Raw genomic sequence first — 60,948 nt, 5'->3', positions numbered from 1 at the left:
GATGGATCACTTGAGGCTAGGAATTCGAGTCCAGCCTGAGCAACATAGTGAGACCCTGTCTACGCAAAAAAAAAAAAAAAAAAAAAAAAAAATTAGCCCAGTGTGGTGGCGCAAGCCTCTAGTACCAGCTGCATGGGGGACGGAGGTAGAGAATCGCTTGCGCCTCGGAGGCGGAGGTTACAGTGAGCCGAGATCACACCACTGGCACTCCAGCCTGGGCAACAGAGCGAGACTCTGTCTCAAATACATAGATACATACATACATACATACATACATACATACATACATACTATATAAATGCCGCACGCCATCAGCCTGCTTCAGGGGCATCTCAGCAGACAGGATTCGTTGTACAAGTACATGGTACCACTGGGCTTGTAAAAAAAATTTTTTTTTATACTCACAGATGTCTTTTGTAGATCAAAGAACACAACAGGCAAACACTGACCCTAAGGACATGTCAAAATGCTGGTTCAGGGAGAGGAATACGGCTAACCAGAGGAACAGTGAAAAGCAGTCGCTGGTGCACCCTACAACAAGCTGGTGCAATGGTGCCTTTCCGGGCCCTGCACACCTGTCTGAGCTTCATGTTTTTACCCCAGGTTGGCTCTGCTGACTGAAGATACTCGCCTGACCTCTCCCTACCATTCCAGGTCTGACTTATCCAGGAAGCCAGGCGGCCGCCTCCTCCTCCTCCTCTGCCTCCTGGAATAGGGACCTACCCTCTGCGCCCTCTACTTTTTGCCTTGTCGCCAGGTCGCTCCCACCCTCCCACCGTCCCCTCCCCAGACAATACCATCAGACTCTCCGAACGTCCCAACCCCTGCCTTGCCCCTCGAAGGCTCCCCACGCCGGAGGGGAGCCGTTCCACCTTTCTGGCAGGAAGACTCTGGCAAGGGGAGGGAGGCGGGCGCCGGGGAGTCCTGGAGAGGCGGGAGGGCGTGGCGGCGGCTCTCACGTTGCAGCCCTGCCTGCAGCTAGTGGGATGCCGGCGGGGCCAGCCCGCTCCTGCCTGCACACGGTTTGGGAAGAGCTGCCAGAGAAAACGCCGTCTGGCCCGGAGAAGCGCAAACCCTGCGCCTTCTCTCTCTCTCCTGAAAGGAACGGAAACGTTCCCAGCGCTGCTTAGGCGCTCTCCAAGCGCGGACTCTACTGAGGCTCCCACCGCTCTCCCTGCATCTCGCCCTTCCCTCCTGGGGTCCCGGACTTCTCTCTGACAAAGAGCCCTCCTTCCCCGAGCCGCCTGCTTTTCTTGCAGCTGGAGCGGGCGAGGCATGCCCACCCGGGCCCAGGCGCAATGAAGACGCGAGAGGAAGGCTGAGCGCAGAGCGGCGCGGCCAGGGTCCCTTGGCTCGGGCCCGCGCCCCGTCTCCCCGGGGTGGGGCAGGGTGGGGGTGTGCCGAGGCGTGGACTTGGGGAAGCCTCGCAGCGCCTGAATAAAAGGGCGCCGGCTTGCTGTGCCGCGCTGGGAAGCCGAGCTGCCTCACCCCCGGCCCCGGGAAGGGCATGGCCCCGGCAAACTCCCGGCCGTGACTCGCGCGCCCCGGCTCGGTGGATGCTCCCGGCGCACCGCTCCCGTGTGCGGCGGCTTCCCAAGGACAGGTGAGGACCCAGGGTGGCCAGGGTGCCCCAGAGCTGCCGTGTCTGCCTGCAGGGGGTGAAGGGATTTGAGACACCCAAGGGAAACACTGGGGGTAAACGGCCTGCATGCAGGCAGATTGCACCGTTCCCCAGCACTGTTTGAAGTTGCTAAGAAATCAGGATACCTGAATTCCTGCAATTTTAAGTAGCTAAGGATCAGATAGGGAGGAGAACCGGATCTTGAAGGAGGATGCACTGAATAGGTCTAATTAAGCCCAGACATCCCATGCCTCCTTTCCTCCCTCTCCCCAACGCGCTCCCCATCCCTGGATCTCTCTGGAGACCTTCAACCCCGCCATCCCGCGTTTCTAGGAAGCTGCCAACGGAATTCCTAAGTGAAGCCCACTCTGCTCTTGCAATCGGTGGGGGAAAGGACGCTTGAGGAGCCTCTTTCCAAGTTGCTCAGGCTGTGGCTACTTCAAGTCTCCTCTCCCTCCTCTCTTCCCCCCTCCTTCCCCGCCTCTTTCCTCCTACTCTTACCCAGGCTTTCCCTGGAAACGGGACAGCCCAACGCCTAGAGTGATCCGAGCCATGCAAAAAAACCGGGACAGTCATCACGCAGATAGAAGGGGTTTGATGTCCGAGTCCCGGGCGACGGTGACTCGCAGGGCCACCCCAGCCGCGTTCCGGGAAAGCTCGTAATTCATCCCGCAGCCAGCTCGACGCGACCCAGCGGACTCTGGAAGCCGGCCAGGGGATCAGGGCTGCTGGCCCGGCCACTCCAGGTTGTCTGCCCAGGGCCAAGACGAAAGCAGACGGCCTCACGCCCCCACCCCTGCTTCCCGGCGGGGTTCGCAGACCGTCTCTGGCGGCCTAGCTGGCGCCGGGCCGCTTTCTCCGCGGCGGAGAGACCTGACCTCGCGTCCCCGGGATTAGGGTTGTCTGGGGGCGAGTTTCCTGGGTCTCTCGGGAGGTTGGTGCCGGGGTGGGAGGCCGGACAGGGAGTTGGGGCTGAAGAGTCCTCTGGAACGCCCGGGCCAAGTCCGCCCGCAGGCACAGGACGCTGGGGACTGGCACGGCTGCCCTTGGAACCAGCCCAGCGCCGAGGTCAGGCGCGCAGGCAGGGGCGGGGAAAGCCCGGGCTCTGGCGAGAGAGAAAACTCCGAGGACTTTTGCAGAGCTGCAGGAGCCGGTTTGTTCCAGCGCTCAGAGGCGGAGCCCGGACCTGCTTTTTTGCAAAGCTACCTGTGCGCCATCAGTTCTTTATGGGCAGCTGAAGGGAGACGCGCCCCCAGGCTTAAGAGAATAACCTTTTCTAGGTCACTTAAAGGCAGGAAAAGCTACAGGTTTGGGATGCTCATCTTTTATAGGAAGGATTTTAGAATTTTATTTTTATTTTTTGAGATGGAGTTTCGCTCATGTTGCCCAGGCTGGGGTGCAATGGCTCGATCTCGGTTCACCGCAACCTCTGCCTCTCGGATTCAAGCGAATCTTCGGCCTCAGCCTCCCGAGCAGCTGAGATTATAGGCATGCGCCACCACGCCCGGCTAATTTTGTTTTGTTTGTTTGTTTGTATTTTTAGTAGAGACGAGGTTTCTCCATGTTGGTCAGGCTGGTCTCGAACTCCCGACCTCAGGTGATCCGCCCGCCTCGGCCTCCCAAAGTGTTGGATGACAGACATGAGCCACCGAGTCCGGCCTGGGTTTTAGAATTTTTAATCAGCAGTTCGCGCTCGTTCAGAACCCGGGCGAATGGGCAGGCGCGTGTTTGTTGTGTATCCCTATTTACTTTCCATGTGTGTCACTATTTTTAAGTGAACGCCATTCAAGAGATGACAAAAATGTTAGATGACGTAGGCATTGCCAGGACACGAAGAAAATGATCACCTCCATTCTAAATGAAGTAGCTGATGCAATCTAGCATTTACTCGAGCTTTTCCATTTTTTAGTGACTCCATTTTTTTTCTGTTTGCCTGAATATATTTCACAAGCAGTCCCTTCCTGTTTATTGAATGATCAGAGGTTCCCCCAAACTTCCTCCCCGATTAACAGCAACTCTATATCATCAAAAAAACTCTGGCTTTTCCAAGACAAAAAAATAAGGATAGTAAATAAACCCAGAAATAACAGGATGAATATCCTTCTAGCAAATACCTCTTTAAGCTCTTCAAGAAGCTAGAATTAAAGGTTTGAGAAATATCATTAAAGGAAAGAATACGAATAAACACTTTTCTTGGGAAGTTTTAAATTCAAATATATGCAATATATAATGGCTCAGTCTTGTCGTTGGAGGCAGAAACACAATATTTTATTATTATTTTTTATTATGGAGACGTAAATATAAACCTCTTTCTTCTCTCTCTCTCTCTCGTCTCTCTCTATTTCATACCCACAATTACAGAGTGCAAGATAGATTTCCAAATCATAGTATCCAAGCCAAGAATCAAGACTATATTCTATAGTCATGATTAAAGTGAATGGTGAAAAGTTTAGAAAAAACCATGTTTCATCTTTCTCAATTCCCATGGTTTAAGCGTCACTACAACACATCGTGTGAAGTCCTGGGAAGCTTGAAACCCTGATGCACAATTCAAATTTAAAAATTGCCCACAGTTAGTCGGTGCTACCTGTGAATAAGCGCATCTCTTCGTTGTTCTACCTCAGGTATCCGAAAATCAGGCACCCCGACAAGATGCCCAAGCGCGCGCACTGGGGGGCCCTCTCCGTGGTGCTGATCCTGCTTTGGGGCCATCCGCGAGTGGCGCTGGCCTGCCCGCATCCTTGTGCCTGCTACGTCCCCAGCGAGGTCCACTGCACGTTCAGATCCCTGGCTTCCGTGCCCGCTGGCATTACTAAACACGTGGAAAGAATCAATTTGGGGTTTGTACCACTTTCTTCCCGAACCTTCCCACTATCAGTGCGTGCGTCTTGATCTGATTTTGCATGTGTGTATGTGCATTTACTTAACTTCATATGTGCATTTCCTCTGTGTAGCTCTGTCGAGAATTATGGAGCTGCAGATGGGCAGAATAGAGAGGAAAAGTTTTAGTTATGCTAAACGCAGCTTTTTCGATGATTATCTGAATATATCCCTTAGCTGCCACTGCTGTAAGGTCTATTAACGAGCAGCATGAACAACTTTAGAGTTTGTTGAGAAATTCCCTTGATAGCATTTCTTTAATACATTGTTGAGGTGAATGCATGAGACACACACTTAAACATATGAAGATGATTTAAGTAGACTTCAGCAACGATTTAAGAATAATAAAAATAAGCAGAACATCTGTGCCATTTTATAAGTCATGTAGATGATAGAATTGCGACTTTGAGGCAATAAAAGAGTTCCTGCAGATTTTGCCTGTTAAAATATCAACATCTTTTTAAAAACCTATTTTGATGTGGCTTGCCAGACAGACTTTTAATATATTGGTTTCATTTTGTACACACGAATGTTTTGTGGACCCAAGTGTTAGTTCCTATGAACTACAGGTACTCAACTGCAATTTTAATAGTCAACAATCATTTGGAGTTCGTCAACAAAATATATTAGCTACTTTTTAGCATCTATCCCCAGAACAACTGATTAAATTAGTGTTTGTGAAATATCCACCATGGAGATGTTTTAGTAAAAATAAAATGGCCACATTTGAGCCAATGCAAAATAACTGTAAATGTACCTGGACATCTTATAGAACAAAGTTAAAAGAAAAAACTCTCCTCTATTGACAGTGGTAGAAGAAGAGAATGAAACATTGAGATAATAAGATGGAAATTTCTCTATCGACAGTGGTAGAGTCAGAGAATGAAACGTTGAGGGAGTAAGATGGAAACTTCCCTATTGACAGTGGTAGAGTCAGAGAATGAAACGTTGAGGGAGTAAGATGATAATTTCCCTAACCCATGGCAACAGACCATTAAATAGGTTTCTCTATGAAATGCTGTTAGACTTTATGAGTTGACCGTCTGAACATCCAGCCACAACAATGATAGCTCATTGGGGAAAACAGCTTGGCGTTGCCAGAGGAGGGAATAGTAACACATAAGCCAGCTTCCCTTTTTACAATCTTGTAATTTATCAGGACACATTTCTTGTGTAATGGAAGTAAGAAAAAGGGAAGAGGTGCTAAAGCCCATTAGTTTTATTTATTTATTTATTTACTTAACTTTAAGTTCCAAGATACATGTGCAGAGTGTACAAGTTTGTTACACAGGTATATGTGTGCCCTGGTGGTTTCCTGCACCTATTGACCTATCCTCTATGTTCCCTCCCCTCAACCCCCACCCCCCAGCAGGCCCTGGTGTGCATTGTTCCCCTTCCTGTGCCCATGTGTTCTCAATGTTCAACTCCCATTTATGAGTGAGAACATGCAGCGTTTGGTTTTCTCTTTCCCTTGTTAGTTTGCTGAGGATGATGGCTTCCAGCTTCATCTATATCCCTGGAAAGGACAAGATTTCATTCCTTTTTATGGCTACATAGTATTCCATGGTGTATATGTACCACATTTTCTTTATCCAGTCTATCATTGGTGGGCATTTGGGTTGGTTCCATGTCTGCTAAAGCCCATTCGAATCCTGGGGGATGGTGCATGTGATATTTGCAGAACAGAAAGTGGGGCTTTAACTGTAACTTCTTTTTCTTCCACCCTTGGTGTGCAAAATGGCTCTGTCTAGGAACTGTTTTTTATACATGAACCATTTTAACACATGGTCCAACTTGCTGGGATTAGTCGTCTCATCTCTCAAACCCAGCACCTTGGCAGGTCCCATGCTGGGGGTACCATCAGCCAGGCCTTGGTGGAGCCCTCTAAAAAGCTTGGGGTTGATACAGAATATATATGTATATTTTATATATATGATATTTATTATATATAAAATAAATATAATATTTAATATTATAAATAATAAATGTGATATATTATATATATCCTATATAATATATGCGATATATTATATATATCCTATATATTGTATATAATTATATATTGTATATGATATATAAAAATATATCATATATATTATATATAATTTACTTATTTATATATTATATATAATTTATTTAATATATATTATTTATTATAAATAATATATATTTCTTATTATTATTATATTCATTATTAATAATAATTCATATATAATTTATAAATAAATAATTTATTAGATATATTTATTATATATTATATAGTATATATTATATATTAGAATTATATATTATATATTATGTATAATCTATATTATAATCTATATTATATATAATCTATATTATAATATATTATATTATATATATCTATATTATAATATAGATATATATTATATAATATACAATATATATTATATGATATAATATACAATATATATTATATGATATAATATACAATATATATTATATAATATACAATATATATTATATGATATAATATACAATATATATTATATGATATAATATACAATATATATGATATAATATACAATATATATTATATGATATAATATACAATATATATTATATCATATAATATATAATATATTATATATCATATAATATATTATATATTATATGATATATAATATATAATATGATATATAAGATATATTATATGATATAATATATATTATATCATATAATATATAATATATATTATATGATATATAATATATATCATATAATATACAATATATAATATATATAATATATATAATATATAATATATATTATATATACTATATTATATATAATCTATATTATATTATATATACTATATTATATATAATATATATTACATTATATATACTATATTATATATAATCTATATTATATTATATATACTATATTATATATAATCTATATTATATTATAATATAGATTATATGTTATATATTTTATATTTATATATTATATATAATATATTTTATATATAACATATATTATATTATATATTATATATCATATATCATATATCATATGTTATATATCATATATCATATATTATATATTATATATCATATATCATATATTATATATTGTATATCACATATCATATATTATATATTGTATATTATATGTTATATATAATATAATATATAATGTATATTATAATATATTATATTGTATTATATATTATATATTATATTATATGTAATATATTATAACATATATTATATATTATATATAATATATTATATATTATATTACATATCTATATATTTGCGGTGCTTCCTGCACAGCAGGTTTGTGTGTTTGTGTTTTGTGTTGGGAAGGGGGATATCAGGCTGGAAATGAGGGTGGAGACAGTCCCTGCATGCACCCTCCCCAAAGAGGTGATTTGTTCAATGGCTTGAGACTTACAGCACCAACAAGACTATTACTTCTGAAGTTGTTTGCATCTCATTTACAGTTTCTGGGATGCTTTTCTTCCCGTTCATTTTTAAACTTAAGTACTTTGTAAGTGCAAAACATAACTAACCTCTAAATTACAACACCATTTCTGATGGTTTCATTTGAAACAACTCACAATAAAGATTGACTTTAACATAGGAATAAAACAGACATACCAACATGTTAAAGTTTCGTTTTCCTATTGCTGCCAGTAATATCTAGAGACAGTTTTCTGTAATATTAAAAAGAAAAGAAAAAGTTTAAAACCCTAGAGAATCACTTCACTGCATCAACATCTATTACTTCCGTCTGGTTTAATTTGTAACAGGAACTAATATACTACTTGAAAAAAATCACTAATAATATCATAATAGCATTGTTTCAGAAAAATCAATCTCAAATTAGGTAATGAGTCTGGCATGTTGCATTTTGTTGGGGAAAAAACTGAAGCAAGAGCAATGTCTAACAGATAAAACTCAGAGATTGATTTGTGTTTTAACAGTCTGGAGAAAATATAAGACTCTCAAGGAATGAGGAATTGTTGGCCAAGTGCTAATGAAACCTTCTATTCCCACACAGCTGTTTTTAGGGTTCTTTGTCAGCATTGCTGTTTCCTGCTTGGACAAACTAAAAGCATTTCTGAAAATTGCTTTCCAAATATTTTTTTTCAGGAACCAACAACATAGCATCCACCTAGAGATGAATTTACAGACTCTTAAATATTTTTTTCCCTCAATTAAAAGACTGGTTTTGATGATGGCTTTCTGCAACTTCAACAATGCCCATACTTGCCTATTTTATTTTAAATTCTGCCTTGTGATATTAACCGGAACCTAAGACATAATTTTGCAAATATTGTCTGCCATAAACATTTCACAGAGTTGGTTATACATTCAGTGATTGCCAATCAATAGGCGATGAAGATAGTCTGGAATATAAGCCAAGGGGCTAGTAAGCCATAAAACTGCACTTTATGCAGGGTCATCCCAGTCTCCAGTTAGATTCTGTTCCCTGAGTGTCGTGCTAATTTCCCAGCCTCTCTGCTGGTTTTTAGAAGGATGCAAAAAGGGGACATGTATACCCTCGGGTTCTGAGAGGGGGTACTCAAGTGATTCCCCGGGCTTCTGTATGTTCCAGAATATCCGCGCCATTCTCACGTCTGGCACCCTTGGCATCTGCATCTGCAAGCTCTCTAATGCCCCTTAAAAGCAAGCAGGAGGGTCCAGGCACGGTGGCTCATGCCTGTCATCCCAGCACTTTGGGAGGCCGAGGCGGGTGGATCACGAGGTCAGGAGATCGAGACCATCCTGGCTAACACGGTGAAAGCCCGTCTCTACTAAAAAATTCAAAAACATTAGTTGGGCATGGTGGTGGGTGCCTGTAGTCCAAGCTACTTGGGAGGCTGAGGCAGGAGAACGGCGTGAACCTGGGAGGCGGAGCTTACAGTGAGCCAAGATCGCGCCACTGCACTCCAGCTTGGGCGACAGAGCAAGACTCTGTCTCAAAAAACAAACAAACAAACAACAACAACAACAAAACAAGCAGGGGCAAGATGACAGGGTCAGGTAGGTTTCTGAGCTGATGTGGAGCCCATCCCAGACTTTGGGTGCCTTCCCGAACAGGGGGATTTATTCAGATGTGAAGGGAAATCAACCAATATTATTCTTTGTTCCTGTTTTCCCTTCTTCTCCACCTTGATAGTTGTGATCAAAATTCTCAGGTTAAATTTGACATTCAGCTATCCATGGCTTTAGTATAAGCCATTCTGTTTTTCTCAATATCTATCTATCTATCTATCTATCTATCTATCTATCTATCTATCTCTCTATCTATCTATCTATTATGTATCATCTGCCTATTACTTGTCTACCTACCTATCATCTATCTCTATCATCAATCAACGAATCTATCTCTCTACCTGTCTATATCTATCTATCTATCTATCTATCTATCTATCTATCTATCTATCATCTATCTGTCATGCATCTGCCTATCACCTATCTACCTACCTATCAAGCAGCCAATCTATCTCTCTACCTACCTATCATCTATCTATCAATCTATCGATCTATCTATGTATCATCTGTTTGCCTATCACCTACCTATCATCGATCTCTATCATTATCTATTGATGTATCTATCTATTATCTATTGATGTATCTATCTATTGATGTATCTATCATCTATTAATCTACCTATCTATTCTCTATCATCTATTTATCAATAATCTATCTACCTACCTATCATCTCTATCAATCAATCTCTGTCTATCATGTATTCTGTCTATGTATCTACCTATCATCTATCATCTATCTATCATCTATGGACCCGTCATCTATCTTTATCATCTATCAATCTGTCTAGCTATATATTATCTATGTATCTATGTACCTATCTATCATCTGTCTGGCTGTCTATCTATATCTATCTATCTATCTATCTATCTATCTATCATCTGTCTGCCTATCTATCTATCATCTATCTATGACAGTAGTTATCAACAATGGATGAGTTTGCCCCTGGAGAACATTTGGCAACATCTGGAGACCTTTTTGGTGACCACAACTATGGAAGGAGAACATATCACACCCTTGAAGTAAAATGTGCTGAGGAACATCCAGCTGTTTCTGACCCATTTCAGAGACTGAGCCTCAGAGCCCTATCTCCTCTGTCTGAAGATCTGCCTCCTTCTTCTGGGCTCTGTTCAGGTGATATTATTTACTCCCAGAGCTCCATTCCATTGGTCGGTTGGCCAGTCTCCCCTGAACGTGCATCGTGGGTCTCCATCTTGGTCTTGAGCCCTATTCTCCCCTTAGATTCTTACAAAATTCTCAAACATCCCATGGCAAATACAGCTTTGAGTTCTTTCCCCAACACCTGTCTCTCCCAGCCTTTGCTGTCCAGCAAATGATAGAATCCACCCACTCACTCCCCTCCAAGTAGAAGTCCTTCCCCCAAGTTTGTCCTCATTCTCACTCCCACCACTCAGCAATGCCTGCTGGCTCTTCCTCTAAATACATTTGGAAATGTTCTGTGTGCCTTCATGTTTACTGCCACACCTGGTCATGAATCCAACATCCCTCAATGTCTTTGCAGGATTCACCTCATTTCTGCTTCCCTCTCTTGCCCAGCTCTGACACGTTCTCCAGGTAGTGGCCAACATTGCTGTTTTAACACATACTTCAGTTCATGGATGAATAGATATGTAATTGATATATAGATGATAATAGATAGATGCTTGATAGATGATAGATGGATTGATAGATAGATAGAGAGGATTATAGATTGATGGATGATAGGTAGGTATAGGGTAGGTAGATAGATAGATAGATACAGACAGAGAGACAGATAGACAAATTTGCACATGCTAAGGTAAGGTTACCAAATTTCTGCAATCTTGATGTTTAGGACTGAATCAGTCTGGGTTGTAGGGGCCATCGTGTGCGTTACAGGATGTTGAGCAGCATCTCTATAGAGAACAAATCAGTGGCCGTGCCATAAAGCGGGCAAGCTTGGTGAGTCTAAGGAACAGAAAGATGGCCGATAACTCCGAACTTTACGGCAAACAGCAAAATACCAGAGAGCTAACTAGTTGTCCACCAAGGAATATTCTTCTAAAATGATGAGGCCATGCCCAAACTTCCCTTTGTTTCCTAAGCCCTACTTCAAATCTCAGCTCCCCAGGGAGCCCTGCCCTAGACATCGGCCAACCAAACCCCTTCTACTCTCCTTCCTGTGCTTTAATTATTTCCTTATGAAATTTACAACTATCTGAAATGATCTTTTTCATTATTTTTACCTTTCTAGTCATCCTTCTTGCTAAGAGAGCTGAGCCCTTGCCTATTTGGTTGACCCACCCAGAATAGTAACTTGCAGACACACAAAGCTCAAATTATAGCTGTGACTGTGTTGCAGAATGAATCCATGCATGTAGAATCTGTAGCAGACATCGTTTCATATTGAGCGAAGTTCAAACAGCACCTGCCTTATTTTCCCTTTGATTTCTCCATCTCTAAAAGCATTAGAGCTTGTTTTCAGAGCCCACTACATCCTGAAGGCACATACGAAGCTGATCTGTACAATGTTTTTGCAATTTTTTAAAGTAAAATTCAAATGACATGGCATTCACCCTTGTAGCCTCTACAATTCATTGCCATTTAGTACATTCAAACTATTGTGTATCCATCATCTCTATCTTGTTCCAAACATTTTCACCAACCCAAAAGGAGATCTCATATCCATTAAGCAGTCATTCTCTACTCCCTCTCCTCCTCCAGCCTTTGGGAACCACCGCTTTGTTTTCTGTCTCTATGAATTTGACTATTCTGAACATTTCATATACATAGAATCATACAATAGATCAATTGGTCCCTGGTGCCAAAATAGTCCCCAGCCTTTTTGGCACCAGGGACCAGTCTTCGTGGAAGACAATTTTTCCACAGACAGGGTTGGGGAGGGAGTGGTTTTGGGATGACTCAAGCGCATCACATTTTTGTGCACTTTATTTCTATTATTATTACTTTGTAATAATATAATGAAATAATTCTACAACTCACCATAATATAGAATCAGTGGGAGCCCTGAGCTTATTTTCCTTCAACTAGACAGTTCCATCTGGGGGTGACAGGAGACAGTGACAGATCATCAGGCATTAGATTCTCATAAGGAGTGCACAACCTAGATCCCTCGCACGCACAGTTTGGAATAGGATTTGTGCTCCAATGAGAATCTAATGCCATCGCTCATCTGACAGGAGGTGGAGCTCAGGCAGTAATGCCAGCAATGGGGAATGGCTGTAAATACAGATGAAGGTTTGCTGGCTCACCCACCACTCACCTCCTGCTGTGCAGCCTGGTTCCTAACTGGTCTGGTACTGCTCTGTGGCCTGGGATTTGAGGACCACTGCAATAGGTGACCTGTAGTGCTTCTTTCAGGGAACAACACGTTTCAAGGGTCACCCACATGGTAGCCTGTGTCAGAGCTTCATTCCTTTTTGTAGTGTGCATCTTGAGCAATGATTACTGCCACTGCATAGTGATTTTGCAGAAAATCAATTTAAAGAGTGAATGAGAATATGTGCCATGTAGACTTCTACTCTGTAGTCGGCATTTCTGAAATGTACATTTAGACTCTCTTTGCTTCTCACTCACATGCATTGCATTTTTCCTCATGGCTGTTATTTCAGTCAAACAAAAACCTCTGAACAATTCCGAGGATGCCATCCGCAAACCCACCCTGTAAGACTTTCGTGGCCTTCTCTTGTGTGCTAAATCATCTGTGCTTGTGTTTAAATAAGAAGAAATAAGGTATTCTTTTAAAAATAAAAATGGTGGCCAGGCACGGTGACTCACGCCTGTAATCCCAGCACTTTGGGAGGCCGAGGCGGGCAGATTCCCTGAGGTCAGGAGTTTGAGACTAGCCTGGCCAACATGGTGAAACCCTGTCTCTACTAAAAATACAAAAATTAGCCAGGCGTGGTGGCACACGCCTGTAGTCCCAGCTACTCGGGAGGCTGAGGCCAGAGAATTGCATGAATCCGGGAGGTGGAGGTTGCAGTGAGCCGAGATGGCGCCACTGCACTTCAGCCTGGGCGACAGAGGGAGACTCCATCTCAAATGAATAAATAAGTAAAATAAAAATAAAAAAATAAAAAATGAAAAATGGCAACTTAGTATGGTCATTATCTATGATTGACACTTCATTTACCCACGAGATGGGAACTTAAAAACCCTGCAAACACAGCAACAACAACAATAATGTCCCCATTATAGAGGAGAGAAGACTCTGAAAGACGCTGAATACATCCAAGAATACACAGTCACTATGGTCAAATACAAGGATCTTGAGACCAAAGCTTTACCTTGCATTCAGGGACCATTAACTGAGGCAGGAGAGGCTATCAATATCTACTTGACACTTTATTTTATTTAGTGAGTTGAAACATATGGAATCAGGGTGCAAAGTTCCTGGAAAGATAACGTGGCAAAGAATGAATTAGAAATGTATCAGGTAGATTTCTACTCTGGAGTCAGCTGAAATCAGGTCTGAAATTGGTCATTTGAGTGTCTCTGAGAAGAATCATTGAATGGACATGTTTACGAATATTATAATTCTTGTATGATTTTTACATTATTCATATTATGTATAAATTTTTGAACATCTGAATATGTTTTCATTGAATGTCTTTATTCATATAACATATTGCTCGTTATTCCCCTGCCTAACTACATTTTAGTTGCCATTTTTAACTCGCGGATTCTTAGCATGTCTCTTTTTGTGTCTTGCTTGGCTGTGACTTTCCCTTTGATCTCCCTGGTATCAGCCTTGGTGTACCTATTCCCTCCAGAAACTCTGTAGCAGTCCTTGACACAAAGCAATGTCTGAGTGGCTACAGACATTATGTCCTTTAACCCACAGATGGCTCTCTGAAAAAAGAATCCTCAGTAGCATTACTAATGAAGAGTTTGAGCTTCCAAAAAGCTTGGTAACTTCTCTGGGATAGCCAGCAGGCAACGTGAAGTGTGCCTGACCTCAAAACATGAGGCCTAGAGGATGTGGTGGCTGACATCTGTAATCCCAGCACTTTGGGAGGCCGAGGTGGGTAGATCACTTGAGTTCAGAAGGGCAAGACCAGCTCGGGCAACATGGTGAAACCCCATCTCTACTAAAAATACAAAAATTAATCAGGTGTGGTGGTGTGTGCTTGTAGTCACAGCTACTTAGAAGGCTGAAGTAGGAGGATGGCTTGAGCCCAGGACACAGAGGTTGCAGTGAGCCGAGATTGTGTCACCACACTCTGGCCTGGACAACAGAGCCAGACCCTGTCTTGAGAGAGAGAAAGAGAGAGAGACACCTTTCTATGCTTCTATCTCACCTCTAAGGATCTCATGTCTACACACTGGGACCTCCATTCCCCACCCAGCTTGCAGTAGTCAACACCTTCCTTCCCCTTTATTATACTCGGCAGGAAACTGTTGAGCTCATGATTGGAAAAAATGCACCTCTTTCTTCTCTTACTTGGAATTTTACCCACTGAGGAGATTCATGGTCCTTAACATGACATAAAGCTTCATGCCCTTGAATTTCACTTATCTTTGCAGCATTACATTTTGGGGAGTTTTGCACCACGATTCCATGAATTTGAACTCACCAAATAAAATACAATGTCAAGTAGATATTGACAGCTTCTCCCACCTCAGTTAACAGTGTCTGAATGCAGGTTGAAGCTTTGGTCTCAAGATACCTGGATTTTACTCTCACTGACTGTATTCTTGAATGCATTCAATGTCTTCTGTGAGTCTCCTCTTCTTTGTAATGGGGACATTATTGTTGTTGTTACAGTGTTTGCTTGTGGAATATTTAAGTTCCCATCCTGTTTTAATAAGACCAAAATACCACTAGGTAATAGGAAAAAAACTTTGGAATGGAACATTGCATGGTTTAACCTCTTTTTTCCTATTCCTTGAAAATTTTGGAAAGTTTCTTTTTTTCTTTCTTTCTTTCTTTTTTTTTTTTTTTGAGATGGAGTTTTGCTCTGTTGCCCAGGCTGGAGTGCAGTGGCACAATCACAGCTCTCTGCAGCCTCAACCTCCTGGGTTCAAGTGGTCTTCCCTGCTTAGCCTCCTGAGTAGCTGGGACCACAGGCATGCACCATCACACCCAACTAATTTTTGTATTTTTTGTAGAGATTAGGTCTCTCTATGTTGCCAGGCTGGTCTTGAACTCCTGGGCTCAAGTGATCCTCTCACCTCAGCCTCCCAAAGTGCTGGGATTATAGGCATGAGCTGCCATGCCCAGCCTGGAAATTTTCTTGAATCTCAGTTTCTGCTGTGGAAAGTTAGCCTGCTTCATGGGGTTTAGGTGATAAAGGGCAAAAAGTAATACAAAGAGGACAAGGCTCAATTCCAGCTAAGTTTCCCACCTTCTGTGGAATCCAAAGCATGTTCATAAGGTACACACATAGCTATGAGCCCAATTCTTTTAATATTTTACCTCTCGCCAGTGTTAAATAAAGCAGAGCTTAGCTGACAAGACGCTGGAGTTATGCACTAAAAAGAAGAGTGAAAAATACATGTAATCAAGAAGAGAGAACCACTATATATGATTGTTTATTGACTACATGAGTCAAAATGATGAACAGGAAATAGGATCATCTTCTACTATATTTTCCCCATACACCATATTGAATCTATACAACATTATTTCAATAAGATGGGATGCATTTAATTCCATCTGATGTTTTCTTTGCATAAATTCATTTTAAAAAGAAGAATGCGGCCGGGCGTGGTGGCTCCCGCCTGTAATCCAAGCACTTTGGGAGGCCGAGGCGAGCGGATCACAAGATCAGGAGATCGAGACCATCCTGGCTAACATGATGAAACCCCATCTCTACTAAAAATACAAAAGATTAGCCGGGTGTGGTGGCGGGCGCCTGTGGTCCCAGCTACTCAGGAGGCTGAGGCAGGAGAATGGCGTGAACCTGGGAGGCAGAGCTTGCAGTGAGCCGAGATCGCACCACTGCACTCCAGCCTGGGTGACAGAGCGAGACTCCGTCTCAAAAAAAAAAGAAAAAAAAAAAGAAGAATGCAATTATGAAAGGAGGTCTTTGAAAAGTTTGATGCAATCAAGATGAATGGTTTTTGAGGGTAGAGCTTATAAATTTCCTGCACTAGAAAATTTGTAGCTGAAAGGTGCTTCCTAAGGCTGGGTCTTAGGGGAGTCACACCTAACCTGGTGTTTCTGTTGACTTTGGAATTGTAGTCCAGGTTTGAGCACATATGAGTATGAGAAAATTGGATCTTGCTAGCATCTGCTGCATTTAGCTACGAGCTGTTCACTTATGTTCTCTGCTAATTGATTTCCTTTTATTTAAGTGAAAAGGAGAAGCAATCAATGATATCAGGCTAGATGTGTTATATCTCAGCAGAAACAGTGATTTATGGTAACAGTGTGCAGGCTTCTCTATTCATTTTTCAAATTGCTTATCCAGGGATCAAGTTTAAGCATTGTTGTATGCTATTACAAATATGGCAATGAGAAATTTCTAAATTGGTCAAGAAAGCATCTTGACAATTATATACACAACAACAAAAAACCAAAAATTTAAAACAAAAAGAACTCATCTTGAGGACAGGTTACAGGAAAAAACAAAACAAAAAGGAAACCTAGGATGTCTACGAGTAACTTTGATCATCCTTCAGACATGGCAGCCTGTCCATGGGAAATAAGAGTGTCAGTGCCGTGCTCAACGTTTCTATTTGGCCCTTAGCACAGAGCTGTCTCCTTTCTTACCATATGCAAAACAAATTCCAATGCTGTGGATTTTCCTGTCCCTGCTAGCCACGTGTCCCTCTTTATTACTGTCACTTCAGCACAGAGTTTCCAAGAAAGAGACACGTGGAACAGCCTCATGTTGAATTCTAAATCCTACTGATGGACACCAAATAGCCTCCTGACCACATTAGCATATTCCAAGTCAAGTTCTCCATGAATGTTCCTTAACAGAATGAAGACAAATAAATATGTGTCACTTTCTTCTTGACCCCAGAGGTAGGGACACGAAGGGATAAACGTCTTTGGGAATGGCACCCCTATAACTTCAGAATCACTACTTCATGACCAGGTGCAGTGCCTCTTGCTTGTAATCCCAGCACTTTGGGAGCCCAGGCAGGTGGATCACATGAGGCCAGGAGTTCCAGATCAGCCTGGGCACATATCAAAACCCTGTCTCTACAAAAACGAAAAATAAAAAATTAGCCAGGGATAGTGGACTGTGCCTATAGTTCCAGCTACTTGGGAGGCTGATGTGGGAGGATTGCTGGAGCCTGGGAGGTGGAGGCTGCAGTGAGCTACGATTGCACCACTGCACTCCAGCCTGGGTGACGGAGTAAGATTGTCTCAAATAAATAAATAAATAAATAAATAAATAAATAGACTCACCATTTTACTAATTTGCTCTTGGGCAGGCTAGGGAATGTTTCCCATATGGGAGTTAAGTATTTGCTATTTATTTTCTTTATTATTATTATTATTATTATTATTATTACTATTCTTTAGGTTTAATAGCATACAGGCCCTGTCAGAAACCTCATTTGCAGGACTGACCAAGTTGGAGCTACTTATGATTCACGGCAATGAGATCCCAAGCATCCCCGATGGAGCTTTAAGAGACCTCAGCTCTCTTCAGGTAAACCCATGGCATTTATAAGTGTCACTAAATTGCATCCTCTAAGACCAGTAATAAAGAATAGAAACTATGTTATTCTCCTTAATGATCAATAAAACGGCTATTGTTTGACATGAAAGACAAGCTTCATGTCATTACTCTCCAGCCCTTTGTACTGGTTTCTGTTTGTGGTTGTGGCTTTTTAAACTATAAACAGGATCGTTTTGTTTTGTTTTGTTTTGTTTTGTTTTCCCCTGTCCTTGTAGGTTTTCAAGTTCAGCTACAACAAGCTGAGAGTGATCACAGGACAGACCCTCCAGGGTCTCTCTAACTTAATGAGGCTGCACATTGACCACAACAAGATCGAGTTTATCCACCCTCAAGCCTTCAACGGCTTAATGTCTCTGAGGCTACTCCATTTGGAAGGAAATCTCCTCCACCAGCTGCACCCCAGTACTTTCTCCACGTTCACATTTCTGGATTATTTCAGACTCTCCACCATAAGGCACCTCTACTTAGCGGAGAACATGATTAGAACTCTTCCTGCCAGCATGCTTCGGAACATGCCGCTTCTGGAGAATCTTTACTTGCAGGGAAATCCGTGGACCTGCGATTGTGAGATGAGATGGTTTTTGGAATGGGATGCAAAATCCAGAGGTAAGGAGAGAGGAGAGCAGACCACTCCTAGGTGCACATTCTTTTATCTTTTTGGAGACGTTCCATTCTCCAAGGTTCTTATATTGACTTATTCATCTTGCCTTCCATGAAATCTGAGCACCCAATCAGCTACTTTAAACTCACTTTAAACGTTACCACACTTTAAACGTTACCACTTAATGTTAAGTGGAACTCACACTTTAAACGTTACCACTTTAACTTTAAACTTTACCACTTAACTTTAAACGTTACCACTTAAATGTTAAGACATCTCCATTCCCCAACGCAAAGGCAGTTATCCCTTAGTGAATTGTAGTGCTCATGTAATCAGTTACATACAGGTGATGTGGGTTGCCATGGAATGGGTATCTGGAGGATCATGCCAGCCTTGGACTGCAGCTTAATGTGGGAAACTGGGACTGGGAAGGGGCTGTGAATGCATGTTCCATGAGAAATTCACAAAGGATGCTTGGAAAAGAGCAGGCTGGTGAGAGGAGTGGCTACAAGGTCATTATTTTACGGACAGGGAAGCGATGCTCACTATTGATCTAGAGAGCTGTGACAACAACCAGGACTTATGTGTAGCAGTTGCAACAAAGTAGACTGTGATTCCTTTCTGCCTTCCTTCCTTCTCTCCCCTTCCTTCATCTTCCTTCCTTCCTTCCCTCCTTCCTTCTCTCCTTCCTTCCTTCTTCTCTTCCTTCCCTCCTTCTTTCCTTCCCTCCTTCTTTCCTTTCTTCCTTCTCTCCTTCCTTCCTTTTTTCCTTCATTCCTTCCTTCTTTTTTCCTTCCTTCCTTCTCTCCTTCCTTCCTTCTTTTTTCCTTCCTTCCTTCTCTCCTTCCTTCCTTCTTTTTTCCTTCATTCCTTCCTTTTTGCTTCCTTCCTTCCTTCTTTTTTCTTTCCTTCCTTCCTTCTCTCCTTCCTTCCCTGCTTCCCACCTTCCCTCCTTTACTCCTTCCTTCATTCCCTCCTCCTCTCCTTCCTTCCTTCCTTCGTTCTCTCCTTCCTTCCTTCTTTCCTTCCTTCCTTCCCTCCTTCCCTCCCTGCTTCCCACCTTCCCTCCCTCGCTCCTTCCTTCCTTCCTTCCTTCCTCCTGCCTTCTCTCCTGCCTTCCTTTCTTCCTTCTGTCCTTCCTTTCATCCCTCCCTTCCTCCATTCCTCCCCCCTCCCTTTCACCCTCCCTCCCTCCCTCCCTCCCTATCTTCCCTTCCTTCCTTCCTTTCTCCCCCTTCTCTAAGCCCTACCTTGCAACCTATCCCCATCCTTAGATTACATTGTGTTTACCATATCCTGGATCTATTTCCTCAACTCCATCCTCACAGCTGCTGACCTGGATCAAGCTCCTTTCCTTCTTTCTCTGGTAGGAAGGGGGAGCATTCTAAACAAGTGTCCCCATGGCCTTGTCAGCCCTGTTTTCCATCCACTCTCTACAAAGCAGTGAGAACATTTTTACAGAATGTGCATCCAGTCAGGCCACACCTCTGCGTAACTGATTTCCATTGCTTTTAGGATAAGATACACATTTGCACATTCCCTCCAAGAAGTCTCCACACAATGGTCGCTCCACCTGTCCCCACTATCCTCTAGCATGGTGGTCCCATTGCTCCTCTTATTCATCTATTTCTAGCCACACAGTCTTCCCTTCTGTTCCTTGCAGTTTCTAAACTTATTTCCAACTCAACGTCATTGGATTTGCTCAGTTGCCTACTTGGGAGTCTTTACTGCTAGACATTCAAGAGGCTTGCTTTTTCTTAGCTTTTAGAGCTTCATTCCAAGAGGCCATCAAGCAATGGATGTGGGAAAGACAGAGGTACACCCACTTGTGAATGGTCTTAACCAGAAAAGACACATGCCTCCTCCACTCATGTTCCATTGGTGGGAACCAGTCTTCACACCCCAGTGGATGTAAGGGGGCCTGAAAATATATTTGGATGGCTATTTTGTGGCAGCAACGCTATATTATGGATGTGGACCCACAAAACTTTGCTGGGCAAAGAACCATCTCTGCTACTGTCTGGAGATACACATGCATATCTTTGTGTGTGCATGTCTACGCATGTATTTGTGCACATGTGTGTACATCTGTGTATGTGTAGATTTGCATGTATGTGAAAGAAACTCAAGATTGTAAAGTATTAAAGTTAGTTTTATATAGTGAGCATTTCTGAAGATTGCAATCCCAGGATCTTTCAGAGTTTCTGTTAGACTGCTGCATAGCAAGGTTTCAGCCCACAGCTTATACACAGATGGTGGAGCTTCTGCAGGTGCTCAGAAGTCACATCAAATGTGGTCAGAATTCACATCAGTTGTGCTCAGAAGTTACATTAGAGCTGATTCTCATCAAAGTTTGGGTGCCAGGGGACATCTGGTTATAGATTACAGAGGCATAGTCATTAATCCTGCCAGACATTATCTTATGTGTAGAAAGAGGCAGGGGCTAGGAGCATTGAACTCATCTTTTCTAAAAGTGCAGTGATTCAGGCAAGAGACATGTGGACCTGTGCTCGATCCTGCTCATCATCTTCAGGGCATTCATGTAGAGGCTGTGCTCATTCGCTGAGCCATGAAATTCAGCTGGCCAAGGGATTTTGTGAAATGCTCCTGCTTGTGTTTGCTGCTTTGTCTCACAGCATGTATGTGTGTGGGTATGAGTGTGAGTGTGAGTATGTGTATGTGTGTTGGGGGGAGATGTGCAAAACAATCCTATTTGCATGTTGAGGTGTTTGCTTTGAAAGTCACACAGAAAACCGTGGTCAGGAGGGCAAAAGGAAAGATGGCAAAGCCAGTTAGGAGCTTTATAATTCTCCAAGTCATAGATGAAGCAGTAAGACTGGCTTCTTCCCAATGGGAATGGGCAGAAGTAGGCAGAGGACTGTCATGAAAAACTCCTAGTATTCCAGTTTCCCCAAGCAGAGAGAGTATGGCATCACTTACCGAGATAGAACAGGCACGAGATTCTACATTTAGGTCAGGGAGAGAATATAAGTTTGTCTCATAGATGTCAGTTTGAGGACCCTTCTTGCTATCTAAATAGACATGTCAAAGAGGCAATGGGGTGTGGAACTCAGGGAATGTGTTTGGACTAGAGAAGCACATATGGTAGTCATCACTGGTGGGTGGATGGTAATTGGAACCACACATGTGGGAGAGGCCATTGACGCTGAAGCCGAGCAGAAAGGAAAGGGGCTTAGGCTCAAGTCAAGGAGGACCCAGTCAGCAACGATTCAGGCAGAGGAGGAGGAGGAAGCAGTGACTGAGACCGAGTTGTGGCCAGAAAGGACGGAGAAAATTCCAGAGGATTTCATATCCAGGAGGCCAAGAGGATAACGTGAACTCAAAAGCATACACTCTGTGAAGTGTTTACTACAAATATAGAGAGAGTTATAAATATAGATATAGTTACCTAGATACATACATATTGATTATATATACATTATATATTATAAATTTATAAATATAGTTACAAATATAGATATAGTTACCTAGATACATACATATTGATTATATATAAATTATATATTATAAATTTATAAATATACAGAGAGTTATAAATATAGATATAGTTCCTAGATAGATACATATTGATTATATATAAATTATATATTATAAATTTATAAACATAGAGTTATAAATATATAGTTACTTAGATACATACATATTGATTATATATAAATTATATATTATAAATTTATAAATATAGAGAATTATATATATAGATATAGTTCCTAGATAGATACATATTGATTATATATAAATTATATATTATAAATTTATAAATATATAGTTATAAATATAGATATAGTTACCTAGATACATACATATTGATTATATATATTTATATATGAATATATAAATATATATTATAAATTTATAATTTATAAATTATTTATAAATAAATATATTTTTATATTTCTTTATAAATATATGTACATCTATAAATTTGTATATTGTTATATCATGATTTAAAAAAGTAAATGTGATACATGCCAAAGATTCTTCCTTTTACCTGAAAATGCTTTCATGGGTTTATATATTTATATCCATATATAATTTATATATTATTTATATATACTTAGATATAAAATACATTGATTATATGTCAATATATATCTACATATTAATATATATTTATTAATATATCAATATATGTTTATATATCATGACAGATATATATCTATATATTATATAAATATATATCTATTATATATCTATATATTATAATCTATCTATATATTAAGATAGATACATATTTGTATATATTGAGATAGATATATATCAAGATTTTTAAATATATATTGGTATATATATCAAGATGAAAAACAACAAAAAGTAGATATGATGTGATACGTGCAAAGATTCATCCTTTTACCAAGAAATGCTTCCCCAGTTTGCAGTTATTTATATAGATTCTCCTAAACTTTCACAGAAGGTACATTGTATAATGTATGTGAATGAAGTTGTTTTCTTTAACTTAGAAATGTTTTTTAAATACCCGTTAGTAAGTATTTTAAGACATTTTTAAGTAAAAATTATTATTAATGGTTAAGCAGTTATAAAGCACCCGTTAGTTACCACACAGTGTGCTAAAACTGTGGTTTAACATGAAGCCTCAAAGGCAACTCATGTATAGGATTCCTTGTTTATGGGATTACAGCTGGGTGATAAAGACGCAAACATAGGCTTTATCCTCTGGCCATGTGCAAGGCGTGCCATTCTTTGGCTCCTTACCCTATTGAGTGTCTATTTGCTTATTTGTTTCAGGAATTCTGAAGTGTAAAAAGGACAAAGCTTATGAAGGCGGTCAGTTGTGTGCAATGTGCTTCAGTCCAAAGAAGTTGTACAAACATGAGATACACAAGCTGAAGGACATGACTTGTCTGAAGCCTTCAATAGAGTCCCCTCTGAGACAGAACAGGAGCAGGAGTATTGAGGAGGAGCAAGAACAGGAAGAGGATGGTGACAGCCAGCTCATCCTGGAGAAATTCCAATTGCCCCAATGGAGCATCTCTTTGAATATGACCGACGAGCATGGGAACATGGTGAACTTGGTCTGTGACATCAAGAAACCAATGGATGTGTACAAAATTCACTTGAACCAAACGGATCCTCCAGATATTGACATAAATGCAACAGTTGCCTTGGACTTTGAGTGTCCGATGACCCGGGAAAACTATGAAAAGCTGTGGAAATTGATAGCATACTACAGTGAAGTTCCCGTGAAGCTACACAGAGAGCTCATGCTCAGCAAAGACCCCAGAGTCAGCTACCAGTACAGGCAGGATGCTGATGAGGAAGCTCTTTACTACACAGGTGTGAGAGCCCAGATTCTTGCAGAACCAGAATGGGTCATGCAGCCATCCATAGATATCCAGCTGAACCGACGTCAGAGTACGGCCAAGAAGGTGCTACTTTTCTACTACACCCAGTATTCTCAAACAATATCCACCAAAGATACAAGGCAGGCTCGGGGCAGAAGCTGGGTTATGATTGAGCCTAGTGGAGCTGTGCAAAGAGATCAGACTGTCCTGGAAGGGGGTCCATGCCAGTTGAGCTGCAATGTGAAAGCTTCTGAGAGCCCATCTATCTTCTGGGTGCTTCCAGATGGCTCCATCCTGAAAGCACCCATGGATGACCCAGACAGCAAGTTCTCCATTCTCAGCAGTGGCTGGCTGAGGATCAAGTCCATGGAGCCATCTGACTCAGGCTTGTACCAGTGCATTGCTCAAGTGAGGGATGAAATGGACCGCATGGTATATAGGGTACTTGTGCAGTCTCCCTCCACTCAGCCAGCCGAGAAAGACACAGTAACAATTGGCAAGAACCCAGGGGAGCCGGTGACGTTGCCTTGCAATGCTTTAGCAATACCCGAAGCCCACCTTAGCTGGATTCTTCCAAACGGAAGGATAATTAATGATTTGGCTAACACATCACATGTATACATGTTGCCAAATGGAACTCTTTCCATCCCAAAGGTCCAAGTCAGCGATAGTGGTTACTACAGATGTGTGGCTGTCAACCAGCAAGGGGCAGACCACTTTACGGTGGGAATCACAGTGACCAAGAAAGGGTCTGGCTCACCATCCAAAAGAGGCAGACGCCCAGGTGCAAAGGCTCTTTCCAGAGTCAGAGAAGACATCGTGGAGGATGAAGGGGGCTCAGGCATGGGAGATGAAGAGAACACTTCAAGGAGACTTCTGCATCCAAAGGACCAAGAGGTGTTCCTCAAAACAAAGGATGATGCCATCAATGGAGATAAGAAAGCCAAGAAAGGGAGAAGAAAGCTGAAACTCTGGAAGCATTCGGAAAAAGAACCAGAGACCAATGTTGCAGAAGGTCGCAGAGTGTTTGAATCTAGACGAAGGATAAACATGGCAAACAAACAGATTAATCCGGAGCGCTGGGCTGATATTTTAGCCAAAGTCCGTGGGAAAAATCTCCCTAAGGGCACAGAGGTACCCCTGTTGATTAAAACCACAAGTCCTCCATCCTTGAGTCTAGAAGTCACACCACCTTCGCCTGCTGTTTCTCCCCCCTCGGCATCTCCTGTGCAGACAGTAACCAGTGCTGAAGAAACCTCAGCAGATGTACCTCTACTTGGTGAAGAAGAGCACGTTTTGGGTACCATTTCCTCAGCCAGCATGGGGCTAGAACACAACCACAGTGGAGTTATTCTTGTTGAACCTGAAGTAACAAGCACACCTCTGGAGGAAGTTGTTGATGAGCTTTCCGAGAAGACTGAGGAGATAACTTCCACTGAAGGCGACCTGAAGGGGACGGCAGCCCCTACACTTATATCTGAGCCTTATGAACCATCTCCTACTTTGCACACCTTAGACATAGTCTATGAAGAGCCCACCCATGAAGAGACGGCAACAGAGGGTTGGTTTGCAGCAGATGTTGGATCCTCACCGGAGCCCACATCCAGTGAGTATGAGCCTCCATTGGATGTTGTCTCCTTGGCTGAGTCTGAGCCCGTGCAATACTTTGACCCAGATTTGGAGACTAAGTCACAACCAGATGAGGATAAGATGAAAGAAGACACCTTTGCACACCTTACTCCAACCCCCACCGTCTGGGTTAATGACTCCAGTACATCACAGTTATTTGAGGATTCTACTATAGGGGAACCAGGTGTCCCAGGCCAATCACATCTACAAGGACTGACAGACAACATCCAGCTTGTGAAAAGTAGTCTAAGCACTCAAGACACCTTACTGACTAAAAAGGGTATGAAAGAGATGTCTCAGACACTACAGGGAGGAAATATGCTAGAGGGAGACCCCACACACTCCAGAAGTTCTGAGAGTGAGGGCCAAGAGAGCAAATCCATCACTTTGCCTGACTCCACACTGGGTATAATGAGCAGTATGTCTCCAGTTAAGAAGCCAGCAGAAACCACAGTTGGCACCCTTCTAGACAAAGACACCACAACAGCAACAACAACACAAAGGCAAAAAGTTGCTCCGTCATCCACCATGAGCACTCACCCTTCTCGAAGGAGACCCAACGGGAGAAGGAGATTACGCCCCAACAAATTCCGCCACCGGCACAAGCAAACCCCACCCACAACTTTTGCCCCATCAGAGACTTTTTCTCCTCAACCAACTCAGGCACCTGACATTAAGATTTCAAATCAAGTGGAGAGTTCTCTGGTTCCTACAGCTTGGGTGGATAACATAGTTAATATCCCCAAACAGTTGGAAATGGAGAAGAATGCAGAACCCATATCCAAGGGAACACCACGGAGAAAACAGGGGAAGAGGCCAAACAAACATCGATATACCCCTTCTACAGTGAGCTCAAGAGCGTCTGGATCCAAGCCCAGCCCTTCTCCAGAAAATAAACATAGAAACATTGCTACTCCCAGTTCAGAAACCATACTTTTGCCTAGAACTGTTTCTCTGAAAACTGAGGGCCCTTATGATTCCTTAGATTACATGACAACCACCAGAAAAATATATTCATCTTATCCTAAAGTCCAAGAGACACTTCCAGTCACATATAAACCCACATCAGATGGAAAAGAAATTAAGGATGATGTTGCCACAAATGTTGACAAACATAAAAGTGACATTTTAGTCACTGGTGAATCAATTACTAATGTCATACCAACTTCTCGCTCCTTGGTCTCCACTATGGGAGAATTTAAGGAAGAATCCTCTCCTGTAGGCTTTCCAGGAACTCCAACCTGGAATCCCTCAAGGACAGCCCAGCCTGGGAGGCTACAGACAGACATACCTGTTACCACTTCTGGGGAAAACCTTACAGACCCTCCCCTTCTTAAAGAGCTAGAGGATGTGGATTTTACTTCCGAGTTTTCGTCCTCTGTGACAGTCTCCACACCATTTCACCAGGAAGAAGCTGGTTCTTCCACAACTCTCTCAAGCATAAAAGTGGAGGTGGCTTCAAGTCAGGCAGAAACCACCACCCTTGATCAAGATCATCATGAAACCACTGTGGCTATTCTCCTTTCTGAAACTAGACCACAGAATCACACCCCTACTGCTGCCCGGATGAAGGAGCCACCATCCTTATCCCCATCCACAATTCTCATGTCTTTGGGACAAACCACCACCACTAAGCCAGCACTTCCCAGTCCAAGAATATCTCAAGCATCTAGAGATTCCAAGGAAAATGTTTTCTTGAATTATGTGGGGGATCCAGAAACAGAAGCAACCCCAGTGAACAATGAAGGAACACAGCATATGTCAGGGCCAAATGAATTATCAACACCCTCTTCCGACCAGGATGCATTTAACTTGTCTACAAAGCTGGAATTGGAAAAGCAAGTATTTGATAGTAGGAGTCTACCACGTGGCCCAGATAGCCACGACCGGGATGGAAGAGTTCATGCTTCTCATCAACTAACCAGGGTCCCTGCCAAACCCATCCTACCAACAGCAACGGTGAGGCTGCCTGAAATGTCCACACAAAGCGCTTCCAGATACTTTGTAACTTCCCAGTCACCTCGTCACTGGACCAACAAACCAGAAGTAACTACATATCCTTCTAGGGCTTTGCCAGAGAACAAACAGTTTACAACTCCAAGATTATCAAGTACAACACCTCCTCTCCCATTGCACATGTCCAAACCCAGCATTCCTAGTAAGTTTACCGACCGAAGAACTGACCAATTCAATGGCTACTCCAAAGTGTTTGGAAATAACAACATCCCTGAGGCAAGAAACCCAGTTGGAAAGCCTCCCAGTCCAAGAATTCCTCATTATTCCAATGGAAGACTCCCTTTCTTTACCAACAAGACTCTTTCTTTTCCACAGTTGGGAGTCACCCGGAGACCCCAGATACCCACTTCTCCTGCCCCAGTAATGAGAGAGAGAAAAGTTATTCCAGGTTCCCACAACAGGATACATTCCCATAGCACCTTCCATCTGGACTTTGGCCCTCCAGCACCTCCGTTGTTGCACCCTCCGCAGACCACGGGATCACCCTCAACTAACTTACAGAATATCCCTATGGTCTCTTCCACCCAGAGTTCTGTCTCCTTTATAACATCTTCTGTCCAGTCCTCAGGAAGCTTCCACCAGAGCAGCTCAAAGTTCTTTGCAGGAGGACCGCCTGCATCCAAATTCTGGTCTCTTGGGGAAAAGCCCCAAATCCTCACCAAGTCCCCACAGACTGTGTCTGTCACCGCTGAGACAGACACTGTGTTCCCCTGTGAGGCAACAGGAAAACCAAAGCCTTTCATTACTTGGACAAAGGTTTCCACAGGTAAGATGTTTAAGCATCTACTTTTTTTTTTTGGTCAATTTTTATTTTATTGGCTAGCAATATAATACATTAAAACAGTATGTGGTGAACAACATAAACACATTAGGAGAAATTTTTATAACACATTTGGGGAATTTTTTTACTCGAATAAGTGTTTATTTTTATTTTTATAATTTCAGCTTTTATTTTAGATGCAGGGGGAACACGTGCAGGCTTGTCACACGGGTATATTGTATGATGCTGAGGTTTGGGGCACAAATGATCCCATTATCCAGGTAGTGAGCATAGCATCCAATAGGTACATTTTTCAGCCCTTGCCACCCCTCCCTCTCTCCTCTAGTAGTCCCAAGTGTCTATTTGTCCTATCTTTATGTCCATATGTACCCAATCTACACTTTAACCAGAGTTTGTGTAGGAGAAAGTTACTGGAGTCTTACTTTAGGATTAATTTACCTTTCTTATGGACTCAAGGGCCTCTCTGGGCAGGGGTGGCTGGCCACTGCAAGCCTGGGATGCCCATGCAGCTAGCCCGAGGAGTTCAGGAGAACAGCATGAGCATAAATAAATAAGGGAGAGGCTGTGTCTCTAGTAATTGAGCTTGTGGCATCTTAGCTCACCTTGGAAGTGGCTGGGACTCATGCCTGCTTCCAGAATTCTCTATTAAACCCAAGTTTGCTGTCCTTTGCCTGAAGATGGCCCTGTTTCTGGGATTAGTGTAAAGATGAAAAAGAGAAACAAAACATTCTTTTTCTCTATCCTTTTTTTATAGCATTCTTATTTCGTATGTGTGTGATGACAACACAAAATCTACTGTCAACAATTTTCAAGTATAAGCTAAATTGTTATTGAGTATAATATCACTTAAGCATATTCCTCCTAACTGAACTTCTTACTCTTTAATTAATATCTTCCCTTTACTCCCACCCCCAGCCTCTGGTAACCACCATTCCACTATCTGCTTCAGCTTCTGTGAGTTCAACTTTCTTACATTGCACATATAAGTGAGATCATGCAGTATTTGTCTGTCTGTGCCTGGTTTATTTCACTTAATCTAATGTCCTCCAGGTTCATTTATGTTGTGGCAAATGACAGAATTTCGTTTTTTTTTTTAAAAGAAAAAAGAAAAAGAAATAGAAAAGACAGAATGGCATTTCATTGTGCATATATACCACATTCTCTTTATCCATTCATTCATTGATGGACACTTAGCTGAATTCCATATCTTGGCTATTGTGAATAGCACTGTGGTAAACGCGGGAGTGCAGATGTCTTGTCAACATACTGACATCATTTCCTTTGGATAAATACCCAGTAGTGGGATTGCTAGACCATAGGCAGCTCTATTGTTAGTTTTATGAGGAACCTCCATACTGTTTTCCATAGTGGTTGTACCAAATTACGTTCCCACCAACAGTGTACGAGGGTGCCCTTTTCTCCACATCTTCACCAGTGTCTGTGTTTTTGGTCTTTTTGATAATAGCCATTTCAACAGGCGTGAGATGATATCTCAGTTTTACATTTCTTTCATGGTTAGGACCAAAACAGGCTGGGTGTGGTGGCTCACACTTGTAATCCCAGCACTCTGGGTAGTCAAGACAAGAGAATCACTTGAGGTCAGGAGTTCAAGACCAACCTGGGCAACACAGCAAGACCATGTCTCTACAAAAAACAAAAATTTAAATTATCCAGGAGTGGTGGCCTGCACCTGTAGCCCCAGCTACTTAGAAGGCTGAGTCCAGGAGGTCGAGACTGCAGTGAGCTATGATTGTACCACTGCACTCTCACCTGGGAGACAGAGCAAGACCCTATCTCTAACAAATAAAATAAACATAAAAAAAAAAACTTTTAAAAACACTAAAACATTCTACCTACTACATTTGCTTTTGCTGCCTGGGTGATAAAGTGGAGAATTAGATTAACTAATACTGCTCGTTTGAGCATTATCAAAAGGGTACAGTTTATGCCAAAGCTGACTATGTTAATTTTCTCCAGGAGCTCTTATGACTCCGAATACCAGGATACAACGGTTTGAGGTTCTCAAGAACGGTACCTTAGTGATACGGAAGGTTCAAGTACAAGATCGAGGCCAGTATATGTGCACCGCCAGCAATCTGCACGGCCTGGACAGGATGGTGGTCTTGCTTTCGGTCACCGTGCAGCAACCTCAAATCCTAGCCTCCCACTACCAGGACGTCACCGTCTACCTGGGAGACACCATTGCAATGGAGTGTCTGGCCAAAGGGACCCCAGCCCCCCAAATTTCCTGGATCTTCCCCGACAGGAGGGTGTGGCAAACTGTGTCCCCCGTGGAGGGCCGCGTCACCCTGCACGAAAACCGGACCCTTTCCATCAAGGAGGCGTCCTTCTCAGACAGAGGCGTCTATAAGTGCGTGGCCAGCAATGCAGCCGGGGCGGACAGCCTGGCCATCCGCCTGCACGTGGCGGCACTGCCCCCCGTTATCCACCAGGAGAAGCTGGAGAACATCTCGCTGCCCCCGGGGCTCAGCATTCACATTCACTGCACTGCCAAGGCTGCGCCTCTGCCCAGCGTGCGCTGGGTGCTCGGGGACGGTACCCAGATCCGCCCCTCGCAGTTCCTCCACGGGAACTTGTTTGTTTTCCCCAACGGGACGCTCTACATCCGCAACCTCGCGCCCAAGGACAGCGGGCGCTATGAGTGCGTGGCCGCCAACCTGGTAGGCTCAGCGCGCAGGACGGTGCAGCTGAACGTGCAGCGTGCAGCAGCCAACGCGCGCATCACGGGCACCTCCCCGCGGAGGACGGACGTCAGGTACGGAGGGACCCTCAAGCTGGACTGCAGCGCCTCGGGGGACCCCTGGCCGCGCATCCTCTGGAGGCTGCCGTCCAAGAGGATGATCGACGCGCTCTTCAGGTAGGCGGCTCTGCGTGGCTTCCTGTAAATCGCTGGGCTCGTGGCCCCAACGAATATGAGTCCTTTTTCAGGATGAATATGCACACACATTGCTCCCTGCGTCCGATAAAATTAAATGAAATTAATTAGCAGGGCACGGTGGCTCACGCCTGTAATCCCAGCACTTTGGGAGGCCGAGGCGGGCGGATCACTTGAGGTCAGGAGTTCGAGACCAGCCTGGCCGACATGGTGAAACACTGTCTCTAATAAACATACAAAAATTTGCCGGGCATTGTGGCGAGCGTCTGTAGTCCCAGCTACTCTGGAGGCTGAGGCAGGAGAATTGCTTGAACCCGGGAGGTGGAGGTTGCAGTGAGCCAAGATCACACCACTTCACCCTGGATGACAGAGTGACATTCCATCTCAAATAATAATAATAATAAATTCATTAGAGACAGGGTGTCACTCTGTTGCCCAGGCTGGAGTGCAGTGGTGCGATCATAGCTCACTGCAGCCTCAAACTTCTGGGTTCAAGCGATCGTCCAGCTTCAGCCTCCTGAGTAGCTGGGACTACAGGTGTGCACCATGAGGCACGGCTTGTTATTATTATTATTATTATTATTTACTTTTTGTAGAGATGGGATCTGCTATGTTCCCAAGGATGATCTCGAGCACTTCACCTCAAGCAATCTTCCCGCCCCGACCTCCCAAAGTGCTGGGATGACAGGCTTGAGCTCCTGTGCGTGGCCCGGTGTGTGATTTATTTATTTATTTATTCATTTATTTATTTATTTATTTATTTTTGAGACGGAATCTCGCTCTGTCGCCTAGGCTGGAGTGCAGTGGCAAGATCTCGGCTCACTGCAAGCTCCGCCTCCCAGGTTCACGCCATTCTCCTGCCTCAGCCTCCCGAGTAGCTGGGACTACAGGCACCCACCACCACGCCCGGCTAATTTTTTGTATTTTTAGTAGAGACGGGGTTTCACCGTGTTAGCCAGGATGGTCTCAATCTCCTGACCTCGTGATCCGCCCACCTTGGCCTCCCAAAGTGCTGGGATTACAGGGGTGAGCCATGGCACCCAGCCCCAGTGTGTGATTTTTATGCAATGAAATTTTGTCCCTCTAAACTCGGATCCAGAACAAACACTTAACTTCTTAACAAATACTTAACTTCCTCCTCTCTTGCCCCATTAAAAAAAAAAAAAAAAAAGAAAAAAGATAAATGAACCAAGAAATTCTTGTTTTAATGATTACATGTTTAACTATAATGTTAGGACAAACAATTCAGCTTGCCTCTATTTCCATTATTGATTTCAACAAAATACGTAGATGTGTTAGGCTTTATTTTAATATGGCATTATTGGTACAGTCAAAGTGTATACATTGCTTTAAAAGCATCGTTACCACACCAACATAGTGCACTTGAAATGATAAAAATGTACTTGGGCTATGAAGAAAGCCAAGCCACCTTCTAATCAAGTGCCATCAGTTCCCAGATATACAGGTTTGTGGCAGTGCTTTGCAACCAAGGGTGATTTTGCCCCAAGACAACCCTTGGCGATATCTGAAGACACCTTTGATTGTCACAAATGGGGCAGTGGGTGCTTCTGGTATCTGGTGGGTGGAGCCCAGGGACGGTGCTCAACGTCCTGCAGTGCACAGGATGGCCCATCACAGATAGTCATTCATCCTACCTTCAATGTCTGTCTTAGCATGAAAGATTCTATCTATCTATCTATCTATCTATCTATCTATCTATCATCTGTCTGTCTGTCTATCCATCCATCATCTATGGCAGTGGTTTGCAACCAGGCATCAGGTGTTCCTTAGTCCCCAAGGGACAGTTGGTGATGTATGGAGACATTTTAGGTCATGATGACTCTGGGGTGGAGGGTGTGCTTCTGGTATATGGTGGCTGCAGCCCCAGGATGCTGCTCAACACCCTACAGTGCACAGGACACCCCACCACAGATTAGCATTCATCTTGCCTTAAATGTTACTACTGCTGAGGTCAAGTAACCCTGTCTTAGCATGTAAGATTTTGCCTATCCATTTACCTATCTATTTATCCATTCGTTCATTCCTGTATACCTAACCTATCCATCGATCCTTATCTCTTACGTATCTATTCATTCATGCATCCACCGACATCTATCTATCTATCTATCTATCTATCTATCTATCTATCTATCTGCCTACCTACCTGTCTATGGCAGTTGTTTACAACCAGGGAGATTTTCTTCCCAGGAGATATTTGGCTATGTCTGGCAACATTTTTTGGTTATCACAGATTGGATGGGTGCTACTGGCATCTGGTGGGTGGAGTCTGGGGACACTGCTCAACACCCTACAGTTCACAGGATGGCCCCATCACAGAGAAACTTCTAGCCCCAAATGTCCCTAGTGCCAAGATTGAGAAACCCTGAGCTAGATACAAAAAAAGAGCTAATATCTCTTTAATAAGCATTTCAAAAAATAGAGGACCCAGACAGTAGAGGAAAGGTAAAATGGAGTCCAACTAAATTCACAGTGCAATGGTGGAGAACCCCTGGATTGTGCTGTCTTCAGCACTCAGTAGCTCGAGTAGGAAAGCCTCTCACCGTGGGTCCCTCCCCAGGGTGGGAGCAAAATCAGCGTCCAAGGTTTTCTTCTGCACAGTTGTGTCTGGCCTTCCAGGACTCTTTGCAATTCAGGAAAAGGGCTGAGATGCCTTTTCCCTGCCTGTATTTTATACTTTAGATGGCTGGGTGGTGCCCTGAAGAGCTTGCACAATCAATCCAGAAGAGCCATGTACCCAATTTACCCAGGAATGCCTTCCAGCTTAGCAGATGTGCTGCCACATAGAGAACTGTTTTCCATTGAATTTGGCATGGTGGAGGCAATTTTGAATGGATAACAGTATAAGAATGCAGTTCCAGTAAGATTTTTGAGTCATTCCATTAATGTCTCCATATAAATCCTAAATAAATTATAAAACATTATTTCTGTCGCTTCATTCTTAGTAAATTCTTACTATATTCTTAGTAAAGTGTAATTGAACAAACCATGTGCATTTTGTCAAAGAGCAGGCTCTGCCCTGCTATTTAAAAATACAAATATTGAGCCAGGCGCAGTGGCTCACGCCTGCAATCCCAGCACTTTGGGAGGCCGAGGTGGGTGGATTGCTTGAGGTCAGGAGTTCAAGACCAGCCGGACCAATATGGTGAAACCCCGTCTCTACTCAAAATACAAAAATTAGCAGGGCATGGTGGCCTATGCCTGTAGACCCAGCTACTCAGAAAGCTGAGGCAGGAGAATCATTTGAACCCGGGAGGCGGAGGTTGCAGTGAGCCGAGATCAGGCCACTGCACTCCAGCCTGGGCGACAGAGCGAGACTCCATCTCAAAAAACAAAAACAAAAACAAAAACAAATATCAGAGCTTCGTTTCTTGAAGCTGAATCTCTCACGACGCATAGGCATCTGTGGCTTTGAGATTTGCTCAGTTGATTCTGACGACTACTGGGCTAGGGGTCACTGTTAATGGAAGCCTCAGAATGTTTACAGACACATGCTACCATACTCATTTTTGGATTCAAATTCCAAGGCACATTTAAATGTCCTTGCCTGTCCCACACCTATTAAATTCCTTACCAAGTTACATTGACTTGATTCTCACTCATGGCCCACAAAACAGTGTATACGGTCATAGTTAATCATTGCTTTCATTACAATGATTAGGTTGAATGTAATCACAATTGGGCTTATTTTTTAAAAGATCTATGACACTGTCTTAGACATGCCATCAGAAAAATGGAGTGTTGCCAGGTATGGTGGCTCATGCCTGTAATCCCAGCACTTTGGGAGACCAAGGCAGAAGGATCACTTAAGTCCAGGAGTTCAAACTCAGCCTGGACAACACAGCAAGATCCTTTCTCTACAAAATAAAAAATAAAATAAACTCCAGCCAGGCATATTGGTGTATGGTTGTAGTCCAAGCTACTCAGGAGGCTGAGACAGAAGTGTCCCTTGAGTCCAAGAGATCGAGACTACAGTTAGCTATGATTGCACCACTGCACTCCGGCCTGGGTGACAAACAAGACCTCAGTTCTTAAAAAAAAAAAAAGAAAGTGTGGTATTTAGGAAATATTAAGGCTCCCATTATAATGTTTGTGTAATTGAGAATTCAATAGGGACAATTTTAAAAGGGAGAACTTTCTCAATCTTTTCACTGGATTATTCAACATATTAGTTCCGAATAACTAAAGGATACTTTAGTATTTATAAAACTCTTACATATATAATGAAGATTTTCCTATCATCCTTTCTAGTTCGCCTCTGTTAAACCTTTTTGTAATTATTAACTCAGCAGGGCTTGGACTTCATGGGGAAGAATGATACACCAGCCTTGAGATTTTAGCTAGTGAGTGTTATTCAGCTTTAATTACAAATTCTGGAAAACCTGTTACACCAACAGTGCCAGCTTCTGAAGAGCCCAATTTTAGCCTTGAAACTCGCCTTGAAACTCACCTTGAAACTCTGGGCATAACCATAATTACATGACCATATTAGAGTTGCTTTTCTGACTCTTGCCCAAAACTGGGATAGAACAGCTTTAAAAAAAGAAATTGCCAAGAGTAGAAACCGTGTCTAAAGCATTTTCTCCAGGAAGAATTTAACATCTTTATAAGGTTGACCCAGATTCATCACCGTCTCCATAACTGTAGCATTTTATCTGATTTTGTTGTTACAATGACCTCTGTAATGACCACCATGCAAATACTTGATCCACACACACTTGCAGGAATGGGATTGGCGTCTTTGACTACATTTCAGGTCCTTGAACCCATGGTCAGGCCAGCCTAACATCAGATTCAACAGGGAGTTCTTATTTGCAGTCAATCACTTTCCACAACCTTCTCCAGGCTGTAAAAACCATTGGGCATTTTGCAATAGCAGCCACCTGGGCTGATGCATCACAGAACCACCTATTTTTGTGTTATTCCAGTGACCTAATGCCACAGTAGAGCATTTAGGAAACTGACATCTTACTCCTTTTTCTTTTTTTCTGTAGTTTTGATAGCAGAATCAAGGTGTTTGCCAATGGGACCCTGGTGGTGAAATCAGTGACGGACAAAGATGCCGGAGATTACCTGTGCGTAGCTCGAAATAAGGTTGGTGATGACTACGTGGTGCTCAAGGTGGATGTGGTGATGAAACCGGCCAAGATTGAACACAAGGAGGAGAACGACCACAAAGTCTTCTATGGGGGTGACCTGAAAGTGGACTGTGTGGCCACCGGGCTTCCCAATCCCGAGATCTCCTGGAGCCTCCCAGATGGGAGTCTGGTGAACTCCTTCATGCAGTCGGATGACAGCGGTGGACGCACCAAGCGCTATGTCGTCTTCAACAATGGGACACTTTACTTTAACGAAGTGGGGATGAGGGAGGAAGGAGACTACACCTGCTTTGCCGAAAATCAGGTCGGGAAGGACGAGATGAGAGTCAGAGTCAAGGTGCTGACAGCGCCCGCCACCATCCGGAACAAGACTTACTTGGCGGTTCAGGTGCCCTATGGAGACGTGGTCACTGTAGCCTGTGAGGCCAAAGGAGAACCCATGCCCAAGGTGACTTGGTTGTCCCCAACCAACAAGGTGATCCCCACCTCCTCTGAGAAGTATCAGATATACCAAGATGGCACTCTCCTTATTCAGAAAGCCCAGCGTTCTGACAGTGGCAATTACACCTGCTTGGTCAGGAACAGCGCCGGAGAGGATAGGAAGACGGTGTGGATTCACGTCAACGTCCAGCCACCCAAGATCAACGGTAACCCCAACCCCATCACCACTGTGCGGGAGATAGCAGCCGGGGGCAGTCGGAAACTGATTGACTGCAGAGCTGAAGGCATCCCCACCCCGAGGGTGTTATGGGCTTTTCCCGAGGGCGTGGTTCTGCCAGCTCCATACTATGGAAACCGGGTCACTGTCCATGGCAACGGTTCCCTGGACATCAGGAGTCTGAGGAAGAGCGACTCCGTCCAGCTGGTATGCATGGCACGCAACGAGGGAGGGGAGGCCAGGTTGATCGTGCAGCTCACTGTCCTGGAGCCCATGGAGAAACCCATCTTCCACGATCCGATCAGCGAGAAGATCACGGCCATGGCAGGCCACACCATCAGCCTCAACTGCTCTGCCGCGGGGACCCCGACACCCTGCCTGGTGTGGGTCCTTCCCAATGGCACCGATCTGCAGAGTGGACAGCAGCTGCAGCGCTTCTACCACAAGGCTGATGGCATGCTACACATTAGCGGTCTCTCCTCGGTGGACGCCGGGGCCTACCGCTGCGTGGCCCGCAATGCCGCTGGCCACACGGAGAGGCTGGTCTCCCTGAAGGTGGGACTGAAACCGGAAGCAAACAAGCAGTATCATAACCTGGTCAGCATCATCAATGGTGAGACCCTGAAGCTCCCCTGCACCCCTCCCGGGGCTGGGCAGGGACGTTTCTCCTGGACGCTCCCCAATGGCATGCATCTGGAGGGCCCCCAAATCCTGGGACGCGTTTCTCTTCTGGACAATGGCACCCTCATGGTTCGTGAGGCCTCGGTGTTTGACAGGGGTACTTATGTATGCAGGATGGAGACGGAGTACGGCCCTTCGGTCACCAGCATCCCCGTGATTGTGATCGCCTATCCTCCCCGGATCACCAGCGAGCCCACCCCGGTCATCTACACCCGGCCTGGGAACACCGTGAAACTGAACTGCATGGCTATGGGGATTCCCAAAGCTGACATCACGTGGGAGTTACCGGATAAGTCGCATCTGAAGGCAGGGGTTCAGGCTCGTCTGTATGGAAACAGATTTCTTCACCCCCAGGGATCACTGACCATCCAGCATGCCACACAGAGAGATGCCGGCTTCTACAAGTGCATGGCAAAAAACATTCTCGGCAGTGACTCCAAAACAACTTACATCCACGTCTTCTGAAATGTAGATTCCAGAATGATTGCTTAGGAACTGACAACAAAGCGGGGTTTGTAAGGGAAGCCAGGTTGGGGAATCGGAGCTCTTAAATAATGTGTCATAGTGCATGGTGGCCCCCGGTGGGTTTCAAGTTGAGGTTGATCTTGATCTACAATTGTTGGGAAAAGGAAGCAATACAGACACGAGAAGGAGGGCTCAGCCTTGCTGGGAACTTTCTTTTGTGTTTACATCATGCCAGAGGCTTCATTCAGGGTATCTGTGCTCTGACTGCAATTTTTCTTTTTTTGCAAATGCCACTCGACTGCCTTCATAAGCGTCCATAGGATATCTGAGGAACATTCATCAAAAATAAGCCATAGACATGAACAACGCCTCACTACCCCATTGAAGATGCATCACCTAGTTAACCTGCTGCAGTTTTTACATGATAGACTTTGTACCAGATTGACAAGTCATCTTTCAGTTATTTCCTTTGTCACTTCAAAACTCCAGCTTGCCCAATAAGGATTTAGAACCAGAGTGATTGATATATATATATATATTTTAATTCAGAGTTACATACATACAGCTACCATTTTATATAAAAAAAGAAAAACATTTCTTCCTGGAACTCACTTTTTATATAATGTTTTATATATATTTTTTTTTCCTTTCAAATCAGACGATGAGACTAGAAGGAGAAATACTTTCTGTCTCATTAAAATTAATAAATTATTGGTCTTTACAAGACTTGGATACATTACAGCAGACATGGAAATACAATTTTAAAAAATTTCTCTCCAACCTCCTTCAAATTCAGTCACCACTGTTATATTACCTTCTCCAGGAACCCTGCAGTGGGGAAGGCTGCGATATTAGATTTCCTTGTATGCAAAGTTTTTGTTAAAAGCTGTGCTCCGAGGAGGTGAGAGGAGAGGAAGGAGAAAACTGCATCATAACTTTACAGAATTGAATCTAGGGTCTTCCCCGAAAAGCCCAGAAACTTCTCTGCAGTATCTGACTTGTCCATCTGGTCTAAGGTGGCTGCTTCTTCCCCAGCCATGAGTCAGTTTGTGCTCATGAATAATACAAGACCTGTTATTTCCATGACTGCTTTACTGTATTTTTAAGGTCAATATACTGTACATTTGATAATAAAATAATATTCTCCCAAAAACCGGGCAGTGATGACAATGCTATTTTCAAGGACAAAAGAGGGTCCCATGAATTTGGGTTTCCATCAGAGCGGTTGAAAAAACTGCTTTCATTCACTTTCTCTCCATGATTAGCTTCTCTACACATTTTTAACAGGCAAGGAAACTGAGACAAAGGCAATGCTTCTGATGACAGATTTGGCAGGCAGGAAGGCAGGGTTTGAGTGTCACTTGCATGTAGTGACAATTTCAGTATGCAGCAAGACAGTGTGGGGACTGAGAAGCAGTGCTCTAGGAAATCCTTCAGGATTTTTCTTTTTTAATTTTTGTTAAAGTGACATCTGGAAATACATGTACTGGTGTTCCACAAATATGCAAAACTGTCCTTCTTTTGCTTCCCCTGAGAGGAAGGAAAAAGGCAAACAAGATAAACATTTGGGAAAAATATGACTGTCAGCATTTCAGGAAATGCACTGTCGCCAATTGTTAAAGAATGTTGGTCGTGGAAACTAAAGAATGCAGTTTTTTTTTTTAACTCTGTGGGAGGCATAGAGCCTGTCTCTCATTCATGAATCCACTTATTTGCTTAAATATGTCTGCACAGCCCTTACTGTGTGCTGGATATCAAGAGAGGCCTGAGGAGGCAGAGAGGTGGAGGAGGAGGTGGTGCTTGGAGTGTTTATCCTCAATAGACAGGCTCTTCAGATGGTGCAGGGTCTCTCAAAATGCACGTGAATAACATTTGGGGCTGGATGATTCTCTGGGCTGGGGAGTCCTGTGTAGGGTGTTGAGCAGCATCCCTGGGCTCTACCCGCCAGATACTAGTACCCTCCCGCCCCCCCAAAATTGTGATGACCAAAAATGTCTCTGGACATTGCCAAATGCCCCTTTAGGGGGTGCAAACTTGCTCCTAGCTGAGAGCCACTGACATAAAGGATAGATTAGATTGGTAGATAGATAACTGACAGATGATTGATATAGATAGAAAGTGATAGATAGATGGTAGATAGATGACAGATAGATAAATGATTGATAGATATAAAGTGATAGATGATAGGTTGATAATAGATATGGATAGGAGACATAAATAGATAAGGATTGATACAGATAGATGATTTATAGATATAAATAGATAATAGATATGGAAAGGAGTAAGATAGGTAGATAGATAATAGATGGTTGGATGGATGATAGATAGATAGATAGATAAATAATGGATGGTTGGATGGATGATAGATACACAGATAGATAAAGGATGGATAGTTGGGTGGAGGATAGGTATGCATATAGATAAATAGATGATGGATGTTTGGATGAATTATAGATAGATGATAATAAATGGTTGAATGGATGATCAATAGATGGATAGATACATAGACTGATGATAGATCATTGGGTGAATTAGATAGGTAATTGGGTAGATAATAGAGGGGTAGATAGAAAAATAGATGATGGCTGGCTGGATGGGTGATAGATGGATGGATGGATAATAGATAGACAGATAGATACACAGATAGATGATAGATAGATAGATAGATAGATAGACAGATAGATGATAGATAGATAGATAGACAGACAGATAGATAGATAGATAGGTAGATAGATGATGCATGACTGGATGGGTAATAGAGTTTCTCATGCTAAGGATTTCTCAGCCTCAGCACTATGGACATCTGGGGCTGGAGCATTCTCTGTGGTGGGACCGTCCTGTGCACTGTAGGGTGTTGAGCAGCATCCCTGGGCTCCACCCACCAGATGCCAGGAGCATCCACCACCCCAGTGTGATAATCAAAAATGTCTCTAGACATAGCCACATTCTCCCCATGAGGCTGTACCATCCCTGGTTGGAAAACACTGTGCTAGATAAATACATGCAGCAGAGGGTTTTAGAAACACATTCATTTGGACAGCCTGCTTCAGTGCCTGATGCGGAAACTGAGATCTGGGGAGGTAAATTCTCCTAGGTGTAGATAATGTTTCTGCAGGACATACCTTGGTGCAATTTTACCTGGAAAAAAATGGTAAAAACATCCTCTCAACCCAAACTTCTGCGTTCACATGAGGTGATGGGCTGAAGAGGCACTTGAAAACATTAAAAGTGGTTCAGAGGACATTCAGATTCTAGAGGATTAAAAAACCAGGTGGGATTGTAGTCCCATTAAGAAAGAGCTACATTTTGATGACTGAGATAACATTTTTACAGAGTCAAGAATAGAAGAATGGCTGGGCAGAATGACACGGACAAATGGGAGGACATGTTCTCCTGGCGGCAAAAACATCATGATGAAAGTTTGAGCCTCAAGCAAGGAGATCTTGGGTCTAGTGATAGATAAAACGTAATAGTGGTGCAGGCCCATAGTCACAGCTACTCAAGAGGCTGAGGTAGGAGGATCACTTGAGCCCAAGAGTTTGAGGCTGCTGTGAGCTATGGTCACACCACTGCACTACAGCCTGGGTGATAAAATGAGACCCTGTTTCTGAATATTAAAAAGTAACAATTTTTTAAAAATAATAGACATATTTGGACTAGAGTCTAAAATGTGTTTCATTTGGGGTTGAACGTGGTAGGATATTGTAATTGGTTGAATAACATTCTGCGAAAAAACCATCTGTACCTGGAACCTGTCAGTGCAACCTTATTTGGAAAAAGAGTCTGCAGATGTGATCATGTGAAGGACCTGGAAATGAGATTATTCTGGATAAGGATGGGTCCTAAATGCAATAAGTGTCACTATAAGAGACAGATGAGGGGACACAGACACAGAGGGGGAGGTCATGTGGAGACAGAGGCAGAGACTGGAGTGACAGGGCCACAAGCCCAGGGATTCCTGGAGTCCCCGGGAGCTGGAAGAGGCAGGAAGGATCCTCCCCTGGAACATCCAGAGGGAACTGCATACAATTGTAGTGTATTGAGCAGTGGACCCCAAAATATATGCCCATATTCTGACTCCCAGAACTGGGAAATGGGACCTTATTTGGAAATAGGGTCTTTGCAGGTGTAATTAAGATAAAGCTCTTGAGATGAGATCATCCTGGATTAGATGGGCCCTAAATCCAATGACAGGTGTCTGTTTAAGAGACAAAAGAGGAGGCACAGACACAGGAGAAGGCCATGTGGAGATGGAGGCAGAGACTACAGTGATGCCCAGGGACGCCTGGAGCCACCAGGAGCTGGGAGAGGCAAGAAGGATCCTCCTCTAGAGCCTCCAGAGGGAGCATGGCCCTGAGACACCTTGATCTCAGACTTCTGGTCTCCAGAGCTGGGAGAGAGTTCATTTCTTTTAAGCCCCTATTTTGAGGTGATTAGTTACAGATGCCCTAAGAAATAAATGCAAATATTTAAAATTTTCTTGTAGGGATGGTTATAATGAGAGGTACTTAGCACCTCATGACTTAGGTAAAATAAGAGCCATTTAAACCAGTTTGTCCAGAACACGAAGGTGTGTAATTTGAGCGGATCATTAAACAGAACCACATATGGCTGTATCATTATTTGTAAATAATATAATAACTAGAACATAGTTGTTGTTTTTCTCCCTAAATGGCTAAGTTCTAACATCTGGTATATGTGCTTGTAAATCTGTGGACACAAGCAAAATCCCTAGCTAACTGTCCATTGTCACCATTTAATTACTCTCAGGCCCTCACAGAAAAACAAAACTTCAACCAGGCTCTAGTCCTTGAAGTCTGGTTTGTAATTGCAAAGACAGCTCTTGTTTCAATGAAGCTTGGCTGAATGTGGGACAAGGTGAGGAAGACCCCAACCCTGCTGCTGAATTCAATCTGCAAGACACTGAACCCCACAAGATCCTTTTCTGCACTTTTGTCATTTAAGACTCAAGTCTCACCTGTAATCCCAGAACTTTGGGAGACCAAAGCCTGCAGATCGCTTGAGTCCAGGAGTTCAAGGCCAGCCTGGGAAACATAGCAAGATCCCATCTCTACAGAAAATACAAAAATTAGCTGGGCATGGTGGTGCACGCCTGTAGTCCCAACTACTCTGGAGACTGAGGTAGGAGAATCACTTGAGCCCGAGAGGTTGAGGCTGTAGCAAGCCAAGCTCGCACCACTGCACTCCAGCCTGGGTGACAGAGCAAGACGGTCTCCAAAAATAAGAAAAGGATCCAAGTCTTTTGGAGGTGGAAGTTCAGTAACAGATTAATGATGAAACTAAGAGGGGTAGTGTTAGTGAGTTCCTGGATGGCCAGCACAAACTGACTCTGTTTTGGAAAAAAAGCAAACGTTTGTTTACCTTCATCCTGAGAGGCTGTTCAGCTTCCTTTTTAGCAGTATTTTTTGTGTGTGTGTTCTAACCTTGTTAGAATACAAGAAACCTTTCGTTCTTGTTGGCTTTATGTTATCATCTCCTGGGTTGATTTAAACATCCTCATGTCCAAGTGTCTTCATTTCCTGGGACTGAGATTGCAAATGACCACAGAACTGGTGGCTTAAAACAACAGGAATTGATTATCTCACAGTTCTGGAGACCAGCAATCTGAGGTCAAAGTGTGGGCAGAGCTGCGCTCCCTCTGGAGGTTCTAGGGGAGGATCCTTCCTGCCTCTCCCAGCTCCTGGAGGCTCCAGGAATCCCTGGGCTTGAGGCCGCATCAATTCAGTGTCTGCCTCCATCTCCATGTGGCCTACTCCTCCCCATGTCTCCTCTTCTGTATCTTAGAAGGACACCTGTCATTTGATCTAGGGCCACACTAATCCAGGATGATCTCCTCTTGAGATCCTCGATTTAAGTATACCTGCAAAGCCTTTATTTCCAAATAAGGTTCCATTTACAGGTTCTGGGGTTAGGATGTGGACATATCTTTTTGGGAGACTATGGTTCAACCCATTTGTATCCAGTTCCTTCTAGACGCTTTAAGGGAGGATCCTTCCTGCCTCTCCCAGCTCCTGTGGGCTCCAAGCATCCTTGGGCTTGTAGCCACATCACTCCAGTCTCTGCCTCCATCTCCATGTGGCCTTCTTCTCTGTGTCTCCTCTTCTGTCTCTCTCTTTTTTTTTTTCTTTTTGAGACGGAGTTTCACTCTGGTTGCCCAGGCTGCAGTGCAATGGCGCGATTTCTGCTCACTGCAACCTCCGCCTCCCAGGTTCAGGCGATTCTCCTGCCTCAGCTTCCCGGTCCTCTGTCTCTTACAAGGACATTTGTCCATAGATTTAGGGCTCATCTAATCCAGGATGATCTCATTTTGAGATACTTAAGTCAATTATAGCTTATCTAAATAAGTTCACATTTATAAGTTCCAGAGGTTATGACATAGACATGTCAATGGGGGCCACCATTCCACCTGTTACACCAGACTCTGACCTACAAATCAGAATCTCTGAGAGAGAAGCCTGGGTGAGTACAAAGTGCAGCAAGAATGTGATGAGGAAGTGGCATCTTTAGCGCTGGAACTCATTTGTTCCTGAAGTGGTTTGGCAAAACTATACTGTGATCCATCACATATTTCTTATTATTTAACCCTCTATGGGGCAACCTATTGTGCTAATTTGTGCCATATTGTGTGGTGCCTCCCCCAATGAAGACATTAGAACCTTGGTGTGGTGTTAAAATTCTGCATGCTTCTGTTTTCAAATTTGTGGGAAAGAGGAAACTTACAGGGCACTTACCTCATAAGGCCATTGTGAAAATAGAAGATGAGATTCTTAGAACAAATCCTGTCCAATCACAAGTACTCAGTATATGTTGGTTATTTTCATATTTATTGCTGTCATTTCTCCAGTACTTTGAAGAGCGATGGTTTCCAAAGTACGTTCAAGTTAAGCATCACAACCACTCTTGGGAGAGTTGAATTCTGAAGAAGTGTGCTTAGATATGACCACTGTAATAGTGTAGGATAGGAGGACTGGTATAGGTCCAATCCTACACCATCCAACTTCAGCTGCAGCTTATTCATCCTAAGCCATGTAGCAGAACCAAAACTAGAAACCAAAACTAGAACCAACGTGTGTGCTGTGCTGTGTTGTGCCTAACCATGGAGCTTGGGGAAAACATGGCCGATCAAACAAGGTTTTGAGTGGATGGGACACTTGAGAAAACATGGCCAATTAAACAAGGCTTTGAGTGGATGAGGAGCCTTGGAAAAGCATGGCTGATCAACAAGGCTTTGGGTGGATGGAAAGTCTTGGGAAAACATAGCTGATCAAACAAGGCTTTGGGTGGATGGGAGCCTTGGGAAAACATGGTTAATCAAACAAGGTTTTGAGAGGATGAAAAGCCTTGGGAAAACATGGCCAATCAAACAAAGCTTTGAGTGGATTAGGAGCCTTGGAAAAACATGGTCCCTGAAGAAAAGCTTTGAGTGAATGAAGAGCCTTGGGAAAACATGGCCAATCAAACAAGGCTTTGGGTGGATGGGGAGCTTTGGGAAAACATGGCTGACCAAATAAGATTTCAAGTGAATGAGACACAAGCTTGAATTTAGGTCCTGTTCTTTAATAGCTGTGGTAGTGTAGATGTCATCTACTTAAACTTCTGTTTCTTTGTGTGTGTCAAATGGGGATGACACCACTCACTTTACCAGGTCGTTGGGAAAACCACTGCATATAGCTGGTGGGACAAAACTTGAAAGTTCCATTAAAAAAAGAAGAAAAACACTGAAGCTGTGTCCACTCCCTGGTAGGGTAGCATAAATTATCTGAAAGAAAAACGCACCTTTTTTGATTTAGAAAACACTCTATGATGCTTTCTAATTAGGTAAATAGAAAAAACTTCAGGGGCTAAATAGTCAGAGTGTTTTCAGTCAAGGGGAATTACTATATGGTGTTGTCTGCAGAGGGAAAGGAAGGGCTGAGGAGCCCAACTAGAGCAGTAGGCACCCCAGAGAGTGAGTTGCAGAGTGAAGATGTATCAGTTGTGGCTGCAACGTTGCTGCCCGAGGCTGAAACAGAGGAGATGCACCCACCTTCCATTCCTCCCACTTCTCCTCCAAACTCCTGCTAACCTGTCCCATTGCTGACTTCAGTAACAAGCCAGCTGATAGAAGCTCTGTTGGGGACATCCTCCTTGCCATGCAGAGCTGAAGATATACAGGAAGTAGACCAGGGAAACGGGTGACAGGAAAGCTGCTATAGAAGAGAACCACTACTCACAATGCCCGGTTGAAGACATTTGTCTAGTTTCTTCATGATGTGTGCACATTGACCTTGCCAGTGCCTGGAACATGGTAGGTACTAAAAAATGTCTTGAGTGGCTATAATAAAGGTATTTGAATTTTCTCTTTGGCTGGGAGATGATTATGAAGTTGACTTTATTTTGTCTTCCTCTGGGGAAAGCCTTGAATTCTGAGATTTATGGCAGTAATAAGGATCACGTGGACTGCTATAATTCCTTCTTAATTTGTTCCCACTTATGCACAATTTTCATTCTCCAATATTTGCAAAACTTTGGTAAAGTTCTGTGACACAAAGCAACCTTGGGTTGGTGGTGTGTTGGGGCATGAAGAAAGATGGCTGCTTTCTCTTCTGTTGATGAAGACTTTGAGAGGGAAAAACAACAACCTGAATAAACGTAATATAAAGATCTGAGAGATTATCAAAATCCAGATGAAGAAGGTAAACAGTGCCTGTGGACTATTTGAAGTACTGGGAAAGACCGCAAATCTGCTTGACACTCAACTTGACTCAATGTATGCCGTCATTTAATTAAGGCTAGTCCCTGGAAGGCTGACAAAACTGGAAATCCTTAGATTGGGGTATAAAACTCTTATCTCACATCTGCCACATCATGGTTTCGCAAAAATAAGGATGCTCCTTTCCCACTATCATCTTTTCTTTGATTCCAGGAAGGCATCCACTGCCATTTAACCCAATGTTATGCTTATCTGCTGGGTATCTTCAGGGATACAATTTTTTTAGGTTTTTGTAATGCTTGTAGAATGCCATAAGGATAGGAAATGATTCCTGCCCTTATTATCTCTCCCTTCCCACTTGAAACCCACTAAAATGAACTACAGCATGTAAGAAAAGCAAGGGTGATCTTCATACGAGCTTTTCATAGTAGCCCACTTCTGTGCACATGTGGGCAAGTGAGTAGAACCATGATGCAAACATCCATGATATTGTCTAAGCTTTTTACGACCAAGGGACCTTTGAGAACAATGTGGAAATTCTACATATTCCTTTACTCTTTATATCTGTTCTATGGTAGGGTCCCACCATAACTGTTACTGTTGATTTTCTTTATACTCCAATGTCTTTTTTCTTCCTCAACTTTTATTTACCCAATTTTCTTCTTTTTCTATCTTCAGTCCAGTCTTTTCTCTCTTCCCCCAGGAATCCCACTAGCTTCAACCATAACTTTTGTATATTAAGGGATTTTACTTATGTTTCTAACTTTTTCCTGAGTTCCGTTTCTCCTTGTTTTTCTGCAACTTGCTGCCTCTCTCTCTCTCTCTCTCTACTCACTAGAATCTTCCACTGTGTTCCAAACTGCATTCACCATCTGGGACAAATTAGATCATGTTCCCAATGAGCTGCTTCCTCAGATAAGAAGGAAATTATACAGATTCACTCATGACCATATGACATGTTTAGACCAGTGAAATGTAAGTGGATATGATGTAAATTTTATCCAAGCAGAGGACTCAAGACATTCCTTAACCCTGTACCTCCTGCCTTCCACCATGAGGGCAGCAGGAAATGTTTCTTTTGGTTCCAAAATAGGAAGCCAGTCCAGCTGAACCCAGCAGAGCCCAACTGAGCTGTAGCTGACCTGCAGCCTTCCTATCACACAAGCACATTTATTTTTGAATTGGAGTATTTGTTACTGCAGCAGAAGCTGACATATACAGCATCTTTCTTCCAAATTTAGCTTTTCCTCCTTTGCTATTTCTGTTAATGCCACCACCTCTTTCAGTTCATAAACCTAGAATGTTTTATGGCACTTACTCTCTCTTGCTTTCCTTTCAATCACTCACCAAGCTATGTTGAGATACCTTTGTAACATAGATCTTATCCTTCTATTTCTCCCTATTCCTGGTCTATCACTGCTCTGGTGCTGATACCAAATTTGAGATCTCACTTGGATTATTGCTGATGTTGCCTACTAAAGTCTTCACCTTAGTGCATTGAACACATAATACCACTAAGCTAGTCTTCTGCTCTAGAGTTCCAGTCATGCTACTTCAGTCAAAAATCCTCAGATTGGATCTTCAAATTTACATAGTAAACTCCATCACTTTGGATTAGTAAACAAGGGCTTCAGCTACCTTTCAAGTCTTCCATTTCATTTTTTACTCCATCTTTTAACACAAGAAGGATTCTTACTGTCACCCAAACATTTGTGACCTTCTATCAAAGACTTTTCTCACCATCACTATCATCATCACCATCATCATCATCACAACCATCACAACCATCACTATCATCACCATCATCATTGATATTATCATCATCATCCTGTTTATCAACTGCAAGGCCACTCCTCTTACTCCTCTCTCCCTTTGGCTATTGCACTTTCAGACCATGCAGGCGTAGACTGGACATCAGTGGAGGTAAAATTTTGCAAAAACTTCCCTTTGGAAATAAAACTTTGCCTTTTTGAAACATGCTTGGTAAACTAGAAATGAAAATCATACACCTTGTAAAAGATTTCTTTGTCTTTCTTACTCTCACCGTGCTCTCAGAATTCAGTCAACATTTACTGAGATGTAGCATAGGAAAAGAACTGAGTCAGACAGTGAAATGAAAAGTGAATTGCATGGGATTCCTATATCCCAGTGAACTTACAACACAAGTTGTAGATTCAGACGTTAATTGCAACATGATAAGATAAGCATCAAATGATGTATGTACAAAGGACAAAGATTATGAAAACAATTAGATGAGAATTATCAGTTGTTGATAAATGTAAAAATAATGGTACTGGTTAATTTTCTTTTTCGGAAAGTTTATTTTATTAATATATTTTTTTCAGAAGCTGGGTATGGGGAGGGTCTTCCAGGCTCGGTGAGCAGCTATGTGTATAACTCTCAGGTGTATCATTTTCTATCTCCGTCTTTATCCCTTCACACATTTATGGCCTTTGACTTTTCTATGATGGTGATTTAAAAAATAATATTCCCTGTTATACCACCTTCCCCTACATTCCTGACTTTTACTGCCTCTAGAATTCTCAAAAACTGCCTTTGCTCATTATATGTGTCACCCACATGACTCAGGTCCTCCCTCTGCCCTTCACTTAAACATCCTGGTAGAATGATTTTCGTACTCTCCCAAAGACTACGGAAAGCCCATAGCTACTTCCTATTCTGAGGTGCTTCAGTGGGAGAAAGGTGAATAATTGTTCTCATAGCCACTGGGTTGCAATGTGCCTCCTCTTGCTTCAATCTCCAGCTTCTGGCAAAATTCTCCATCAACTCTGCCTGCCAACGTATGACCTTGGAAGGCTTCTGTCTCAATGACTGGCTAAATTTGTCCCAATCTCAAATTCATCTTCTCTCCTTCATCTTCCAAATTCAATACTGATGATAATAATTGGTATCTATGTAGAGTCTTGACAGTCTTGGCCAGTTTCCATATATTACTTATTTGATTATCACAACCACTCTGCAAAGTTGGTGCCAATACCACTGCTCCCATTTTACGTAGTAGGAAGTTGAGGCACAGTGAGTTTGAACAGCTTGCCTTTGGTCATTCAGTTCTAAGATGGTACAATTACTATTCCATCTTCCTACCTTCTTAATGAGAACTTTAAATCTAGAAAGTCTGTGCTTTATATTCATGCTACTCTTCTGTTCTATGAGAACTTCAGAACCTAGGAAGTTTCTGCTCTACATTCCATTATCTTAACCTCTGTACAACCTTGTCACATGAACATGGGATAGAAGATAATGAAAGGCAATATCATACAGGATGGGGCATATGGGGACAATAAAACTTCAAATATCACCACTCCTTAAGGCAATGGAAATGTCAAACCCTGATAAATCTCCTCATCAGTGGTTCTTAATTTTTGATGCACTTTGAAATCATCGTAAGAGTTGAATAAATCTGATGTCTGATAACATCTCTCTCTTCCCCTTACCCCCCTGTTAGCAATTCAGATTTAATTAGTTTAGGGAATGTTTTGGGTGTTGGTATTTGGGCAAGCTCCCTGTGATTCTAATGATCAGCCAAGATTGAGAACTTCTGTTCTAGCTTGCGTCTCTGTAGACTTCACTCTACCTCCTTACTTTCATTCTAAGAACTTTAAATCCAATCTTGCTTGAAGCTCCAACCTTTTGTTCCCCCAACTGGTAGCAGTAAACCTTCAAATTCCAATCACTATGCTGAGCTGAGCCATCAACATCCTTACTTTGCCTGAAGCTGTTCCGTGCACACCAGCACTGGGACACACTCCAACCTTTGCAAAGTCAAAAAGGCTCATTGACATTTTAGTTTACTCCCCCAAAAGAACAATTTTCTTTCCAAATGGAATTATTTGGCACCTTAGTGCACTGGTTTAAATAGTATTTTTTCCTTCTAAAGAGAAACTAGCCTCAGAATATATGTTATTTGAGCCATTTTAAAAATAATTATTAGTCTGGGATAAGTAGATAGATAGAATATATAGTATATAATATAAAACATATATAAATATAAAATATAAGTATAAAATTATATGTGTGTGTATGAGTATGTGTGTGTATGAATAGATTCAAGATTGAGGGACTCATTTTGAGACTACTATTAAATCAATTTAAAAATAACTTGCTAACTCCTTTATTACACAAAACACTTACCCAAATCTCACACTGTAATTACTGCTGCCTATTTTAGTCCACACCATAAAAATAGCATACCTTGCACCTTTAGGATTCATTAAACCCAGTTAAAGAATTTCATTTGAGCATGTCTGTCATCTGTTTATAAAAAGCTTCCTATGTGTAAAACAGAATACCACACTAGTGAATATTATCCAACTTCTTGGACACATCTTAATGTAGCCTGAATTGTTCATTCTTATTTTAAAAGTCTTTTTCTATTTCTCTTTGAAAGTTACAGAATAACAGATGGAGAAATGAAGAGATGGGATTCCAGGTGGAGAGATGGATAATCCAAACAGTCACATGTAAGAAGGAAAACATAATTTGGGGGACATCAAGCACAAATAATAAATTAAAAAGAAATCTTGGTTATTTTTTGTTTGACGCATTCCTCCCTTTTGAGTGCAAAAGAAAACGTGTTAAAGAAGCAGTTCTGCCATAATGTAGCCTGGACCTACATCTGACTCCCAGTAATTGAATTGCCCAGTTCCTTGACCTGCAACATTGATGGCGATGCAACTGCCCTGAGGCAGAAGTGGCTACCTGTCCACCAAGCGCCACGCACTACCTGCCATACTGAATGTAGATCCCGAGGCAAAGACTACATTTCCTATGCTCCCTTGCTCTGAGGTGGAGTCATGTGATGGATTCCCGCCAATGGGGTGATGTGATGAATTCCCATCAATGGTGTGTGTCCTTTCTAGGCTCAGGAGTAAAGAAGCAAGGATGCTTTTCTACCTCTCTGTTCTCATTCCCCACTCAATAAAGGGATTATAAGGCACTAGGGGATGGGGAAGGCAAGGTGGGAAGAACTTGAGTTCTTGAATGAATTCAGAGCACCTTCAGTGGGTGTCCACAAAGGGTATTATCATACTATACCTTATCTTCTTATCCTCACTGCTGCCATACCTCTTGAGAAACACTCTTGCTTTTGACATCAGAAAGCAATACTTATCAAGGTATGCCTTTGTTAGACTGAGGTTTATTTTACCCATAGTATATTTCCACAAAGCCACAAAATGTTGTCATGTTTAAATGAAATAATATTTGTGAAAGGCTCCCCTAGAAATGATACATAAATACCATCTATTATTGTTGTGAGGATGATGATTATTATTTCTTTGATGCAATGGTATTAATAGCATAACTCCAATTTACACAATGAATTATAATTTTGTAAAAGCATTCCCTTATACTGCCATTTAAAGTGTATAACAATACTGTAGGCTGAACATTATTTCTTTATTCCAGATTAGGGTACTAGGGTTCATGGGATTATGTACCAACTTAAGCTCTCCCCACAAGTAAGTGATAGAGAAATGTCGTCTGCAGCCCAGGCAAGTGTCCCTGACACAATTTAGTTGGATTATTAATCACAGCGTACATTACAATTTTCTACAAGTCCCTATTCACAATCTTAAGACTCTTAGCCTTCTTTATCATTTAAGAGATTTCTAAACAAGTATATTTTATGTTTTAAAAAAGCCATAAAGAGGTTGGGGAATAGTGAAGCATTGTTAGTGGAATCTAGCTTCAACTTTCTGTTATGAAAAAGAAATATGGACATGTGGCTTTTGTAAGAAAAAAAGCAAAGCTATTTTTCATTAATGTCCAGCAACGTGAATTTTAAGACAATAAGAAAAAAGAAGCAAACGAAAAATCTAAGAGTTTCCATGTAAAACAGAAGGCTCACACAGTCTTTTTTCATTATTTTATGTTATATAAGCTTTTGTGAAATATGTCAACATAATGCAATCATACATTTTGTGGGCCTGGCTGAGGGGTTGAAGTTTATAGTTTTTCCTCAAGATTTGGCTTTGAATCATTATAAAAATAGCTTATGTGTATAAACATTTTCTATCTTCCTTTCTAGATGATGGTAGGAGGTTGAGGTTCATTTTGAGTAACTACTTAAAGGAAGAGATAAAAAATGATTTTCAGATGACTGGATTAAAACCCACTGCAGTTTTATTTTTTTTATTGTTGATTCTGGAAAAGTGAGACTTTTATTAGGCAAGTATTTAAACTAATAGGAAAAAAAAACCACTGATATTTTTCTACAGAAAATACTGCATTTAATACATTCTCAAACAGAGAAAGATAATCTGTCTTGATGTCCTCCTTGCTGAAACAAGAGCAGGCACAAAAATCCACCCTGGAGCCAGGTGGCTGGAGAACAAGGGGGAGTAGGAGGAGGAGGAGGAGGAAGAGGAGGAAAGGAAGAGGAAGAGTAGGAGGAGAAGGAGAAGGAGAAAGAAGGAGGAGGAGCAGAGAAGGAGGAAAAGGAGGAAGAAGAAGAGGAGGAGGAGAAAGAGGGGGAGAAGGGGAGAGAAGAGGAAAGGGAAGAGGAGAGGGAGGAGACAGGAAGAGCATGTCCCTTTGTGGCTATCAAATTAGGAGTTGTTAAAATGACAGCAATTCTCGGGAAGCGTGGAGGTAAAATGTGCACTCTCATAGGCTGGCATAGTGACAATATAAGTTGAAAAAAAACTCTTTTAAGGGCATTTAGGAAGGAGAATCGGCCCCTGTTTAGAGAGGAAAAACAAGTTTCCAGCATTTTCACACACATAGCTGGAACTAGCCTCTGTCTTTGTGAAAAGCCTTTATTTCATAGTGTAACTGTTATAAATAACAAGACATAGAAATATATTAGAATATGATATTCTATATAATGTAATATATATTTGAATAGAAAAGAACGAATAAATAAAAATTATTTGCAATCTTATTCCTCAAAGATCAATATTCTGAACATGCCCAGATTTTGGTTAGTGGGTATGCACACTATGTAATTGCAGTTTGGATTATAAATCAGATCATGTGGTTTAAAGTTCACTTCCGCCCCCAAAACCCCAATATGTGATTTGCATAGCTCAACATTAGTCAGCCTCATCCTATGGATGTATAGATGTGTCACTAAGTATTTAATCCTATCTTAGGGGACATTTAGACTGTTTCACAACTTTGCCCACCCCTGCAAAGAATCCCCATAGTCTCTGAAATTCTGAGATATGGAATGGCCACAGTGAAGTGTATGAGCATATTTAAGGCTCTTGCAAAACATTTCCAAAATGCCTTTCAAAGAGATTTTTCCAATTTGTATTGTCACCATGCCAGCCTATGAGAGTGCACATTTTACCACCACGCTTCCCAAGAATTACTATCATTTTAACAACTCGTAATTTGATAGCCACAAAGCGGTATGCTCTTCCTGTCTCCTCCCTCTCCTCTTCTCTTTCCTCTTCACTCTCCTCATTCTCCTCCTCGTGCCTCCTCCTCCTCCTCCTCCTCTTCTTGCAGGAGCACAAATAATAATTAAAAAGAAATCTTGGTTATTTTTTGTTTGGGTGTTGGTATTTGTGCAAACTCCCTGGCGATTCTAATGTTCAGCCAAGATTTAGAACTGCTGTTCTAGCTTGTGTCTCTGTAGACTTCACTCTATCTCCTTACTTTTATTACAAGATGAAATCTTAGATTGAATCTTTAGATGCAGTCTTACTCCAATCTCTCATTCCCCCAAATGATAGCAGTAAACCTCCAAGTTCCAATCACTATGCTGAGTTGAGCCATCAATATCCCTACTTCGCCTCAACTTCTTTTATGCACACCAGCACTGAGACACACTCCACCTTTTGCAAAGTCACCTGTCTCAATGACCTCCTCCTCCTCTTCCTCCTCCTCCTTCTTCTTCCTTCTTCTTCTTTCCTTCTATCCCTCCTCTTTTTACTCCTCCTCCTCCTGACCCCCTTCTTCTTTGCCAAACTACCTAATTTGGCCATCTCTTGGAAGAGTTTTATTTTTTGTTTTGTCCTTACATTTCTTTTTTAAAGTTTTAACTGACATAGGATAATTTAGGGGGTACATAGTGATGTTTTGATACATATGATGAATACTGATCACATTAGGGTAATTAGCATATTCATCATCTCAAGCATATATCATTTCTTTGAGTGGGGAACATTCAGTTCCCTCTTTCTAGCTATTGGAAACTGTATAATATATTTGTGTTACTATAGTCACCCTACAAGGATATAGGACATTATAACTTATTCTTCCTGTCTAGCTGTAATTTTGTATCCTTTATCTACTGAGCTGTTCAGCCTTGGTTTGCTGAGCAGTAAGAATTAATCTACATAGCGAGCCTTAAATATAGCAAATACATAAGAAGGCATTAATATTGCTCTAAATATAAAAAATACTTTGTTCACAGTTATCATTTTTCTTTCTATTTTGTTTATGGAACTGCATTTTTGGAAGGTACAGTAGTATTAAATTGTTTGTAGCTGTATCTTTCATTTTTTCCTTTGTTATTCACTCTTCTTTGTGTTTAATAGGTCACTCTTCTTTCTGACATGAGATATTGCTCACATACTTTTATAATATTTTTCATCTTTAAATATTAGAATTTGGCCAGGTGCAGTGGCCCACACCTGTAATCCTAGCAGTTTGGGAGGCTAAGGTGGGAGTATTGCTTGAGGCCAAGAGTTCAGACCAGCCTGGACAATACAGTGAAACTGTCTCCACAAAAACTTTTAAAAAAAATTAGGTGGGTGTGGTGGCACATGCCTGTAGTCTCTGCTACTTGGGAAACAGAGGCAGGAGGATTGCTTGAGTCCAGAAGTTGGAGGCTGCATTGAGTTATGATTGTGCCACTGCACTCTAGCATGGGCGATAAAGCAAGACCTTGCCTCTAAAATATATATATGTATATATATGCGTATATATATATAAACTTAAAGCATTTGGAACTCACTTGACTATATGGTGTGAAATCAAGATCTAAATTTGTTTTACCTGAATATTAAACCAATTTTTCTAACATCATGTATTAGTTTGTTCTCATGCTGCTATGAAGAAATACCCAAGACTGGATAATTTATAAAGAAAGGAGGTTTAATTGACTCACAGTTCCACATGGCTGGGGAGGCCTCAGGAAATTTACAATCATGGTGGAAGGCACATCTTCACAGGGCGGGAGGAGAGAGAATGAGAGCCGAGCAAAGGGGTAAAAACTCCTTATAAGACTATCACCCCCAATGATTCAATTACCTCCCACTGGGGCCCTCCCATGATATGTGGAGATTATGGGAACTGCAATTCAAGATGAGATTTGGGTGGGGACACAGCCAAACCATATAGCATCATGTATTAAGTAATTTATTATTTCCTCAGTGACCATAAATGTCACTCACATTAAATACCCATGTGAGTTTCTGTTCTCTGTTTTATTGTAGGATGTCTTACAACATATTTTAACATGAAAACCCATGCTTTCTTATATTTTCCATATTGTTATATGTGTTCATACTAATTTTTGTCTTTAGATAAATTTCATTTACTAAATATTTATCACCAAAACTCATTGAGATTTTAATTGGATTTATTTTAAAAGATGAATCCAATTTTTAATATGTATTATTTATAACATTGTGTTTTCCCATGCAAGGACATATATATTTCCAGGTTTTCAGCATCTTTGTAGAAGCCTTGAACATTTTTGCTAAACTTTCTTGGGAAGGTCTTGTTTATTTGCGTCATTTTCAGCTGAGCTACTTAATTGGTCATATTGCCTGTGGAAAAATATAGCTTTCCCTCTCTTCCCATAGTTATATCTCTGGCTTCTTTTTCTTGTTTTATTTTACTGGCCACTTTCCAAAGCTGTGGTTGGCAATGTTTCTGATTCTTAGAGAAGAAAAATGTCCCTAGGACAGCCTTTTGTAGGTAATGCTCAGAACTCTGGTTCTGATTTTAGCAGATTGTCTAAAAAAGGACTTCTCTGTTCAAGAAAATATGCACCCCATAGCCGAAAGAAAATGTCCATCACATTTAAGAAGAATCTTCCCAAATCTACATTACTATGTGTACTCTGTTTTTGAGAAAGGTTGTTGAAATTGAGCAAAGGCATCCTCACACCTTTATGCATGAGCGATGCTCTGATTGAATGGGCTCATTCTGACTTTTAGGAGCTAACCATGAAACATCCAGGAATTGTGTGAGCCATCCGTCCAACCATATGTAGCTTGAAATGAACCATAGTGGGAGAATTTACACCATGGGAATTGGCAAACACCACTAACAAGTGTGTGTGTGCATTTTGAGAGATGGTTTGCTTAGCACACCACCTATTATATAGATAATCTCATCCATGCCTTTATTTAATAAGGGGCATATTCTATATGCCAAACAAGGTAAAAAGAGTTTAATAAAAATTTCAGTAATGAAGGCAAAGTTTCAATGAATAATTATCCCAATAACCAATTGATAATACAGTTATGATCAGTACTATAAATGTCAGATGCTGTCAGAGTTTATAAAACAGATGTGTGGTGAAATCTGATGCAAGATTTCCCCAAGGAAATGATGTGTCGACTTTGACCAGGCCACTTTGCAAGACTCTTGGTCTATCCCATAAATACATAAACAGTTGTTTCCTAACTGGATTTACCTGCATCACATTCAGGGAAAGCGTATTTTATTTTAACAGCTTACCGCAATCAATAGAACTCACCTCTGTGGGTACGTCCAGGCCCCAGGATTGAGTAGTAAAAGACTGACAGGAGGGATATCTGGGATGGAAAGAACAAGATAGAGCATTGAGAGTAGAATGTGTAGGAGAGTCTCTGCCATCTCTTCTGAAAGGTTTGCCATTTCAAGACTTCCCAGGTTTGGTTTCTCACAAATAAAGTGACCACCAAGTCTGGCCATTTGGTGTTCAGATACATAATTCTCTCTGTGTGGCAGACTGTTCCCCAGAAAATAAAAAGAATGAATTTCATTGTGTATGTGGACCACATTTGCTTTATCCAATCTGTCATTGATGGGCATTTAGGTTGATTCCATGACTTTGCCATTGTAAATAGTGCTGCAATGAACATTCACATGCATGTGTTTTTATGTAAGAATGATTTATATTCCTCTGGGTATATACCCAGTAATGGGATTGCTGGGTCAAAGGGAATTTCTGCTTACTATGCAGCCATAAAAAAGAATGAGATCATGTCTTTTGCAGGAACATGGATGGAGCTGGAGGCTATTATCCTTAGCAAACTAACACAGGAACAGAAAACCAAATACTGCATGTTCTCACTTATAAATGGGAGGTAAATGATAAGAAATTATGAACACAAAGAAGGAAACAACAGACACTGGGGTATACTTGAGCAGGGAGGGTAGGAGGAAGGAGATGAGAGAGGGAGGGAGGGAGGGAGGGAGAGGAGCAGAAAAGATAACTCTTGGGTACTGGGTTTAATATGTGAGTAATGAAATAATCTCACAACATGCCCCCTGACACAAGTTTACTATTGCAACAAACCTTCACATGTACCCTCAAACCTAAAATACAAGTTAAAAAAATTAATGAATTTCACAGGGTTTGAAAAGAAATGAAATAAAAGTATAACTTGGAGTAATTCATATTCTCTAACTTCCCACCCAAATTCTACATACATATTTAAGTAGATTCTTGGAATTTTCCCCCTCCACGACTGTCTTTTTTGCTTTGAGTTTGTCAATAACTCAAGGTGCCAACAGGGTTTACTTTACCAAGCATTATTTATGTTACCTTTACGCAATAGAAGCACCATTTTTCTGTTGTATTTGCTGTTAAGATAGCTGATGAAATATCAGGACAACATGTTTATGAATGGTTGTTTTTTAATTGAACTCAAAGTTTAATTCTTAGCGACAGAATTCCAAGTATAGTTGACCTTGCATGACAGTTAGAACAAAAAGGAATGTGATAATTCAGTGTTGTTCCATATATTTTAGCTTCAGTCATTTACACTTTTCCATATTGACTGAATGCCTACCATTGAACATGAATCACCATTTGATGGAAGAAATGAGACAGATGCCTCAGTGAGTGTTGACAGTCTAGATGACCTCCTATACGTTCATTAGCAGAGGTAGATGAGGGAACTATGAAGGGAATAAATTTGAGTTAGAAACGAGGTCTTAGAAGAAAAGTCAGTCAAGGATGGCTATGATTTGTACAAGCCCCTTTAGCAGAGAATTGTCAGCTTGAGCCAGACCCAGGGATGTGGTTCTTTAGGGTTATTTTGGGAAAGAATGAGTGGTTCAGTTTGGCTTAAAGATGGGTTGTATGGGGTTTGGGGTGGAAGAAAATGCTGGACGTCTTGTGCTGCATTTTATTTACTCTTTCATTTTACTTATTTATTTTTAGAGACAGACTCTCGCTCTCACTCAGGCTGGAGTTCAGTGGCGTGATCATAGCTCACTGCATCCTTGACCTCCTTGGCTCTAGTGATCCTCCAATCTCAGCCTCCCAAGTAGTTGGGACTACAGGTGCACACCACCATGCTTGGCTAACTTTTTAAATTTTTTGTAGATACAGGGTTTTACTATGTTGCCCAGACTGGTCTCAAACTCCTAGCCTCAAGAGATTCTCCCACCTTGGCTTCCCAAAGCGCTGGCATTATAGCTGTCAGCCACTGTTTCCAGCCCTTGTACTGCATTTTAAAGCATGTTCCATATTGGAATGAATTGGATAGTCAATATGGAACAGTTGTGGGGTTTTTGTTTGGTTTAGCGAGATACTTTGGAGTATGTAATCAGTAAGGAATCTGAACAACATTAAAAGAGGCATGGCGACTTAGGTTGATTTGCATTAGAAAAAATTAATTGGCTTCCTCGTAAAAGTTAGTTAGGCTGTGATTGTCAGACCAGTGAGAAATTTCAGGAAAATTAATAGGAGATTGCATTGGATTGATTTCCATTAGGCAAAATTAATTGACCACCTGGTCAAAATTAGTTAGGAGGTGATTGTCATGATTTAGACAAGGATTAATGAAAGTTTGATATAAAGTGGTTCTAGAGAAAACAGAAATTAGGAAAAATAGTTGCAAAATATAAGAGAGCTTCTCTAGAATTTGGTGATTGTCTGCATGTAAAAAAGGAAATATAAGTTTCAAAAAAAAGTTTGAACCTGAGTGACTATGAGTAACATGTCTCATTCAACCAGGGTGGGGAGGTTGAAAGGGAGACTGTTTTTCTAGATAATGAATTGAGGGTATCATGCAAATAATTAAAAATAACAAAAGACAGATATCCATTCATTATCACCAGATCCAGAAACAATCACATTAAGAGGTTTTTTCTTTTCCATTATTTTAAAGTTCAGTTTCTTTGACTGTTCAATATTTATTAGTATGTTTGAAGCCAAAGACACAAAGAGAAGAAAGCTTAGACTATGAGGACAAAAATGAAACTGTAGCCAGGTACAAAAAGGATTTGGAGACACAGAGCAAAGTGTTGAAGGAAGTACACTGGGAATTTTTATTTGGGTTTTGAGATCCAATTATTATAATCCCAAGTGTGAACTGATTGCAGATTGCTGAAAGGTTTACTAGCTTCCTATAAAACCTTTCTTAATTAGCCCCAACTGAGGCAATGCAGCTTCAAACAAGAAAATCTGCCTTTGTCAAAAAGTGCACTCAAATCAGCTTAGAGAACCACAGGCTAGAGGAACAGTCCCAGCTGGCCTGCAGAACTGCACACTTTACTGCTGAGACCCCACTGTGATTCATGGCCCATGGGGTCATCCAGCAGGAATTGGGGGCACCACAGCCCACTTCAAGGAAAGCCCAGAAATCATGGCTCCCTGCGGGTGTTCACGACAAAGACTCACAGAGGGATGGAGACAACCTCAGGGTGCAGCTTTTGCTGTGTCCATGGACATGACTCAGACTCTGCTTCTCCCGCT

At 42.0% G+C, this 60,948-nt stretch overlaps 1 protein-coding gene across 1 annotated transcript; it reads left to right on the top strand.

The window, feature by feature from the left end:
- Window positions 1-929: 929 nt before the first annotated feature.
- Window positions 930-39,491, top strand: MXRA5 (matrix remodeling associated 5). Its single transcript, XM_054472920.2, has 7 exons — window positions 930-1,603; window positions 4,246-4,461; window positions 18,011-18,140; window positions 18,386-18,776; window positions 23,539-28,506; window positions 30,499-31,399; window positions 36,430-39,491. Exons 1-7 carry the CDS (start codon window positions 1,557-1,559, stop codon window positions 38,336-38,338), a joined length of 8,562 nt encoding a protein of 2,853 aa, XP_054328895.1. The 5' UTR covers window positions 930-1,556; the 3' UTR covers window positions 38,339-39,491.
- Window positions 39,492-60,948: the final 21,457 nt, after the last annotated feature.

The sequence above is a fragment of the Pongo pygmaeus genome, chromosome X, assembly GCF_028885625.2.
Source record: "Pongo pygmaeus isolate AG05252 chromosome X, NHGRI_mPonPyg2-v2.0_pri, whole genome shotgun sequence".
NCBI lineage: Eukaryota > Metazoa > Chordata > Mammalia > Primates > Hominidae > Pongo > Pongo pygmaeus.
This window is presented reverse-complemented; position numbering and strand designations above follow the sequence as displayed.

Coding starts and splice junctions, on each gene's coding strand:
- MXRA5 (XM_054472920.2), top strand. CDS start 1,557: ATGCTCCCGGCGCACCGCTCCCGTGTGCGGCGGCTTCCCAAGGACAG. Junction 1,604..4,245: donor CGGCGGCTTCCCAAGGACAG/GTGAGGACCCAG, acceptor GTTCTACCTCAG/GTATCCGAAAATCAGGCACC. Junction 28,507..30,498: donor TTGGACAAAGGTTTCCACAG/GTAAGATGTTTA, acceptor AATTTTCTCCAG/GAGCTCTTATGACTCCGAAT.